This window comes from Halichoerus grypus, chromosome 9 (assembly GCF_964656455.1).
Source record: "Halichoerus grypus chromosome 9, mHalGry1.hap1.1, whole genome shotgun sequence".
Classification (NCBI taxonomy): domain Eukaryota; kingdom Metazoa; phylum Chordata; class Mammalia; order Carnivora; family Phocidae; genus Halichoerus; species Halichoerus grypus.
This window is the reverse complement of record NC_135720.1, coordinates 67,243,517-67,304,464: the sequence shown is the minus strand read 5'-3', so window position 1 is coordinate 67,304,464 and position 60,948 is coordinate 67,243,517. Positions and strand designations below refer to the sequence as shown.

The following is a 60,948-nucleotide window of genomic DNA, read 5'->3' as shown; positions in this document are numbered from 1 at the left end:
TGTTTTTTGGGGCAATACAGTCTGGCATTGTACTATTAACATCTAGTCCAAGTTATTTATTTTTATTTATTTCTTAGTCCAAATTATTTCTGATGAACTAGAGATGCTATGTGCAAAACAACCAGCTTAAAAATTGATTTATTTTAGGAATTTTCAAATATTTATCTCTTCTTATTTGATTATGCAGATTGCAAAGAAAGTGATATTTTATTTATATTGAGATTATGATATAAATAAGAAAAGGCTAAGCAAATGATTGAATTATAATATCCAAAAGAAAAATCTGAACTTTTTAACTCCTAAGAAGCCCAATGTCTTTCTACTTCTCCTGTCTTCTTTTCTACGTTAGGTCTAGAACCACCAACTGTACGCCACTCTCTCACATGAACTTCTAGGTCATGGAAATAGTGAATAAGTCTCATAGCCCCTTTACAATGCCTGGTTCTTTTGTCCCTGAGTGGTTTTAATTAATACCCACTGTATTGGTGTTCTATTGCTGCTGTAACAAATTACCACAAACCTTTAAAGGCTTAAAACAACACAAATTTATTACCTTACAGATCTGGAGGTTTAAAGTCCAGCATGGGTCTCCCTGGGCTGGAATCCAAGTGTCAACAGGGCTGCATTCATTTTTGGAGGCTCTAGGGAAGAATCTGTTCTGTTGCTTTTTTTTTTAACTTCTAACTGTTCACATTCCCATTCCTTGCTTCATGAACCCCTTTCATTTTCAAAGCCAGCAATGGTCAGTCAAGTCTTTTTCTGGTTCTGACATTTCTGCCTCAGCCTTCCCGGCTAAGGCTACTTGTGATTACATTGTGCACACTCAGATAATTCAGTAAATCACTATCTGGCCCACTGATTAGCAAACATAATTCCATCTGCAATCTTAATTTTTCCTTGCCATCTAGCATAACATATTTACAGATTCCAGGGGTTAAGATGTATGTATATTTGGGAAGGCCATTGTTCAGCCTACCACACCCCCCCTCTTAGAGGCCTGAAGAGAGATGAGATTAACTCTTGAGATTACTCTGGAAATTTCCAATTACATGAACCTGAGAACTATTTGAAGTTAACTGTTTTTAAGATTTATTTATTTATTTTAGAGAGAGAATGAGCAGGGGAGGGGCAGAAGGAGGGGGAGAGAGAAAAGCAGACTCCCCGCTGAGCGTGGAAACTGAGGTGGGGCTCCATTTCAGGATCCTGAGATCATGGCCTGAGCCGAAATCAAAAGTCAGCCACTTAACCGACTGAGCCACCCGGGCACCCCGTAAGGTTAACTGTTATTCAAAATTTATCTTCAGTACAATATAAATTTATAAGTAACTTCTGCTTTAGTTTCCTGTTTTTAATGATGTCATAATTTTGGATTGGAGACACACTGTGATATAAGAGAAAGAATATGACCTTTGGAATCAAAAAGGCCAGTATTCAAATCCCAACTTCATAACTCAGCGAGTCTCTGTTTCCTCATTTCTACAATGGGGACAAAGATGTCTATCTTGAGTGCTGTGAAGAGGACACAATTGATGCAAGCAAAAATATGCAAACAAAGTAATATTTGTACAAATGGTGATAGACTATGTAACTCCTGTGAGAAGTACCTGACCCATGGTAGCTGTTTGGCAAAGGTTATCACTCTCCTTAGTGCTCAGTGTAAAGAGTGACACTGAAGCTTCACCACATTCTGGAGGCCAAATCTGATCTGGGACTCTTAGACTCATGAAACACAAATTTTGGGTCTGGGTTCCTGCAAAATCCTAGGGACAATTCCAGTCTTTGATCTCAGTTGGTCATGGTGAGATTGTCATGGAGCTCAGATTTGGCTGGTGTAGTAAAGATGTGATTTGTCCCAAACTGCATGACAGCTGGTTCCATCCCCGGCAGTGATTTTAGTCAGGGAGCATTCGGCCCTTTGAAATCCATAATTTGCTGCTCCTACTTATTTCTTTTTCTCTTATCCTTGTTTATATTCCACTGTTAACTATAGCATGGGGAGAAATTATTTTGGCTGTGATACCTAGAAGAAATGCACATATAATGTTGTATTATTCAAATTAATATAGATAATATCATAAAGCATGGAATACATAATCCTATATGTTATGTGTTATTGAACCCATATTTTAGATACATAAACAGTATAATAGACCAAGGATAATAATAATAAGCTATCATATTCTGCTAGAAATAATTGCATACCATGGTCAGCAGAATAATGATCCCCAAAACATGTCCACATCCTAGTCTTTGGAACCTGTGAATGTCACTTTATATGGCAAAAGAGAACTAGGTTGCCGATTCAGTTGAAGTGCTAGTCGGCTGACCTTGATATGGGGAGACTATCTTGGGTTAGCTGGGTGGGCCCAATCTGATCCCATGACCCCTTAAAAGTGGAAAGAGAGGAAAAATAAAATAAAATAAAAGTGGAAAAGAGAGAACCAGAGAAATGGTTGTGTGAGAGGGACTAGGCCTGCTTTGCTGACTTTCAAAATGACCTTTCATGAGCCCAAGAATACAGAGGGATTCTAGAAGCTGGAAAAGGCAATAAAATAGATTCTTTCCTAGAGCCTCCAGAAAGGAACACAATTCTGCCAGCACCTTGATCCTAGCCCAGTGAGATCTGTCTTAGACTTCTAATGTACAGAACTGTAAAATAAAATATTTGCATTGTTTTAAGCCACTAAATTTGTGACCATTTGTTATAGGAACTATGGAAAACCAATATATATACTATGTATCTAAATTGCTATAGTAATTTACCGCTAAGTAACCTAAACAACTTATTACATGGTAATAACTTTAAAAATATGTTCCATGTTAATGTCTTATTAAGTGCTATGCCCGTTATTTTATTTAATAAATTTCTTCCAAAATTATATGCTTCATAGATCAGGTTTTCATGAAATTAACATAACATATTGAGATATGATAGAAAATTTAAAAGATTTCAAAGCAAATGTATGAAAGTGCAGGGCACTGCCATTACATAATTGTTTGTGAAGAATGTTGTTTCAGATGCTATGACAACTGAAAAATGACAACCTCATTTGACCAGGACAAATGATGTTCATGTTTTTTGGATGTGGAGGAAAAAAAAATCAATTTACTTTTAAAAGCCATCTACTGTTTGAGTCTACCACACCTATAGTCTAAGTTATTAAAATTTTAAAGTTTTAAAACTACAAGCTTTCATGGAAGCCCAGAATACTGACTCATATGTCCTCCTGTCATTCTGAGGTAGGAAGATAGTGTTTTTTGATGATTACATCATTTCACTAATCATTCTGACAACTCTGCCAAGTACTTTGGAAAAGTCATGTATCCTTCTCCCACCAAAAGGGCAAGCGAGGCAGGATCAGGATTGTATATATTGTTGCAGGTCATTGGGGAGGGCTGGATAGGATGGAAGGGGAACGGGTGTCTGCAAGCTCTAAGACTCACATCTTCTGCTTTGCCTAACTGCAGTGTTTCCTCTGTGAAATGCGTTCTTTCTCCAAGCTCTCATGTAACAATCAGACTGTTGTCCCTTCCCTTTTACTTTCCACTTCAAAAAAGACAAATAAGGACATGGAGGAAACGTAAGTGAGAAATACTTCAAAGTCAGTTTTCTGCTTGTCATGGCCTAAACTCATCTCTCCACTCCTGAGACAGACTTGCTGGAAGACTGAGGTTTGACTTAACACTTAAGAATGTTCCAGAAGTGTGCTTTGTAGCAATGCCCCTGAAGAAAATGAATGCTTACTCCGTGAGCTGCTGTGAAGCAAGGCAATGCACACAGAGAGGCATCGTTCATCTTCTTTTGGCTCCAGGGGCCTCTCCCACCAGCCTGTTTGACATATAAAATTTCCACCTCACTTGGTGGTAAAGTTGCCCGCTGCTGTCTCTGTATAGGGAAAAGTGCTAGAGCTCTGTAAAGGTGAAGAAGTTGTTTCTTCTGTAAAAGAAAAGTACAGAGAATGGAGTAGGAAGGGAAGTAGAAAGAAGAGAGAAAAAGTAAACTTGGAATGAGCGCAAGATGGGAAAAGAACTGAAATCTTAACCACAAGAGGAGTCATCGTGTAATCTTGTAGATTTTGGGGACGACACTTTACAATGTTTAATAATTGAGTTACCCCATAACAACCCAGTTTCTGCAAAAAGGCTGTGCTACAATTTCTATTTGTACACAGACAGAAAATACAGCTTCCTGTCTGCCTGAGGTGCTCTTCCTCATGTATATACATGTGTAGACATTTTTATTTGGTACAATTATTTTTATCATTATGATCATTAGACACAGGTTCATGTGGAAGGCACTTACTGCCCCTGAAATACTGAATGCATAATTTAAAATTCCTCTTCCACAGGATCTTGAAATCTTCAAAGCCCTGTCACCTCTCTGACCACCGTCTGTGACCTGCGGCTGCTCGTATGGCTGTGAAATAATACTAGTTTACATCATTAAGACTTGTGTTCATTTCCTGGATCTGTCACCTAAAGGATATCCCTTTCTCTTCTCTAAATCTTGATTTTTCTCATCTGTAAAAATGGTGGTTATAATTGGCAGGGTTCTTGTGAGAATTAAATGAGGTGACACATAGAAAAACGCCTAGCATAATCCCAGGATTTAGATGCTCTCTGTATGTGAGTTTTATACCTTTCTGCTTTGCTGATATTCTCTTTCCTCATTATAATTATCTTATTCTTCCCTTTGTCATCTCTTCTTTGTTCTCATTGCCCAACCCCTCCCCACTCCAACCAACAGCATTTTAACTTGTAGCTTGATTTCTGAAGGTCCTGACAAGCTTAAACTGTCAGGTTTATGTGTGACACCGTAAAGAGCTGTTCCATCTATCGATCATTCACTTGGGAATAGTTCACATGATGGACACTGTCGTGGTTCTAAATGTGGGTTACCACAGAATCACTCTAGTCTTTGCTTGCCTCTCTTTATTTGTGCATAATTGCCTGAAATAGAGAAGCATCAATAAAAAACCAGAAATTTCTACCACTGTGTTTCTGAAAGGACTTGATGATAGTACCAATGATAGCACATGATGTAAGTCTCAGGAGGGTCATATGGAGACCCATTCAGTTATCAAATTAAATCATGAGTATTTATTGACTGCCTAATGTGTGCTGAAACTCAGAGATAAGGTGATGAGTAAAATGGACACAATCTTAAAGTTTAGAGAAGCCTAAAGAGTTTATACCAAAAAATAATGTTGATATATATCTTTTTGTGCTTCTAAAAATTTTAATTGAAAGATTATTTTTAATTGTAAAATATACATAACATTTATCATTGTAACCATTTTTAAGTGTACAGTTCAGTGACAATAAATACATTTATATTGTTGTACAACCATCACCACCATCCATCCCCAGAATTCTTTTCCGTCTTGCAAAATTCAAACTCTGTACCCATTAAACAATAAATCCCCACCCACCTCATCCCCCAGCCACTGACAACCACTGTTCTACTTCTTGTCTGTATGAATTTGACTACTCTAGGTACCTCACGTAAGTGCAATCATCTAATATTTGTCCTTTGGTGACTTGCTTATTTTGCTTTGCATGATGTCTTCAAGGTTCATCCATGTTGTAGCATGTGTCACAATTTCTTTACTTCTTAAAGTTGAATAATATTCCACTGTATTATATATACCACATTTTGTTTATTCATTCGTCCAGTGATGAACGGCTGGGTTGCTGCCACCTTTTAGCTGTTGTCCATTATTCTTCTAGTAACATTAATGTGCAAATACCTCCTACACACCCTGCTTTCAATACTTTGGGGTATATACCTAGAAGTAGGAATGATGAATCATATGCTTATTCTACTTTTAATTTTTAAAAAACTGACAAACTCTTTTACATAGCTGCAGCACTATTTGACATTCCTTCCAACCTTGCACAAGGATTCCAATTTCTCCATATCCTTGCCAACATTTTTTATTTTATTTTGTTTTGTTTTCTTATTTTTTTAATAGTAGCCACACTAATAAGTGTGAGAGGATTGTGGTTTGGGTTTGTACTTGCTTCATAATTAGTGATATTGAACATCTTTTCATGTGCTTATTGACCATTTGTACATCTTCTTTAGGAAAATATGTATTCAAGTCCTCTGCCTATTTTTTTTAAATAGGGCTGGGATTTTGTTGTTGTTGTTGAATTGTGCTGTTGATATATTTTTAAGGCTAAAAGGACAGTATATGATTATTAGTTCATTATGAAAGTGCCTTTTATATGCTGTTGTCTCAAAAGTTCTAATAATTACAAAAATATTATATTCCAGATAAATACCACCTAATTTTAAAATATATTTTATTTTTTATATGATTTCAATAGCTAAGTCAAAATTAGGCCATCAGTGAGATTTGCCTCATATTACATTATCTGGTCCCAGAAGTTAGGACTTTTCAGAAAGAGGCCTTCTGAACCATTCCATTTTCACTCTCTCAGCTTTTTGTAAAGAAATAAATCCTCTGGAGATAAAATTTCACATGCTTACTCATTGTATTAATGAAAAATAAAGTTCTGAAATGTTTTGAGGGTGGATTTAAAGGTTTGTTTTGTTTTGTTTTGCTATTTATTTAGAAGACTTTAAAATGATGTCAAGGAATAAATTGCAGACACAAGATCCTTCAGGTCACTGGGTCACTTTTTTAAAAATTTTTTTATTTTTTTAAAATTTTATTTTATTTATTTTTTAAAAGATTTTATTTATTTATTTGACAGAAAGAGACACAGCGAGAGAGGGAACACAAGCAGGGGGAGTGGGAGAGGGAGAAGCAGGCTTCCCACCGAGCAGGGAGCCCAAAACGGGGCTTGATCCCAGGACCCTGAGATCATGACCTGAGCCGGAGGCAGACGCTTAACGACTGAGCCACCCAGGCGCCCCTTAATTTTATTTTATTATGTTATGTTAATCACCATACATTACATCATTAGTTTTTGATGTAGTGTTCCATGATTCATTGTTTGCATATAACACCCAGTGCTCCATTCAGCACGTGCCCTCCTTAATACCCATCATCAGGCTAACCCATCCCCCCACCCCCTCCCCTCTAGAACCCTCAGTTTGTTTCTCAGAGTCCATAGTCTCTCATGGTTCACCTCCCCCTCCAATTTCCCCCTCTTCATTTTTCCCTTCCTACTATCTTTTTTTTTTTTTTTTTTAGCATATAATGTATTATTTGTTTCTGAGGTACAGGTCTGTGATTCATCAGTCTTACACAGTTCACAGCGCTCACCATAGCATATGTCAATGCTACCTAGAGCAATCTACACATTTAATGCAATCCCTATCAAAACACTGGGTCACTTTTAATGAACAGCCTTGTTTAGATGAATTAGTAAACATTATTTTAATCTTCTATTTTATGATATGTCAACAGAAACTAAACCAACTTTTCAATACATCCCTAAGCATACGTCAGGCATGTGGCTGACTTATATATTCTAAGACACCATTCTACCTTATATAAATATACTTGATGCTATTTCCTTGCTCACAGTAGAATAAAATGTTAATAATTTGGTGAGTCCCTGCAATTTTACTATCCATTTCTTCCTGGTTCTATATAACATTTAGTGAGCACTAAACCCTGAAAGACTCAGGCAATTCAGTTTGAATAGCCACTTAAAAGTACATATGCTTACTCAAAATAACTGAGCTACTTGATTCTGCAAAGTGAAGTTGCAAAATCCCTGAAGAACAGACTCTTATGAAATAGGAGGTTGCAAACTGACTTTCATTTATATCCCTGGATATTTTTCCAAGAAAATTACATTCACCTGCATATTTCTTTACATAAATATTTTCTGCTTTTAAGAAATGGCTAGAAACTCACTCAGGGTAATTTGAGTGCCAATCCACCTAGATTCTAAGAGATTAACTATTAGATTCTATTCCATCATTTGGTTGAATTCCATCATTTGTCTAGAATTCCTCTCTCCACTCATATATACATTGTTAAATTAGTCTAATTATCTTATAGTAAGTAATATAAAATAAAATAATTTATTTGTATGTACTTGGTATACAATAAAACTTTATAATAATATATAACGATCAGGTATTCTACTTTCTAAATGCACTTAAAAATAGTTATTGAATGAGTGGTATGCTGAGCATTGTCTTAAGTGCAGCATAGGCTCTAGTCAACAAGACATAAATGGTCCTCATGAAGACTGCAGTGGAAAGGAAAGACCATAAATGAATGAAAAGGCAAATAAGTAAAGTACCACACAAGTACATTTTGGTAAGTGTCACAAAGAATACACAGAGATGGAGAATAATGTTGGTGGAGAGAAAATTAGAAAGGGCATCTCTGGTTTTCAGCTGAGATGTGAAGAACAAGATAAGAAGGAATCAGACATATGAAACCCATGTGGGTGTGTGTATGTGTATGTGTGTGTGTGTATTGAGGGTAAATGTTTAGGTAGTTGGTTGTAGTTTTTCAGAGAAAAAGCAAAGCATCAATGGAGAGTCTAAGATAGGAAAGGAACTCAAACACAGAAGGAAATGGTAGAAGAAAAGTAACAAGAGGGGAGTTTGAGATGTGGGTCATGAAAAGATGAAGCAAGTTTATAGAGACCATCATAAGGATTTCACATTTTATCTAATGTTCAATAGGAAACCACCAAGAGATTTATTTTTATTTACTTATTTAAAGATTTTATTTATTTATTTGAGAGAGAGAGAGAGCACACACAAGAAGGGGGGAGGGGCAGTGAGAGAGGGGTAAGCAGACTCCCCGCTGAACAGGGAGCCCAACGTGGGGCTCGATCCCAGAACTCTGGGATCATGACCTGAGCTGAAGGCAGATGCTTAACTGACTGAGCCACCCAGGTGCCCCCACTGAGGAATTTATTTATTTATTTATTTATTTATTTATTTATTTTTTTAAAGATTTTATTTATTTATTCATTAGAGACAGAGAGAGAGAAGCAGAGGGAGAAGCAGGCTCCCAAGGAGCAGGGAGCCCGATGTGGGACTCGATCCCAGGACCCTGAGATCATGACCTGAGCCGAAGGCAGACGCTTAACCATCTGAGCCACCCAGGCGCCCCCCACTGAGGAATTTAAAGCAGTGAAAGGGCATGATCTGATGTACGTTTTAGAAAAGATTATTCTGACTCCTGTTTGCAGACTAGATTAAGGAGTAAGAGTGGAAATTGCAGACCAATATGGAGGCCATTTTCATGGCTTAACTTGAGGATTGCAGTGGAACTACAGAGAAGTAGAAGAAAGTCTATTGTTCTACCTTCACCTCACCTGGATGAGTTACATTTTGTTAGTATTCCTCTAAAACCTGAGGACAAGTTTGACTTCTATTTAGGATGTAGAAGGCCGCAGAGAATCCCACTTTTTCTCCAACAATGAGAAAAAGCTATATAATGTGCAAAATTATCATTTTGAACTCATCATAGAGTTGAGGTTGCAAGACCACCGGGTAACTGGAATTTCATTAAAGCCCCTGGAGGAGGAAATCAATCAGCATGATACATCACATCAGTTGTGTGTATGATCATTTCAATAGATGCCAAAAAAGCATTTGACAAAGTACAACATCCATTCATGATAAAACCCTCAATAAAGTAGGTTTAGAGAGAACATAACTCAACATAATAAGGGCATATATGAAAAACCCACATCATCCTTAATGGGGAAAAACAGAACTTCTCCCCTCAGGTCAGGAACAAGACAAGAATGTCCCACTCTCAATACTTTTATTCAACATAGTATTGGAAGTCCTTGCCATAGCAATCAGACAACAAAAAGAAACAAAAGGCATCCAAATCAGGAAGGAGGAAGTACAGCTTTCACTACTTGCAGATGACATGATACTGTATAAAGAAAATGCAAAACACTCCACCAAAAAACTGCTATAACTTATAAACGGATTCACTAAAGTCACAGGATATAAAATCTATGTACAGAAATGTGTTGCATTTCTTTACACCAATAATGAAGACAGCAGAAAGAGAAAATAAGAAAACAATCCCATTTACAATTGCACCAAAAATAGTAAGATACCTAGGAATAAACTGACGGAAGGGGTGAAAGACCTGTACTCCTAGAACCATAAAACACTGATGAAAGAAATTAAAGATGATACAAAAAAGTGGAAAAAACATTCCAAGCTCATGAATTGGAAGAACAACCATTGTTAAAATGTCTATACTACCCAAAGCAATCTACACATTTAATGTAATCCCTTTCAAAATACGAATAGCATTTTTCACAGAAATAGAACAAACAATTCTAAAATTTGTATAGAACCACAAAAACCCTTGGAGGAAAGTAGGACGCTCAAACTTTAGCCTTTGGCAGACCACAGGATGAAGAGGTGGCAGCCATCCAAGTGTGAAGGTCAGAGGAAACAACTGAAATTTAAATGAATTTTTAAAGTTTGGGTGTGTGGTAGCATAAGAGTTTGAATCTGTGGGAGCCCCAGACATAGGAGAATCTGTACCTCTTTACCATTCTTTTCCATGGGCCTTCACTGGATACGCATGAGAAAAGCTGGGAGCAGAGCAGAGGACATCAGAGAGGACCCTTTGGTGGTGCATGTGGTCATACTACCTACTGGTGGTCTGGCACTGGTGCACAGGTGTGAAATCCACCTGTATCCTGGACCTTTCTCCCTTTATGAGGCAAAAGCTGTCTGCTGCTGGGTGCAGGGTAGGAAACTCTTCTATGTCCATAGTAACACAGAAAAGACTGGGTGCTGCCACAGGAAAGATAAAAGTAAAAGCATCTTCCACTGAAGGTGGGGAAGGAGACCCACTCATGCCCAGGGTCTTACACAGACAGAAATTATAGTTCCACTGCCTGTGGGAGAGGAGAAGGAAAGTTACTAGTGCCAAAGATCCTCATCTACTAAAAGCATTTTGACATAAAGGAGGAGGGCCGGGAATTCTGAGAAAGGTCTATCCCAGAAGCTCAGGTGTACCTGACATGCTTATGACTGAAGCTGAAGCAGTAGAATTGAAAAACATCCTCTGCTCACAGAAAAACATCCTCTGCCCACATCATGGCATTTGAACTGAAAAAAGAGGAAAAACAGTCTATGGCTAGAAGAGAGGAGAGAACATGAAGAGACACCTTCTTTGTTGTGCAGGGGTGCAGAGACTGCAGAAAGTAGAGAAACACTAAGAGATTCTCTGTCTTAGTCTAACTCCAAGGCCACAACAGTCCATGTATGGAGGAATTTACATCTGAGTTGCAATAATGTAACTATGGCAACAACAAAATCCAAGCTTAATGCCACTATTTACTGGTTTGATTCAACAGCTTACCCCTTCCCACTCCCTACCTCCCCACTCCCAAATTTACAACCTGACAGAAGAAAGGCATGCACATTTCTGGATGTAAACATTACTTAATTTGGTCTATAGTGTTCTTTTACACAGCATTTAATCAAACATTTTGTGGCATATAAAAAAGCAAAAAAGAAAAAAAAAGAATCATCGAGCCATTGTCAAGAAATAAAGCAATCAATAGAACCAGACTCAAAGATAGCTCAGCTATTATAATATTCAGACAGGGACTTTAAAATAGTTATAATTAATATTTTAAAGTATTAGTGGAAAATATATGCATGAAGAGATGGGAAAATTTTGCAGATAGATGCAAACTATAATTAAGTGTCAAGTAGAAATGCTAGAAATGAAAAATGCAATCTCAGAGGTGAAGAATTTTTTCCAAGGGTTTAGCTGACTGAACATAAGAAAGGGAATAATCAGTAAATTTTAAGATAAAAAAAGAGTAAGAAAAGAGCATCCAAAAGCTGTGGGAAAACACAAAATCATATAGTAAAAAGGAAATTGGAGTCACAGAAGGCGAAAAGAGAGAAATCAAGACCGAAGAAATATTAGAAAGAGACAATAGCCAAAAATTCACCCAAATTAATGAAAGCAAAGAATCACAGATCCTGGGCGCCTGGGTGGCTCAGTCGTTAAGCATCTGCCTCCGACTCAGGTCATGGTCCCAGGGTCCTGGAAAGGAGCCCCGCATTGGGTTCCCTGCTCAGCAGGGGGCCTGCTTCTCCCTCTCCCACTCCCCCTGCTTGTGTTTCTTCTCTCACTGTGTCTCTTTCTGTCAAATAAATAAATAAAAAATCACAGATCCAAAAAGCTTAAAGAAAAGACATTCCTAGGCAAATCCTAGTCAAAATACTTGTCATGAGCTAAATATGTGACCCCACAAAAAATTTATATGTTGAAGTCCTAACCTTCAGTACCATCGAATGTGACCCTATTTGGAGATAGGGTCTTTACAGAGGTAGTTAGGTTAAAATGAGATATTAGAGTAGACCCTAATCCAATATGACTCATGTCTTTTTAAGAAGAGGAAATTTGGAGACAGGAATGTACAGAGGGAAATCAATGTGAAGACACAGGAGGAAGATAGCCATCTACAAGCCAAGAAGAAAGGCCTGAAAAAGATCCTTCTCTCAAGGCCCTCAGAAGGAACCAACCCTGCTGACACTTTGATCTTGTACTTCAAGTCTCCAGGACTGTGAGACAATAAATTTCTGCTATTTAAGCCACCCATTCTGTGATTCTTTGCTGTGGTAACCCTAACAAACTAATACAATGCTGGCAACTAAAGATAGAGACAATCTTGAAGGCAGCTGGTGGAAACAAGATACATCACATAAAAGAAATGAAGAAAAGAATGAAGTGGATTTCTCACCAGATCTTTGCATGACAGAAAATGATGGTGCAACATCTGTAAAGTACTAAACAAATAAACAAAACCCTATCTTTCCAGAATTCTGCTTTCAGCAAAAATGTTTCAAACATGAAAGCAAACATTTAAAAAATAATAGTAAGTTGAGAGAATTCATTATCAGCAGACATGTACTACAAGGTATGTTAAAGGAACTTCTTCAGGTAGAAAAAAAATGATAGAGAAAAAATGTAGATCTATAAAAAAAATAAGCATCTGGAATGGTAAAAGTACACGGAAAAATGAAAGTTTTTAAATTCTTTTAAATCTATTTAAAAGACTAAAAAGGCTGACTAAAATAAAAATAGTGGAATTTAAATTAAATGAAATGTATGAGCACAAAGGATGAAAGGATCAAAATGGAAAGAAATTGTTGTAGAGTTCTTATTTACAGTGATATAATATTATTTGAAGGGAGACTAGGATAAATTAAAGAAGACACAAATGACTAACATTAAGAATGATTAAAGGGGTGCCTTGGTGGCTCAGTTGGTTAATCATCTGACTCTTGATTTTGATGATCTCCAGGTCCTGAGATCAAGCCCCTTGTCAGGCTCCATGCTCAGTTTGGAGTTGGCTTGTCCCTCTCCCTCCTCCCACTTGCACTCTCTCTCTCTCTCAAATAAATAAATAACCCCCCCCCAAAAATGATGAAAGGTCATCACTATAGATCCTGCAAATATTAAAAACTGATAATAAATTAATATTATGACAAAACTTATGCCCAGACACTTGACACCCTATATATAATGGACAAAATTATTGAAAGACACAGCTGTTAAAGCTCACTCTATAGCGCAAGGCACAAATACACAATTTATTTGTGTATAAATTTTATGTCCTTAGGTGGGTTGTGATAACATGAAGGATATAGGATATTATTTTATGTTTTTATATTTACACACAATGTCATACTTCACCATTAAAAATTTTGTCCCATAAAGTTCAAGCTCTTTTCTAGTATTCTAATATTTGCTGTCTATTTTATCTCTATCTTTTTATCTTGTTAACAGCATAGCATCTAAAACATAACAGGTGATCAATAAATATTTGTAAAATTAATAAATGAATAATAAAAGTTGAGTCTAATTTTTTGGCATAGTTTATTTCCACTTTCTTATGTAAAAGGCACTATGAACTAGCCATATTCTTTAAAAAAGCTATATAAACTAAATGGCATTCTTATCTAACAAGAATTTATTGAGCAACTATGTTTGAATAGTTGGAGCAAAAAGCATTGCAATACTTCTTATTGTTGTCTTACATTGATGAAACAATCCAATCACTGATTTTACATTAAAAATTTTGTTTCCTTAGTGTTTAAACATTATGCCACTTGGCGTAATAGATATATGCCCATGATTATTATATTACTTATCATGTGAGTTCCCTCTGGGGCTAAGCAGAACAAACATCCATGAAGTCAACAAACAAATAAGTGTATGTATAGGTATCCATATATGCATGTACATATAATTTAGAAGAGAAAAAAAAAGAATTAAAAAGTTTATTTCTGCCTAAACATTTCACAAACTAAAGTTACTGTAGACCTGTGATTAAAATGTAAATAAAGGGGCACCTGGGTGGCTCAGTCGTTAAGCGTCTGCCTTCGGCTCAGGTCATGATCCCAGGGTCCTGGGGTCGAGCCCCGCATCGGGCTCCCTGATCATCGGGAAGCCTGCTTCTCCCTCTCCCACCCCCCCGCTTGTGTTCCTGCTCTTGCTATGTCTCTCTCTGTCAAATAAATAAATAATTAAAAATAATAATAATAAATTAAATAAAATGTAAATAAAATTTGCTAAAGCTATATCAATGATACCAATATAATACTGCTTTTAAAATGTAATTTCATTGTTAAAGAGAATTTGGAAAAGACCTATGTTAACATATTTTTCAAATTATTCTTAAAACCTTTTTACTTCCAAATTATCAGACATGGTTTACATTTGTAAAAGTGACTTGAGGAATTTAAAGTAAAACAAAGGAAGCATTTGTAAGTATTTACCTATCTTCCATTTCCTGTTGATTTTATCCAAATAATGCATTTTAAGATAACCACAATTATATTAACATGTTTTACAGGAAAAAAAGACAGAGATTGAAATTAAATGTGTTTGAAAACCAATTTAAAAATAGAGGACTATGACTCCAGATCATACACATGAAAAAAAAAGATACTGTTTTATAAATTGGGAAAATATTATTTGTCAATTTATCACAAAATGGATCTATAATTAAAAATTTACTTACTAGAAATTTTGGAATTTTTATTCAATTCAACAAATATTGAGGGACATCTATCTTGTACCTGGAATTGTTCCAGGGATTTGAGATACATCAGTGAAGGAAACAAAGATTCCTGTCCGTTGGAAGCTTATATCCTAGCAAGAAAGAGAGAAAATTAACAATAATTAAAGTGTGTGTGTGTGTATGTGTGTGTGTGTGTAGCTAAGTGTATATATATAAGTGTATATGTATACACAAACATATATGTATTAGAAGATAATAAATGCTGTGAAAGAAATTGGAGCAAGGTAAGGGATACATGTGTATAGAGGAGTGCTGGGAGGGCAGGTCATGGGACATTGTATTGAAAAGGTGCAGGAAGTGGCCATGCCTGTGTCTGGTGGAAGAGTGAGCGGTCCAGGCAGAGTGAAATGGTCCAGGTAGGGAAAAGAGCTGTGCATATGTCTGAGGCAGTATATGCCTGAGTTTCTGCAGTGTTTGTGGATGAGGCCAGTCTGGCTGGAGCAGTATGAGCAAAGGGGAAAGTAGTAAAAAAATGAAGTGGGGGTAGGGGGGAAGGGAGGAGGAGTGGGGAGAGAAAGGAGGAGGGGAGGAGTTGATCATGTAGGACTTTTCAGGCTGTTGATGATCTGTAGCTTTTTCTTTGATGAAATGGGAGGCAATAATTCTTCCCTCTTGTATTCAAGGAGAGGAATAAGTAAGGATAACCTGGGGAATGGCCTCTCCCTGATTGAACACCCAGCAAGGTCATCTGCCCCAACTTCCTTAGGAAGCCTCTCTGACCACCCTGATCCTCTGGACTCAGTATTTCCTCAGGGTATCAGGTACCACTGGGTTTGCCAGGCATTCACAGCATTCCCACTACATCCTTCCTTTATATATTTATCCAGTATTTTCTTCAATCTCTACGTACATTATATATTTCTTGAAAGTAGTGCATTTGTTATCCTTCTCAGTGTAGCTGCCTTGCAGGAAGAACTCAATGAATGTTTTGTAAGTGACTAGGGACTCTTGACTTTATGGAAATGTCAATTTCCACGCTCTAAGAGGTATCTTACCTAGAACAACAAACGTTCTATCATCTTGAAATATGTGCCCACCAAAAAGTGTTTCTGCACTTTTAATTTTTTTTTTAAGCAAATGTTTTTCATGTTGTTTCTAATTATTGAAATTGGGGGGGGGATGAAAATATTTTGCCAACCAGGCTCCTTTTAATCACATTGCTTAATGGGTTGCTAAGTCTCACATTCCATATTGACCTTAGTTCTTCCTTCAAATAAAATACTTGTCTTTTAAATAGTTATGCTTTAGATATTTCTGATCCTATGTCTACTATATCTTTTATATGCAGCTTTATATGTTTGACTACTCCATTTTTGTTAATCATATATCTTTTCACAGAGTTTAATATTTTTGTTCTAATGAAAAACTGGTGAAAATCAAGTTACCAACATGATTTGTTGTTCTACTATTGGTACATTGTGTTAGGGAATTCAATTATATGTCAATTCTATGTCTTCATCATAGTTTTTCTTACACAACATCCTATATTTGGAGAGTCATTCATGGCCCATTGGGAAAGGTTAGAACTATAATTAGACCTTTTCTCTAGACACTTGAGCAATGGATTGCATGAAGGTTAGTAACAGCTTCCCATTAATTGCTCCCTCGTGGTTTTACAGTAAAGCCGTTAACTTATATACTGGGGCTGCTACCCACAGCATCCTTGCACTGACATTTGAAGCAGTGATTAGAATGTCATTGCTTTCCAATACTTCATTGCTATTCAGGGAACACATTCGATGTCTTTTCCCTCATACTGCAGGGATCACAAATTCAGACACGAAAAAATATCACCTGTTTCTTTATCATTGGAATAGGGCTTTTGAAAGTGGGTTTGTTCTGAATACAGTGTTCATACTGGACTCTGTTCTGTACCGTGTCACTGTCTTGTCTTTCAAACTAATGGGAACAAAGCAGAATCATTCTTTATGTGCAAAGCAGTGCACCCCAAGGGCAAAACATCTATCAGTATGAAAAATAGTCAAGTAACAACCAAGAAATTGTGTTTTGTGGAAGCTCATGGGTTTGATTGTATGTTTGAGCCAGCACACTGCCATGTTAGTTTTCTCAAATCTTTGAACTTAATAGTTTCTTATTCAAATGTCTTTCTTATCATTTATACTGCCTGAATTCAACTATTCGGTTTGGACTGTCAGTACTTGCCTGTAACGCAACTAAGACTGAGATTTACTGAGCTAGAGAGCACAATTATCCTTCTGTCTCAGAAATAAATTACAACTCCAAAGCCCTGCTCTTTCTTCATCCCACTTGTTCATTAAAAAAAAAAAAAAAAATAGTCACCATAGATAGCATGAGGATATTATGTTTTAGTGAAGAATGCAATCTAGCTCCCCTTCTTTTCTCTTTCCTTATTTCCTCTTAATGTATGTGCATGAATGTGTATGTGTTTGTGTGTGTATGTAGTACATATGTAATATGAATATGATTCAATTCATTTTATTTAATGCTCTTCATATTTAAGATTCTATAAAGTGAGATGCCCTGATATCATTTCTGTTCTTATCATCAAGGCCATCCTAGACATTTTCTTTATAAAAAAAAGAAAAAGACAAAAAAAAAGACTTTTTATATGTGCTACACCTTAATGTAGATATCTGATATATTGCATTCTTGTAAAAAAAAATTACTTTTCTGCCAGCAGAAGTGGCTGAAGAGTAGCTGCAAAATTGAAATGATCATGATGAAACTCTGTAGAGCAGGGTCAAGGGAAGTTAGAAGGATTATTAAACAGCTGAAAAACCAGACTGAAGGGGAAAGTCCCAGAAGTGAGATTATTGAGGGCATAGAAGAGAAGTTGGAATGGAGACAATACTTGAGTGTCTGAAAAGTTAGAATTCAGAGTTTTTTAAATTTCACAGTCTTCACTGGCTATAGACAAGGAAAATGGGCATGGAGTTGTTAGACTGATATAAAATTTTTGCTCTAGGTCAAGATTTAAAGCGTTGAAATTTTAAATGTAATTAATGACATTTTGAAGAAAATTTCCTTGTTTAAATTATTTTAGAAACTTGCCTCATGGTTGTAAGATGAACAAAATTAATTCCTTTAGTCATGAAAGTATCTTTTTTTTTTTTTTTTGCCGTCAGTGGTAGGGATCATGAAAGATGATTGATTTTAGAGTTCCTGAGGACAAAGAGGGGTTGTAGATGAGATAAAGAGATATATGTTGCAAACTACTCCCTTATAAAATAAAGTATGAAGGGGCCTCTCAGAGGAGTGTAAAAGCTTGGGTGAAGGGGGCAAACCTGTCATCTAGGTGTAGATCAAAAGGGATTGATTACTGGGGAAGGCTGGACCAACAGGAGACCAAGGTAGAAGTGAGGGTCATAAGAGTTTTAAAAGATGTGAAATGAAAATAGGCAGAAGGTCTAAGAGTCTTAGGAATCTTGGGGCATTACATTAATTTCTGATCAGTGCTCAGAGTCTCTGCAAATGATACATTAGAAGGATGGGGCCTTATGCACAAAAGCACTTTTTTTTAAAGATTTATTTATTTATAAGAGGGGGAGGGACAGAGAGAAAGGGGGAGAGAAACTCAAGCAGATTCTGTGCTGAGAGTGGAGACCATCACGGGGCTCAATCCCACAAACCTGAGATCATGACCTGAGCCGAAACCAAGAATCCGATGCTTAACCTACAGCACCACTGAGGCTTTCTTAAGGAAAGCACTTTCTTAAGGAAGAATGCAAGGTGGATTAGATTGAAAGTACAGACTCTTAGAACGAATGCTCCAAAATAAGGGCTCAGCGCGTGTGTGAAAGAAACAGTCTAGAGATTAGGATAGTCACTGAACCCTTCAGGCCCCTTTGATCTTCAGAACTTGAGAGAACAGCTCTTGCTTCTTACATGAAAGGATTTATTCTGAAGATAAATGATATATAAGAAGTATTTGAGGTTGGATGTGAAATGGTAACATTCTTTCATTCATTGTATATTTATTGAGCACCTTCTCTGAGTGCTGTTCTAGGTGCTTGGGATTTATCAATGAATAAAGAAGACAAAGATCTCTGCCCACCTGGAGCTCATGTTTGAGTGTGGGGAGCTTAAAGTAATGGATAGGTAAGTTGCATAGTATTTAGAAGGTAATGGCTGGTATTGAAAACAGAAAAGTAGAGCATGGTGAGAGGGATCATCCGTGGGAGGTGGTAGGCCCATTTGCTCTGTTCAAAGGGGGTGAGAGTACGCTTCATGAACAGGGTGCTATCTGAGCAAAGACTTGCAGGAGGTGCGGGAGGTTAGTTACATCGATGTTTTTGGGAAGAGCATTCCAGGCAAAAGGAACAGCTAGCACAGAGGCTTTAAGGCGGAGTCTCTTTAAAGAATCTCAAGATAAGTGTGGCTGTTGCCAAATGAGCTAAAGAGAAAGAATGGGGAGATAGTCGTAGTGATACAGGACTAGTGATACAAAACTTTCTCCAAAGTTTTGACTCACATCAATCTTATAGCTATTGAATTCTCAAGGAGAGAGGAACATTCTGAGAATTAACAGTTTTAAAATTAAAAATTTCACTGTTAAACTAGAGCACCATTTTTTAAGAATCAGAATTACCAAGCTAATGTTACGATAAAGCTTATTCTGGAATGGTATGAGAATATATAACCTTTTTAAGATTCCAACAAAAAGTTGAGTTAAGAGATGAAACCCCAAACTTATTACATTGCCTTTTGTTGGTTTATACACATAGATACTTTTGACTTCTTCATATTAAATTCCGGATTTGACATTCAATATCCTACCATATCAAAACAAAAATGTAATATTGATTATTCTCTCTAGATAGTCTTTTAACCTAACTATTTGCCACACCTCATTTTACTGTACTACCATTTATAAAGTAGGGTGGTTGTATTTTCATTCTTAGATGTGTAGAAATGCAACTTTTTTCTATAACTCAATATAACTCTATATTTATTATTATTATTCTTGATAGCCGCCAAAAGATAAAATTTTTAAAAATATAGTAATCTTGAGCCTTCAATCTTTTTGTACAAATATTTGAATCCAGCCTTCTTTCCTCTCTTCTTTTTCCCCAAGGGCAGATGAGGCTAACCTGCTGTCTCTGCCCTCCCCATATCCAGCGCTGTTGTCACCACTACTGGTTTAACTTGTGGCCACTTACCTCCTCTAAGGAGCTCTGTTTATCTCCCCAGGCTGACCAGGCCTCCATGTTGGCTCTTGTTGAGGAGCAGTTGGAAAAAAGCCACCTCTTTCCTGGGATTTACGTTTCATTCTCCATCCCACCACCATCCTGGGGGTTCAAATCCCAGAAGGAGGAATAGGTTGAGGCCATACATTCACATCACGAATCACAGCCCTCTTGCTTCTTTCTTTCTCCCATCACCTTCTTTTTCTCCACCGGCTCCCCCACACCTTCTTTTGCTAGTTTTGCTCCCAATCCATCCCAGAAAGGATATTTTACCTTCTTAAGGGACAGATGAAGCTGTAAGTACTTTACTTCTTTAATTTATAATATTAGAAAATCATTGTTCTATTGGGGTGCCAGCCTGTGGTTCTTGATATTTAAAGGGAGGTTTCTGGAATTTATCTCTCTTAAATTTGGCTCATGTACATAAAAGCTTTGGCTTTCACAACCATTGAAACTGAAATAATTTTTAATGCTCATTTTGCAATTCAACTTTGAAATTGTAGTCACTCAGCCACTAAATGCTTCAACCTCAATGGGTGGAGGCCTATGAAGCATCAGGGCAAAACTTAACCAATTTTCCATAAAACACATTTTTAGCTGAATGCTTTGTTTACTGTCAGTACTTAACAATTAATATTTGTTGCATTTAAATATATTTCTAAACGCTGCAAGGCAAATTACTTTACATTTAATCTAAGAAAACTGAATATTCCTACAAAAATAAGAAGTTAGATTGTCATTTTGCTTCTCCACATCATTCTGAGATGGAAAATTTGCAAGGATATAACTCTCTACTAGAATATAATTGTTTAATGAGTACAGATAATATGGTCTGAAACTTCTTTTGGTTAAACTACCCAATGGTCTATACGTAAGAGCATGAGAGTTGCAAAACAAGTTATTTCTTTCAACCCAATGAGGTGAGAAAAGAAGTATAAGCTGGGGGGGAGGGGCAGAAGAACTGGTTTAAATCCTGTTTGTCAGTAAAATCTGTAGATTTCTAGAAAATTATTACACTAAGTCTCAACTTCATCATTTTTAAAATGAGGATATAGTATCAATTCTATGTACTATTTGTGGGATTACCAAGATAATATATTTCAACGTTCTTTGTGAACATTTTATAATGCACTATGCAACCATAGGTTGCTATTATTAATAATAAAAATAATGACCAGGAAGGGTAAAATATGTTAAAAAAAATCAGACTAGGAATTATGTCATTTCAATGTGAGCTGTATAATCTTAGGAATTGTTATTTCGAAAGGACTTCAATCCATATTAATTGAGGATCTATTTACTATGTCCTTAGACTCTGAAGTACTTGCCAACTCAGCCACAAAAAAAAAAAAAAAATGTTATTTTTCCTCTACAGACAAATAATATTCTTAGACCATAGTGACTGAAAGAGGAAGAATGAACAATGGACAATATCCTCATCTAGAAAAAAATGTTAATTTATTTGTACTTGAGTTATAGAAATTGTGTATCAATGAATAGGCAATAGCAATATTAATTTCTTTAAAATCCTTTATGAAAATCTGATGGCTTTGATAAAATGTGTTTCTGTCTCATTTACTGAATATACAAAGTATTTAAAAAGCTTATCTAGAAAAAGTTGGAACGAGTTGAATAACAGAATCACATTGACTTGGTGAGTTAACAAAGAGAAGGGTGTGATGGTCAAACTCTGACCTTTGCTTTCAAAAGAAAAGATTGATATAATATTGTGCCTGACTTCACATCCTTTTCCCTACTTTATATTACAGAAGTTCCTTGTGACCTTTAATTGTAAAGTTAGATAGCAGCTTTGACAAATACTATTTTTTTTTTTTTTTTAAAGATTTTATTTATTTATTTGACAGAGAGATAGAGAGCACAAGTAGGCAGAGGGAGAAGGGAGAAGCAGGCTCTCCGCGGAGCAGGGAGCCCGATGCGGGGCTCGATCCCAGGACCCCAGGATCATGACCTGAGCCGAAGGCAGCCGCTTAACCGACTGAGCCACCCAGGCGCCCCTGACAAATACTATTTTAATAAAAAAATTTTAAATGCAGCACATGATCCTAGTTTAAAAATAATTACATCTTACCAAATGTGCAAAATTAAAAGCAAAAATTTACCTCCATTCCATCCCTTCCCAGGATCATTTTCCAGGGGTGGCCATGTTTTTATTATGTATTTGGCTCTTCCAAAGTGTTTATGCCTCTATTTCTTTTTTTAATTGACATATAATTAACATATATCATTATATTAGTTTTGTACAGTACAATGTAGTGATTTGATATATGCATATATTGGGAAATAGTTTCCACAATAAGTTTAGTTCACATCTATCACCTCACAGAGTTACACTTTTTTTTTCTTGTGATGACAACTTTTAAGATTTAGTCACTTAACAACTTTCAATATACAACATATTATTGTTAGTTATAGTCACCATGCTGTATGTTATATCCCCAGAACATATTTATCTTATAACTGGAAGTTTGTTCCTTTTGCCCACATTCACACGTTTCACCCATCCCCCATCCCTGCCTCTGGAAACCACCAATTTACTCTCTGTATCTATGAGATCATTGTTTTTGTTTGTTTAGTTTCCACATATAAGTGAAATCATACAGTATTTGTCTTTCTCTGTGTGACTTATTTCACTTAGCATAATGCCCTAAGTTCCTTTCATGTTGTTAAAAATGGCAAGATTTCCTTCTTTCTCATGGCTGAATAATACCACATTGTGGTGTCCGGGGGCGGGGGGGGGGGGGGGGAGGTGGCGCGTGTGCATCACATTTTCTTTGTTCAGCCATTAATGGACACTTAGCTTGTTTCCATGTCTTGGCTACTGTAGATAATGCTGTAATGAGCGTGGGGTACAGGTATCTCACCTCTATTTCTTGATTAACCAATTTTAGGTTCTTTGTCTGTCTTCTACCTCCTTTACTATCGCTCAGAGACTTCCTTAATTAGCCCATTGCTGTTTTTTAAATGCTTCTGGTAGTTATCTTCATAACTGTAAATAATATACTTCAACTTCTATTTTTTAATATTAAATAGACATCACTGGCTCTTGCCCTGTTGAGTACGCTGCTAAACTTATCCTCTGTCCATCATTTTTCTCTGCCCTGCTCCCACACCTCTGTCAGCTACCCCATTCTTTTCTTTTACCTCATCAAGGTTTGTAACCTTTACATTTTATTCTGTATAATTAAGTGTCCCATGCTATTATTGCAATGGTTCTTAACGCTGGCTGCATGTTAATCATCTGTGGGTGTTAAAAAAATTGTTGATGCCAAGCCTCACCCCAGACCAATTAAATAGGGATCTCTGGTGTTGAGCCTATGAATTTACTATTTTTCATAAGATAGTTAAGCAATTTCAATGTGCCGCCAACATTAAGTACTGTATATATATTGATTAGTCTAGAGACTGAAAACCAATAAACAGCATTTATCATATCATATTATGATTATACAAATATTACTAAATAGCATACCAAATGTGTGTGTGGTTATACCCTAGAACAGGAAACATATTCTTATTTTATTAATCTCACATGGCACAAGTCCTATGTGGCACACTTGATAACAGTGTCAAGTTCAAGTTCAAATTTTTGTTTTCAGAAAGGATAAATGTGATGTGAACTTCTAACTTCTTTTTTTCCTTTCACAATTACTTAGAAATTTCCATAGTTTTCTTTATTCAAATGATCTTTCTTTAGAACTTTCTAGAAATTTAATCTTATTAAAATATTCCCACTTACTCTGTTTCACCCCCAACTGGTCTAACACCAACTACATATACTGCAATTCAATTCTAGCACTAACTACCTGGAGTTAGCACAGACTCCATAGGTTAAGGACAAAGTCCTCCACCCTTTTTTTTTTGCTTCAGACACCAGCCACAACCCTCAAGGTATCCCTATGTCACCCAGACGTCTGAATGACTGGCTGCAAATTTGGGGATTCTCATGACCTCTTCAGGTTATATAATGTGCCAGAGTGGCTCACAGAACTCAGGAAATTGCTATATTTATGACTGCAGTTTATTTATAAAGGGTGAACATAATGTGAGGCTTGGAAAGGATCACAGAGTTTCTGTGCCCTCTTCTTGTGGAATCAGGGCATGTCTCAGCTCTCCCCACCCTTACTGCACATTGATGTGTTCACCAACCAGGAAACTCCACTGAGTCTTCTCATCCAGAGTTTTGGGGATTTTATTATGTAAGCATGCTTGAATCAATCTCCAGCTCCTTTCATCTTCCCAGAGATCAGGCAGCTTAATGTCTGGACCCTCTAAGCAGGTTGTTGGTCTTTCTGGTGACCAGCCCCCAGCCTAAAGCTACCCGGGCTTACAGCGAGACACCTCATTAGTATAACATGGACACTCATCATTTAAGGAATTTCAAGGGCTTTTGATGCTCCCTACCAGGATTCATGACAAAGACCAGACAAATTGTTTATTATACCAGCTCATTTGCTGTGAGGGGTGGGTGTGGTAAACAGGAGGTAGCGTGTGCCTGGAAACGGGAGTGCTGCCTGATTTTGTACTGTAAGGAGTTCTGGTGGCATTGTACCCATAGAGTTGTGTATTCCACTGTAGTATAATTTATCAGCAGTAAGGAATACAGAGTAAGAGGCTTATTGCCTAATATTTTTACCTTCTTATTCTTTTAAAATTTTTCTAGTGGCTTCTGTAGGCCTAGAGCCCAGGCCTACTTCAAAGAGAGGCTCCCTCTTCCTCACTAAGACTAGGTTTTGAAAATTAACTGCACAGTTCTGACTTTAGTAGGGAAAGTTTTCTGGTATTTTAATATACGTAATTTGTAACAAAAGGGATATAGTTTATATATACTTCAACTGGCTAATAATATTCTTATAATATATTTTATGATATGTTGGCTGCTTTTTTCTTTGGTATTTGGGCAGAGTGAGGATAATAATAATGCACTCTGAAGACATTTAGGAGAATATATAATCAGATTTTTTTCAGAATATTTCAATGGATGGCACCATTCTATCACTATCATCTTGAAACAACCTCAGCATATAATTATTTATTTGGTGTCTTATTTTATTTATTTATTTATTTATTTATTTATTTATTTTAAAGATTTATTTATTTATTTGAGAGAGAGGGAGAGCATGCACAAGCAGATGATGGGGGCAGAGGAAGAGGGAGAGAAATCCCCAAGCAGACTCCCCACTGAGCATGGAGCTCCACTCAGGGCTCAATCCCAGGACCCTGAGATCACGACCTGAGCCAAAACCAAGAGTCAGATGCTCAACTGACTGAGCCACCCAGGCATCCCAGTCTCTTATTTTAAAGAAAGAATAAATATGTCCATCATTTTTATGCCTGTGCTGTAGACTTTCTTTGATGACACCTTCAGTGGTGACTTTGGGGACATTTAGCAGTTGCGTTTATTATCTAGGATCCTACATCTTTTAAAAGTCAGTTGTGAGGATGCAGCAAGTGTGCGGCTAGTCAGAACGATTATTCGGTGCTGCAGGCAATTTGTATATATCTAACTGGAGAGCTGTTACCATAAAATACCTTACTGAATTTGAAAAGGTTAGGGAGTTTTGGGGGCTTATCACACACAGCTTCCTCATCTTGCCCGAGGTTATGTAATTTGTGTCCATATAGAACAAGGGATGGAATGTGGGGAAAATGGTTCCATGCGCTTGCTGGTTCACAATGGTGGGCATTTGATTTATTCAATCTTTGTACTTTTATTCAGTGGGGGGACATCTTATCAGAGTGCTGCCAACCATCTGTGTTTTAGAGGTGTTACACTATCAGCCTGGGTCGCATTTTCTATATCTCTTTTATAATCTGCCCAGCTTCTGAGAAATTATTGCCATTTCCTTCTTCCTACAATCAAAATGTCAGTGCCTCCCACCAAAGAGGTTTTGCTCCTTGACTATGAACACGTAGACCTATAAAAAAGCTCATGTGAATCAAGTTTATGGTGACAGAGCATGGCCTTATTTTACATAGAAATGTAAGAGCCAATTTTTAATAGATAAAAACAGGCTTCTTCACAAAGAAGAGCAGAGTGCTTTACTCCATCAACGGATCACGTACTACAACTTCGAGGTAGATACAGAACAATTGCTTTGTAAAAAGTAGGAAAATCTCATAAGGCATATAAAGCTCTAAACAATTGTGTGCAGTTCCTTCAGAGCACTTGTGAATTTCATCATCCAACATACTCTTTTATTAATTCTTTTTAGATACATCTCTGCTGCCATTGTTTTCAATACTGTTTCCCTTTCTTCTGAATGAGGTTTCAGCTAGTTCAGAAAAACTGGCCGCAGCCTCTTCACGGTTCTCCTGCCTGCGCATCTGGTCAGCCAGGATAGAGACCTCACATAGTGATGAGGCTTGGAAATACCTCTGCCATCTTGAAAGAAGAGGATTATGAAAAACTGGCAGTCACTATTCAAATATATTTAGGGCACTTGGAACCCAGTTAGAGTAATTGAAGCTAGGCAATTTAATGAAAAGATTAGATTCAGTCTGCTTGCTTTTTTCAGTCATTAAATTTTAGTGAGCCTGCTCCTAAGACTTTTTTTTTGAGGGGATGAATGACTGCTTGCTTCTTTTTCTGTCGCTGCCCACAAGGTGTTTAAAATGCCAGACATAAAATCATTCTTGCACTTGATAAGAGGGCATGAATGTGCCTGGCCAGTAGGAAGACCTGATATTCTTATCAAGGTTCTTGATATCACTGTGTCCTTGTAAAACAGGTAAAATGCTTTTATATTTTCAAGTTGAAAACTCACATGCACAAAAAGTTTAAAAAGCAGTCATAATCAAGGCATATTTCTTTCATTTACTGTAAATTTTTCACTTGAAAACAATTAGTATTTTAAAGTTCTGAGCAGAATGTTATTCTCACTTCTTAATCTTATCTACTAATCTCCAGGTGACTTATGGTGTAAATGTTAATTTTTATGCATAATGTGAATTTAATACCCTGGTGTGTGAATTTTTAATGATTTAAGGTAAAGAGTGACATATTCAGGAGCTGACAAATGCACACAACTCGGACAGAACAATCATGGTAATCCTGAGAGTGGGAATCTGATTATGATAATTAACAAAGAACTGAGAAATAAAAAAAGCAAATTCCTAGGAGCTCACCTCCCATGTAATAAATATTTGTCATTGGGTGGTGGTTAATCTAGTCATCCTTCTCTTGATCCTGAGTTAGGCAGCTACTTTACCCCTGATTCCTAGAGCTGGTTGAGTGTAAAGGGCATCTCCAATCTCAAACCTGAATTTACACAGGTCCCCAACACTCCCTTATCCCCACTTACTATATAAACACAATTTAACATAAGACAATGTAGACTGGTCAAAACTAACTAAACAATTTTCACTAATGAGTTAGTCCATGTTGAAACTTCTAACTAACAAGGTAATTCAAAGAAGTAGGGATGGGTGAAATAAGGGTATGCCCCTGAGCTGGTCACCGCTGTGGCCAACTGAGGCTCGATCCCATTGGGAAACTCTGAGGAGTCATGTAGAGAACACACTTGAGAGTTCGCAGAGGAGAGAATTTAATACATTGGCTTTTGTTCCCATCAGTTAAGGGCTGTCCTAAGGAGTGTCCATGCCCTCACACTTCCAGTTCGGTCATGCATCAGAATGGCTGAATGGGCCCATAATTTCCAATGGTAGAGTAAAAAAAGTAGGCCCTAGAACCCTGCTACTCAATGGGTGGTCCACAGTCCTGCAGCATTTGTGTCACTCAGGAACTTGTTAGAATGCAGAATCTTAGCCCTAGCCCAGAAATAGTGAACCAGAATTTACTTTTTAACAAGATCTCCAGGGGATTTAATATGCATATAAAAATGTGAGAAGCACTGATCCCAAGGATGTGAGCTGGGATTCTAGATGTGTCTGATATTTGCAGCCTACAAAGCCACCTATGATCTGTCTCCTCCCTTTTCCAGGCTCCTTTCTTGTGGCTTCTCATGGTAGTAACTGTGCCCCAGCCTAACTGGTCTTTCTCTGGCCCTACAACCTGTCAAGTTCTTTCAAGTTCTTCCCTTGCTCAAGGAATATATATATATATATATATATATATGGGCAATTTAATGAAAAGCTTAGATTCAGTCTGCTTGCTTTTTTCAGTCATTAAATATATATGACTGAAATATACATAAATATATAAAAACATATATATAAACATATATATAAACATATATAAACATATATATATGAGTAATTATATATACAGTGTTTCCCCTGCCTGCCATATCCTCTCTCTGCCCTTCACATGCCCAGCTCTTTTTTATCTTCTGAAGTCTCAGTTTAAATAACACCTTTTAGAGGCCTTCCCTGTATAGTCCATGTAAATTAGGATCTGCACTGTTATTTCCTACCTTAGCATTTGGTTTTAAGTTTTCCCTTCACAGCACAATTTTTAATTTACATTTTTTACCTGTTTATTATATAGACCTCACACTAAATTATAAACTTTCCGTAAGGGTAGGAACTGTGAATTCAGGTTCTCCATTGCATCCTCAGAGTCTACCCATGTTTTACACATGGCAGAACAACATATACATCTGTTGAATGAATGACCAAAAATTGAAAAAGAAGAAGGCTTTGAACTGGACAGACATTATTGAAATTTTTGTTTTATTACTAACTCAATGAATTGAGTAATCTGTACTAATCCCTTATTATCTCAGGTTTTTCCATCTATAAAATGGAGATAATATGATACAGACTAAATGGAATGATTGTGAAGATGAGTACCCTTTAGAACTCTGTCCCCTGGAGTTGTCTTTGGTGTAGATAATCTTAGAATGTTTTAGAGTCTGTAGAACGTTTGCCAGCAACATAGGGTTAAGGAATAGGATGTCTTAGGCAAAGTCCAAATGAGTAATTGTGACAAAGAATTTTATAGGTTAAAACACTTCTTCTCCAATGACCCATTTTCCAAAATCCATTTCCATATCAATCTTCTACTGCCATGGCAACCTACACTCCATTATAAAAACTAGAATGTTATGGTTGGAAATAGAAGTGAGCCTATAAGTAGAAAAAATTACATCGTTTGAAGGCCTAATCTGGTGATCTTGCCTTTGTATGGACTCTTGATGTATTTTGGTATATCACAGAGAACTTACCCATTCCCACTGGGAGAGTCTTCAATCACATTTCCTGGTATCTTGGCATCAAGGACATTTGCGGGAGCCATGTATCCTCCCTAATGTTTAACATCAATCAACTAGACTCCTATGTAGGAAAGGTGAGATATGCTTGCTAAAATAATTTAACATAACTCAAATCACAAAAGAAGGGGTTTCGGTTTCTAGAAGGCCCTGCACTGTTCAAGTAGACCAAAAAAAGTGTGTGTATAAATATACCTATATTTATGTTTATACACAGATAGAGAGATAGAGAAGAGATAGAGAAAGAAATGTATAGCCTAAGGTGGATTTTGTTTTCACTCTGATTTCAGGACTCTGCCATATAAAGTTTCCCTTATAGCCCACTTACACTCTGATTGGGTGTTTCTTTTTCATATCTCACCAATTGTACATAGCATAGAGACTGGCTCATGAGAAGTGCTGAAATAATTTATAATTACTTACATACACAAAGAGAAATAGTAATGGGGATAAGTAGAAAGTACAGTGTGTGCACAGAGAAGTCAGTAGGGATCAGGTCTGCCACAAGTGTGTAAGAGTTTTGAGTAAGTTTCATGGAAGAGGGGGTATAGAAGTAGGTCTTAAGAGACATCGAAGAGTTTGCCAGTTGGGAAAGAAACTGAAGCTATTTCAGGCTGAGGGAAGAGCAAGGAGCATGTGAACACATGACACATTTAGGGACACTTCAATTCAACCTTCAGTCAGCATTAGAATAAGATAAAGAATAACTAAAAAAACCCTTGCTTTTGCCTTGGCAGGGCTCACAGCCCAAGTGGTGGCTGCAAAGGGCATTTGTTCTGTGTACAAGTTTGGATGTTTTCCTGTAGTCAATGTGTGTGTATAGGAGGTGGTGGATACTGGGGGGATGGATACTCACATGGAGATAGTAAGTAAACACATCGCTTGAGAGGCTGTTATGGTCCAGCTAAGAGAATTTGGGCTTGGAGTAGAGGATCTCTTTTTAAGACATTATCTGTCACTCTCCATTATTGATCATTTTTTTTCCAAAATAAAAAATAAATTGACCTATATCTTCCTACTTGTTTTTTTCTTTCATGGAAAAAGAGTGGGGGTAAAATATGCATACTCTTACACACACACAGTCACAGATACAATCTGTGCCAAGATTTTCACATTTTGCACATGAAATTAATGGTTTTAATCAATTGTCATAGTGACAACATTTGAATACAAATTAAAATGTTTGCAAATTAACTTGAGACTAGTACTGACCAGAGTTCCTGCTGATGAAAAGTGATTCAAAACATAAAAGCTACTGGACCACACTTTTCATGCTTCATTTCCCCCTGCTTACTAGAGAGTTATAGCTATCTAAACTGGATTCTTTGCCAGATTAGCATTTAATATAAATGTGAAGCACTTTCTGAAACAAGAGTTAACATAGATCTACATTTTGATTTGTATTTACTATATTTATAATAAACTTTTTAAATTAAACATTTATCACAGATTCAATAGAGAAGGGGGAAAGGACCAAGAGGGATGTTTTCCAAGTTGCCCACATATTATTAACACATTACTCCTTAGGACAGAAAATTCAAACCCCTGGCTGCATTCACTGACAATGGCTAATACCTTAACTATGTTGACTTATCTTCAAATTCAATGACTCTCTCTGATGTAGCCAAGGGCTTTTTGTGTACCTGGACGAGTTCCTTCACAGCAACTCTATGAACTAGCTATTATCACTCCTATTTTGCAGACAAAAAGACTAATTCTGACAGATTTAAAACTTGCTTGTAATAATACAAATGATGTCAGAGTATGAATATGAAATGTGGGCTCCAAGTCCAGACCTCCTCCTCTGTATTGCTCTGACCTTTCAAATCAAAGTCTTTAACCACTACCGTTTTCTCTATAAACTCAGCATGCCCAGAAATATTATTAGGTTGGAGGAAAAAATTGGATAAGTAATCAATGGAAACTTAAAATATTTTGAAATAGTTCTCTGCAAGAACTTAGACCTTATGTTAAAAGTGAATAATAAATCCATAAATAAAACTACTAGTTTTTAGTAATTTGACTGTAGCTGTGAGTTTATACAGGACAATTACATTACTGTAGATTTAACCTGTTAATGTTATTTAGTTATTTAGTTCATCTGTTTAACCTTAGATCATCTGCTGGGATAAGGTTGACAGTATTATTTTGAATCTCATCATGAGGAAACATATATTAGCGAAGTATACATTGCATGAAGAAGTGGGATTTTAACCCGAGTCACAGCCATGAGAATGTGCTACCTCATGAACTGCACCTTGTTTCTGTGTAAATTACTTCAGTCTTCACTTCTGTCCATCTGGAGTCTTTCATGAATAATATATCTAATTAGATGACATGAAATACAAATAAAATTCTTCTCACTTGTCATGAAAGTTATTTTTGTTATTTGTAATTTTTCATTTAAGTAATTTATCAGTGACTATAAAACTAATTCTAACTATATTTCTTTTTCTTTTCTTGCTTTTTGTTTGTTTGTTTGTTTGTTTTGGAAAAGGTAGACTTTTAATAACTGCTTTTATCACCAGGTTAAGCATGCAGTTACAAAGTAGTTAGAAATTTCTGAAAGGATATTGTTGTTTAAAAAAAAAAAAAAGCTCATCATAAATAATATCTAGTACTTAATTGGGACACTACTGTTCAAAAGGCCCTGGCAAAATAACTCCCAAACAAAATACTCAATCCAAGGTTGTTTCCAGCCCAGTGGTAATGAAGCTGTGTACAAAATTCAGACCTCTCAAAGATGACACCAAGTCAGGCCGAGTCGGGGCCATTGGCAGGGCTTGGAGCCACCAGCTAGACTCCAAAGTGGGAGCCCATGTGGTTTTTTTCTGGGACACTCTATTTGAATTATGCTTCTTTTTCTATGGTAGTCCCATTGATAGTTTTACTCATTCAAAAACTAGTACAGCATGGAATTACATTTATCCATTAAAACTGATGTTGTCTCTCTGTGTGAAATAAAGGAATACACACACACACACACACACACACACAGATTTTTGCATATATATGTGTATATATTTTTCCTGATGCATGTTCTATCACTTAAAACACTTTTCTAAAAAGATTTTATTTATTTGAGAGAGAGAGAGAGCACGCATGCACGTGCGTGCACAAGGCGGGAGGAAGGGCAGAGGGAGAGGAAGAGGAAGAGAATCTCAAGCAGATTCCCCACTGAGCAGGGAGACTGATGCAGGGCTGGATCCCAGGATCCCAAGATCATCACCTGAGCCAAAGGCAGATGCTTAACTGACTGAGCCACCCAAGTGCCCCTCACTTAATCACTTTTAATAAAAGATGTTTGGTTCCCTCTACATGCTATCCACTATGGCTGCCTGAATATGTTTCTTGTAGTAAGTAAAAGTAGACTTAGAGCTTTCTTGTTTCAATATTTCTCTGTCTTCACAATTGTTTGTATTTTATATCCAGAAGAAAGTATAACTGTTTCCTCTTTTATTTACTTCCTTTCACTGCCTCATTATTAGTGTAAACATAGTTTCCACATTCTCATTTACTAGCATTATAATACCTAAGAGCAAAGGCTCAGTAAAGCTCTATAGATGGGTAGCTTTTTTGTCTTCATATTTATTGAATGTTGCTAGCCCAGTCAGCAGGCTAGACAGTAGGATTTGTAAAAATGTTAAGCTGTATTTTTTTTTCTGGTTTTTTGTTTTTGTTCTTCTTTTATTTTTTTTATTATGTTATGTTAATCACCATACATTACTTTTTTTTATTTCAATAAATATCTAGTGAATTTTTACCCTTATGATTAATATACACTATTTTTCGAAGTTTCAGGAAAGTTAAAGTCAGCCTCTCAGAGCGTGTTATTTATTGTTTTAGAAATCACTCAGATGCTCAACTGTGCAATAGAGCAGAATTAATTCAGCTAGAAACAGAAAGAAACTGAGCAGTGTTGCAGATAATCTTATGATTTCCATAGGCATAGACTGTTAAACATGACCCTGAAGAGATTTACACTGGGTCTCATTATGGTTCAGGAAGATGTTTGCATTCATACAGATGAGACCTTTAGGGATGCAGTAATAACACCCTGCAGATAGATTCACTATCCATAATTTCTCAGTTTATGTCTTGGTTAGTTTTCTGTTCATAACCAGAAACTCCTGTGTAGATGTATAGCTATTTGGACTCACTATTTTCCTCTTAGATTAGGAGACTAAAGTTATCAAATAGTTTGTAAACAAATTAAGTTAGGCACCTAGTAAAAAAGATGTCATTAGAAAATAAATTTGATTATTTTGATATCAGAGGTGATGCTAAATTTGAAATAAATTTGAAAAAATGATTATTTTTTGTGATAATAATTACTTAAAAAGTGAAATTATTTTAAATGGAAAGGTGTTTTAAACTTTTCTGAAAAATATCTGAACTATCAGTGCCATAAAATAACTTTTAAATGATTTGTTGGTTCATGAATGGATAGCCCTTCCATTTTTAAAAACGAATTCACAGGGCACTAGATCAAGAGTTAAGCTCCAATGGCATATTTCATACTACCTGTAAGGTAGTCTTCTTGAGCTTTAAATGCAGGTAGACTGGATTAGTGTGGTAATATAATTTTATTTACATTAATAATACTGAATAAAAATACAAGCACAGAATCTCTCTATTTGGGGAGAGCATTTGGAGTGGTGAATGTAAAGAGACATTAGACAGTGAGTTTATTGCAAAATTAAGAGTTCCTGGAAATCCTTTTTTCAAAGCCAAGTCACATAAGAATATGCTTAATAAATATTCTTTGAATAAGTGAACAAGATAACCAGGAAAAAAAAATCACTGGATATTAATTCAAATGTATTGACCATATTGGGTAAAGAGTTCCCCTTGTTTACATTTTCCATAGTTGTCCCAAAGCCAAGATATCAACATGGAAATATTATACCTATAATTTCACCAAAACTGTATATTTTTTATATCATAATTATAAAATGCTTTAAAGGGGCACCTGGGTCGCTCAGTCAGTTAAATGTCTGCCTTTGATTCAGGTCATGATCCCAGGGTCCTGGGATCGAGCCCTGCATGGGACTCCCTGCTCAGCGGGGAGCCTGCTTCTCCCTCTCCCTCTGCTGCTTCCCTTATTTGTGCTTTCTCTTAAATAAATAGATAAAAGAATAAATAAAATATTAAAAAAAATAAAATGCTTTAAAATATCTGTGTTTGGTGACATTACTTTTACTCTGAATTCTATTAAGCAGCTTGAAACTCAGCTGAATTATACTTCATTTAAGACACAATCATTTACTTTATCTTAATACAAAGTGATTTCCCCATGAATTTTCATAAATACATATTTTTATTAAAATCATAATTATATGTGCAACTTAAGACATGATTATAGGTTTTGGTTACTTATTATTATTGGTCTCTAAGGATTCAAATTCATAATTTAATTGTCTTTTCTACGATTGACTTTCTTTACTGTTTGACAAGTTCACCGTAACCAAAATGACCCATTTGACTGGCTTATGCATCTACTTCAGTATGAATGGCAGCCCTTGTCTACATAGTGACTCTTCATCCTTGCTCCATATCATTTTCCCTTTCCTAGCCATGGTAGCAGAATTTTTTTGATGTCAACTATGGCAGCTCCACGGGAATTGTATTCTCTTTTCCCACTCTTCCTTCACCCCTCTCCCATTTCTTATATGGGCAGCTTTGGTTTTCCTAGTTCCCAGCTGTCTATCTGATTACACTGCCATTAGGCATACTCCCTCTCTCTCAGCCCCTCCACTGTTACCAACTTCTCTAATTCTCACCTTAGTGGAATGGCAGAGCCCTGCCTTTCTTTCTCAATAGCTTGCAGAGGCAGATGAGATGTCACGCCATGAAGATGACATGCCACTGCTTACATGGAAATCTGGCAAAGTACACAGGCATAAAGAAAATGAGTGAGCAGTTATTAAACACAAAGGATAGCACCAACTGTGTGGCAATCTCCTAATATTAAGGGGGAACCAGGGTCACAACCTAGCTTGGACTTTTTTCCTGGTGGTATGACTCTAGACAGATTACTTAACCTTTTTGAGACTCAATTCCTTACCTATAAAATAGGACTAATATTTCCTACCTTTAAAAGTTGTAAGGATCAAAAGAGATATCTCAGGGCCTGACACATAGTTAAATGAAGGGAAATAGACTTTCTGAATAAAATTCTACTTTTCATCCAGACAAAACTATTCCCAAGTGAGTACAATTAATTATTTTGTTTGAAATGGAAAAAATAATGAGTCGTAGCATGACCCATTCAAGGGTCCTTGTAAAAACAGCTATAATTGAAGTCATCGGATAGCTGCTTATTTGTCATGTCAAGACTTTTCCAGATAGGAGTAATGTTTTCATCTGAAGAGTGACTGCACATTTAAAACACGCAATCAGAAAACCAGTGCCTGCCTGCAAATTATCTAGCATTAATTTGTCCTTTTTGCACATGAAAAAGATATTCAAACCTCCCTGCCCTCCCCGCTGTGGTGGATGCAGCAGCTTGACTCCCCAGCTTCATTCCCACTCCTTGCAGCATAATTTTGTGCAGGCCAAAGGCTAAAGCAAGACTCCTTTACAGCTTAGCTTCTGAACACAGTCGAGCTTTCACTCAAGAGAGGAGCCGTGGTGACACGTGAAAGGGAGATATCAGTGTCATGAGGCAGAGGCCACACTTTGGCTGCTTCTGCTATTCCTGCTGACAAGTGTCTCTGTGGAGGTTTTTGGTACCAGCCACAGCAGAAGGCTGAAATGCCCATCCTCTAAATCCATGGGTGTCAAGGGATGGGGACAGTGGCCGATCACTTGCCTGGCTCAGAGCACACAGAAGGGTGTTGTCTTGGAAGCAGCAGCTCTGGTGGCCTTTCACGAGCCCCTCCATGTCAGAATCACGGCAGAGGCAACAGTTCTTCGGCAGACCCTTTATGGGTGTTCTGGGAGTTGTTTCTTGAAGCTCAGTATAGAATCTGCTCCCCTAACACTTCCAATTGGTTTGTAATTGAAGCCTAATAGTCCACTGAAAGTCAAAAATCATACTACAGTACTTTATCCCTAAAGGCTTTGTAAATGCTTGAACATATTAGAAATTGTATAGTCAAGCTTTTTTATTTTCATACAGATGCAGGTGGTTTTATTTTGATTGGTAAATATTATGTTCAGAATAATGCTTTCCATTTTGCATGTTTCTCTTTCAATAGTAAATTTTAAGAGATATTCCATGGATAGTAAAAAATTTGAAGAAAGAATTTTCCCTATAAAAAATCTTATTTACTTTTCACAGTGATTGTTTCTATATTCTTTCAAGTGTAATCAGTATGTATAGATGAAGATATACATTGGAAATAAATACTGTATATATGTATGCACATACATTTCTTTCATTTATATCATTGATGTCAAAATTTTAAAGGAAAGTTAAAAGAGGCTAAAAGAGGGCGCCTGGGTGGCTCAACTGGTTAAGCGTCTGCCTTCGACTCAGGTCATGATCCCAGGGTCCTGGGATCAAGCCCCTCATCGGGCTCCCAGTGCTCAGCGGGAAGCCTGCTTCTCCTTCTGCCTGCTTGTGCACGCGCTCTCTTTCTCTGTCAAATAAATAAATAAAAATCTAAAAAAAAGAGACTAAAAGAGAGAAAAGTAAATATTATAAAATGTCAATATTAAAAGGGGTAACCAAGAGGCAGTTTATCATAAGAGCCTGAAAAATTTAGTTTCAATTTCAGCTCCTCTTTGTACTTTCTGTTTTAATTAATTAAATTAAGTCAAATAACCTCTCTGAGCCTAATACCTATGTCAAAGAATTGTTGTAAGAATAAATGAGATGAGAAATAGAAAGTGCAGAGCATAGAATGGGTACTTATTAAATGATTGAGTAATAGTTAGAGGGATACACTCTGTCTCAGTTTCGACTGAGACTCAAAATGCTGAGAAAGACAACAGTATGGGTACGAGTATCTCTACATGCCAACTGGAGGGACACAGCCCCTCTTCCCGACATGCTGTAAGGCACGATGAAATGATCTCTCCTTACTTTTTTTTAAGAAAAACTCCTTAATCGCTGTTTTTCCCCCAGGGTATATAAGGAAGAGGCAAAAGATTCATGGGGAGCTCAGTGTTCCTGGAGATTGTGGTAAATATCATCAACTGTAAAGCAAAGTCTGTTCTTTCCTTCCATAGAGAGAGAGCTGTAGCTGGGCATGTGGGTGGAACATGTTTCTCAGGCTCCGGTACAAGTTGGTACGGCCAGTGATGAGATGGGAGAAGAAGAGACGTGCGCCACTTCTAGGCCAGGGCTTTCAAGAGAGCGGATGTGTCTCTCCAAGGGCTCCTCCTTTCTCAGTCTGGATGCAGAGGATGACGAAACTGTAGGAACTCCTGTAGCTGAAAATGGAAAGAGTCCCTGAATGATCATCTGAAGAGAGCCAGCCACTTAACCCCCCCCCACCCAGGACTATTATGGGAGAGCTAGATAAATTTTTTAAGCTACTGAAAGTTGGTGTTCCATTTGTTATCATTTTCTAGACTACCCTAACTCATACAGAGAGTCTAAATTATCTTGGAAGAGTTGCTACAGTACTATGGCATTTCCCCCTTCCAGCTACTCACGAAGGAGCTAAGGGGAATGTACACCATCTCAAGCCAAAATAGGGGCTGTGTGAAACAAATCATTTGGAATGCTTGCTTTATGTTCCCTGGAATCTGGGCACATAGAGACCCTGGAAAGTCTCTAAAACCTAGGGCAGACTAGATGGTGACAGAGGGAAGAGGCTGGGAGAGAGCAGAGAGAAATGTACCAAGTTTCCCAGAAACAAATGTGCACTCCACCAAAAGGAAGCAGCCTGCAGCCATCTTGACTGGGAATCATACCAAAATGGGATGAAGAGGTGGACAGAGCCAGCACCGGACAGCCGGTCGGAAGCACACAGGCTTCAGAGACAGTGATCAGCTAGATGCCTTGTCTCCTGCCTCACCAGAGCTGTGGTTAGAGTTCTGTACCGGGAGGATCTCAGAGGCATTCAATAAAGGCCCAGAGAGAAAAAGCAGTTGCTTATCTGCTGCCCACAGAGTCCTGAGGCCATGTGCTAACTGTACAAGTCAGGTGGTATTTGAGACTTTTTCTCCCTGGCACTTCCCCTCTTCTCCACTGCTTTGGAAGGGACGACAGCAGCTGTGGGGAGGGGTGAGGTTGCAGAATTCAGACATCAAGTGTGCTTCCCTTGCTCTTTGCAGGATACACAGCTGAGGCAGGCCCCAGCTGGGGAAAGATAATTTAAATTGTATAATAGATTAAACTGTGATGTGAGATTTGATGAGATTTTTAAATTTTTGAAATGAGATTGTTATTCTTTCTGAAAGAGACCAGCAAACCTTTGGGAACTGCTTGAAATTTCATCAGGGTGGGAAAGATCAATTCCAAAGAACACTATTGGAAGGACAGAGTGTGGAGGAGGATGGCTGCTCTCAACAATCATACAATTGTGTCCAACAAGTTCAATGAACTGATTAAGTAGCTTTTGTCATTGGTTACAGAAAAAATAATTGTCATTTCAAACCACAACTGCCTGTGCTCACTTTGGGCTCTAAAGGAGTGGCAAAAAATTTTCCTGACGTAGACTACCTACCTACGCCAGAAATTTTTAGCAGAAGTTGTTAACAAAATTTTTTTCTTATGATACAAATGCAAGGTCCGTAGCCTTCATCTAGAGAAGCCACAAGTGAGATACGTTTGTCATTTAAAATTTGTAGTAGCCACATTAATTGGGTCAAATTATCTTAAGGATATATTTTATTTTACAGAATAATATCAAAAATACTATTATTTCAACATGTAGCCAATGTAAGAAATTGTTTATGAGCCATTTCACATTTTTTAATACTAAGTCTTCAAAATTTGGTATGTATTTTGTATTTACAGCAATCTCAATTTGAACTAGCCGCATTTCAAGTGCTCAGTAGCTATTATATTAAAACAGCACAGAACTGGAGTTAATTATTATTATTATTTTTTTTTTTTTAGAGAGAGAGAGCGCCCATGTGCAAATGGATGGCAGTGGAAGAGGGGGAGAGAATCTTAAGCAGGCTCCTTGTCCAGCACAGAGTCCAGTGTGGGACCCATCTCACAACTCTGAGATCATGACCTGAGCCGAAATCAAGAGTCAGATGCTTAACTGACTGAGCCACGCGGTTGACCCTGGAGTTAATTATCTTTAAATCTGCCTAAGAAATGAGCAGAAAGGGGCACCTGGGTAGCTCAGTCGTTAAGCATCTGCCTTCGGCTCAGGTCATGATCACAGGGTCCTGGGATTGAGTCCCACATCGGGCTCCCTCCTCAGTGGGAAGCCTGCTTCTCCCTCTCCCACTCCCCCTGCTTGTATTCCCTCTCATGCTGTCTCTCTGTCAAATAAATAAATAAAATCTTTAAAAAAAAAAAAGAAATGAGCAGAAATACTGTATGACAAAGAAAGTAGAAAAGAGAGAGGGCAAGGAGAAAGAGTAAGAATGATAGCAGGAAAATGTTGGCCAAGGAGGAATTCTGAGAAGGTGGAGAGAACAAATAATGTGTAAAAGCAGAAGGGCTGAGATCAGTGGCTGGCCCATAAAAAGTGCCCCATAAATGCCTGCCCATGTTACCTGAAACCTCCTTTCACCCTGACATTGATCAATCAATTGATCAATTGAAAGATAGATAGATAGATTTACCATGTTACCATTTTACATCCAGCCTGTCTTTTTCTACCTTTCCTCAAAGGTCTTCATCTAAGCATACCAGACCCATCATATGTCTGAGAACTTACTGTCTACTAATGCTGGCAAAAAAAATAAATACATTTGTAACTTTTGATTAGGGAACCCATGCTGTTTTTCAGTGATCATTATTTTTTGTCTGAAGGCTTACATCTTTATAGTGACCAAATACACTAAGGTCATTCAAAATACTTTATACTAGTATCGTAAGATAGAATAGCCTTAAAATCTTAAGCCTCATAGCTACTGTAATTTGATTCCTATATTTGATAAAGTGCCTTAAATGTGTAAGTATGAACTTGACGTATAGATGAAACATTGACCATCCACTATTACAGCACTCTGGAATGTCCTTTGCCACAGCTATAGTCATATTTCTATTCTTGAAAATGTAATAGGGATTCATAGGTATTGTATTAAATGAATATATGTGTTATTTTCCCACGACTACTGTAATGAATTGCCATAAACTTATTGTCTCACAGTCCTAGAGTCTGGAAGTCTAAAATGAGTATCACTGGGTCAAAATCAAGGTGTTGGCAGAGCTGTGCTTCTTCCAGAGGCTCGAGGAAGAATCCCTTTCTTGCCTTTTCCAGCTTTGGGTTGCTGCCAGCATTCCTTGACTTGTGACCACATCACTCTAGTCTCTACCTCTGTGGTCACATTCCCTCCTCTTCTGGCTATGCTTTGTCTTGTTCTATGTTTATGTGAAATCTCCCTGGCCTCTCTCTTACAAAGACACATATGATTGCATTAAGTGTCCACAAGGATAATCCAGGAAAATCTCTCTGTATTAGTTTCCTAGGTCTGCAGTAACAAGATACCACAATCTGGGTTATTTAAACAACAGAAATTTATTGTATCTCAGTTCAAGAAGTTAAAAGTCTGAGATCAAGTTTCAGCAGGGTTTGTTCATTCTGAGGGCTGTGTGGGAGAATCTGTCCCATGCCTGTATCCCCAGCTTCTGGAGGTATGCTGGCAATCTTCTCACAGTGTTCCCCTTTTATGTGTATCTGTCTCGAACTTTCCCCTTTTATAAGGACACCAGTCATATTATATTAGGGGCTTACCCTACTCCAGTACGACCTCATTTTAACTAATAATTACATCTGCAACAATCCTATTTCCAAATGAGGTCACATTCTGAGATACTGGGATTAACACTTCAACATACGAATTTTGATGGGACACAATCCTGTGTAACACTACTCAGCTTAAGATACTCAATCACATCTGCAAATATCCTTTTTTCAAATAAGGTAACATTCACAGGTTTCAGGATTAACATCTGATATCTTTATGTGCCCATCATTCTGCCGACTCCAAATAAGCATGGAAATTTCTTGAGCAAATTTTAAAAAGAAGGAGGAGAAAGAGAGTCTGAGTTTTGACAAATTCTTTATGAAGCACTGATTCTCTCCTAAGCGCCTAATTCACCAAACTATCTCAAGTAGTTGCCTCCACTACTTGCCTTAATGAAGCACAATATTAGATGCCTCACACTATCTGTGGAGCCATGACCACGGTAATGGGGTCAGTTTTCAAGCAAGGGAATCCCACTCAAACCTGATGCTGATCCTGACTCGATTCTGATTATTTCTGAGAGCTTAGCTCTGGGCCAGGTTCTAAGAAGTTTGAGAAGGGTTTCATTCCTTTACATCTACCATTTTTTCATCAGAGGGAATCAGGGGGAAGGAAGTGCCCCTTCATGTTCTTTCTGATTCCAGATGTCCTGGGATGGCCCCTGCTTTGTGGCTAGCACCCTTCTTTCACAAACCAGCTTCTGGGAGAAACCTCTAAGTCCTTGGAATATCCTGCCGAGAAGAGTGTATTTGTATATCCAGGGCCTTAAGCCTTGTCAGATAGTTTGTACTCACAATGTGACTTGCAGTGAATGCCTCTTTCTGTTTACCTGGGAACTTGGGCCATGCTGTATCATTTTGATCTCTGGAGGGGCTACAGCCTGAGTAGCCAAGGTCAGCCATGTGGGTGCTTTGTGCCTGCATAACTAACCTGCAATAAAAACTCTGGACACAAGGTTTAGGTGAGCTTTCCTCATTGAAAATAATTGGCACACATCACACATTGTTGTTGGGAGGATTAAGAGCTGTCCATGTGACCCCACTGGGAAGGAGCTACTGGAAGCTCATTCCTGGTTTCTCCTGGACTCCAACGTATGCACCTTTTTTCTCTGTTGCTTTTTTAACTGTATTCTTTCTCTGTAATAAACCATAACCATGAGTCTAACAGTTTTTCTGAGCTCTGTGGGTATTTCTAGCAACTCACCAAACCTGGAGGTGGCCTTGGAGACCCTTGACATGTTATTACAAACTGTTTACCATAGTCATACCTTGTACCTTCATACCGCAGGGAATACCTTATTTATTTATTTTTTGCATCAGCCCTCTAAGAATGGAGAAGCTCATCAAAGTTAGTTAACTTGTGTAGACTCACACAGCAAATGGCAGAGCTGCAAAGCAAACTGAGGCTAGACTGACTCCAAAGCCATGCTCTCTATCGCTGTGTTTTATACTCACATGGACCAAATGATGTGCTGACCTAACTTTAATAAAATATACATTTACTTAGATGATCTAAGAATGTTTTCCAACAAAATAACAATTTCAAGGTAAGTTCAGGAGTTTAAGAAGTAGCATGTCAGCCATTCAAGTTTATATAATAGGAGATAAATAAGTGCCCTTTTGATAAGATCCAAATGAGAACTGCATCCTTCTTTGTCTTTTTCCTCTGGCTATAAGACTCTAAGATCCTCAAGGAAAGCTCTGGGAGGATTTTTATTTCTACAGTCATAATTAGGCCTGCTGTTCTGTATGTATCTTCCTGCCTTATGTTGTCTCTTGTTTTCATGGGCTTGCATGAATTTACTGGAAACTAATTTGGGTGGATGTGTATGGTTTATAGGAAGCTGAAGCTATTCATGGATTTAACATTGGTGCAAAGATTCACAAAGTTTGGCTTCTAATTTCTTAAAACCATTTCATTGTCTCCATTTTATTGCAGTTTCCATGGGTAGGGTTTTAGTAACTCCATTTTTCCCACTACATAATTCAGTAACTTTAATAAACTCTTCTACTGGCTGAGTACCATGTTCAAAATCCATGCACAATTTCTTCAGAGCAGCACTTTATTACCAGTTTTACTGTAATGCAATATTAATATAAAATGATGACACTTGGACTGTGGAGGCAGTATTGTGCATTTACAATAATATTTATACAAATAATTAAACTTTCATTTTATTGGATAGGGCATGTCTATACAAGGGGATCTTTTGCACAAATTAACTGGAAAAAAAAAAAAATTAAAAGACCGTATTGGCCATCATGGTCTTTGTCTGGATTTTCTCTGGACTGCAGGAAAATCTAGTTTCAAATATTGCCTCTGTCATCTGTACTTCATATCAAGGAATTAATCAAACTGATGGTGGAGAGAGTTTTTTGAATGTTCATTATTTCAGCTATTAATTTTTAAAAGCAGCAAATGTTGCAAGTCAATAGCATCCATAAAAATTGATTTATTGTGCAATTTCCTTCATCCTCCTGGAAGCCAAAGCAGATTCTGTGTATCTAATGCTTTTTATTTCTAAGCCACTCTCTTCACATCCATTTTTTTAAGATAAATTATTTAGATGAAAGAAATGTAATCCTGTTTGAATTCCACTGATTTGAATTCGTAGGAACTGACCACATCAAGGAAATGTGAAATTTAGCATGAAAAAGAACTACACACAGAAGCAATTACATTGTGACAAATCACAGAAATGTAATTTATATTAAAAAGTGCAAAAGATTCTTGATCAATCACATTACTTCTGTGATATAGGTAACCTCACACTATGCTGTGACAAGAGTTCTGGGACAGCCAGGACCACTGACATCATTTATACCACTGATGTCTCAGTTAAGACAGATCGTTTCCTTTAGACACATACCTCACATGTCCTCTTGTTTACCATTAAATATATTTGCACTTCAATTTCAGAAGTGAATCTAGAGTTGGCCAATCTGTGTTTAAATCCTGATCCAGGTTCTGCTCAATAATTATAGCTACGTTTTCTTGGACAACACTTAATCCTCTGAGTTGCAGTTATCTTCTCTGTGATACAGAGATTACAAAGTTTATTCAATAGGTTTTTTTTAAAGAATTAAACAAGAATGAATAAGATAATATTTGTAAAAGCATTTATCACAGTACTGTTCATGAAATGTGATTATTCTTCTATCCAGCAATGTCCAGGTCTCAAATAATATAATTGGATTATGAAAAATATTCTGTAAAATGCCATTTCTACTAATTGGTATTATTTCCTCTTTAGCCAACAATGATTATTATGCTAGTAGCTCTGAAATCCAAAGGAAAATTCATGGCTCTAAATAGTCCTTTGTGGTACAAACTGGTGATATAAAATCTTGATACCAATCAAATCTAGGGTCCCTTCTGCTCCTCCCATATGTTGCCTGCCCCTTACTGCAAAGAATGCTTTTCTCCATACCTAAAATCCCCTCTCCCCAGTGCCTGCAAATTAAAATGATAGCAATTCCACCCAATACCACTTATGATTTTCAAAACTAAAGGGACAAGAGTGGGCTGTGTATGGGAATTGAACGGCAGGGACAGACCTGGTTAAGTCCTGTCATATTGTGTCTGGAGAGAGCTTCCATGTCCAGCTGGTTCTACTCTGCTAAGAGAGACAAAAGAACAAACTGGTTTTAAACAAGAGCGAAACTCCAAACCTCTCCGGACACCTCCTCCTGCTTACAACTCCATCTTTATCATTTAGGAAATGTCAGTTACTATCCAGGCAAGGAAAAATCCAATATATCTTAAGTATTTTTTTTCGTGTATTGTAGATACCAAAAATAATCATTATATCTACTTCTATAAGGATGATCAAGCAGAGAAAAATAATCAGGCATATTAAAAAAAATTGGCTGTTCAAAAGAGGGAAACCATTTGAGCATTCAGAACATGTTCGCCAGTGTATCACAATTATTACAAGAAATTAGAGATAACTTTTTAAAGTTAATAGAGATTCTAAATGAGGCTCAAGAAAATTTTGCAGTCACAAAAGATGCTGATATAGTGTTAACAGTTTTGGAAATTTAAAACAATAATTGCTGAACTAAAAAAAAATTAATTGTTCCTAAGGAGAGCATTTTCAGTATCAGTAAAACAAAATTAGTACATTAGAAGACTAGAACTCAAATAAAGACAAATAATGATGGAATGGAATTAGAGAACTATGAGTAATGAAGGATATATCTATATGATCCAATATATGTATAATTTGAATTTTAGGAGGAGGAAATAGAATTTAGAGAAGAAAAGCAGTAATAAAATAAATAATATAATAAATTTTCTGAGCTGACCAAAGGCCTGTGTATTAGTTTTCTATTGCTGCTAAAACAAAATACCACAAACTTAGTGGCTTAAAACACACGAATTCATTATCTTACAGCTCAGTATGTTAGAAGTCTGACACAGGTCTCACTGGGATAAATCAAAATGTCAGCAGGGTTGCATTTCTTTCTAGAGACTCCAGAGGAGAATCTGTTTCCTTGCCTTCTCCCACTTCTAGAGGCCACCCACATTCCTTGGCTCATGGTCCCTTCCTTCACCTTTAAAGCTAGCAACTATACATCTCTTTGGCCCAGCTTCACTTGTGATATTTTTTCTGACCACAGCTGGGAAAATTTCTCCACTGTTAAGGCCCCTTGTGATTAGATTGGCCCCCTCGGAAAATCCAGGATGATCTCCCCATCTCAAGGTTCTTAATTTGATCTGAGATCAAAGTCCCTTTTGCCATAAGAGATATCATATTCATAGGCTTCAGGGGTTAGGATATGAACATTTTTGGAGGGTCATTATTCTGCCAAACACAACCTATGAATCATAAGAAAAGAGTTCCCTGAGTGCAGGGCAGAACTAATGAATAGACACTCATACTTACAGGTAATGTAAATTACAAGGACAAAGAGAACATTTAACAGGCATCGGATTTTAAAAGCTGGTTATCAGAAAAGGAAAGAATAACATTAGCATAAAACCTGTGAAACACTATGATCCAGAAAACTGTCTTAGATTGGTTATGGTGAATAATACAAGATACTGTTCCAATGCTCCATATTTTAGTGGCTTAACACAGTGAAATTACTTCTTGCTTATGTAAAACCCAGCAGGTATTTCTGAGCAAGTGGCTTTCCGTGTACTCATTCAGAGACTTGGGTTCCTCTTTGGGGTTCCATGTTCTTCCAGGTCTTCAGAGACCTCTCCTTTCAGTCAGTAGATAGGAGAGAGAATGGAGAAGCTTGTGAGGTTTTTATGGGACAAACATAAATGTGACGTCTGTTGCTTCCACCTAATGTCCCATTACTCACATAGCCATGGTTAACTTCCCAGAAAGCTTGTAAAACAATGCCCAGGAGGAACCAAAGTGGGTTTTGATAAAACAGCTCTGTCGGTGACAGGTGGTACAACTTGCTTTCTTAGGATAAAGGACTGATTTCCCATAATTCTATTTACCGCCCAATTAACATTCATTTGACTCAAACACACACACACATGTTTTTAGATATACAAAAAATTGTCATACAATTCATGAACATTTCCTGAAAAATTACCTAAGGAATCAAATAGATGAATATCAGAATATACAACCTATAATCAGAAATCACATATATGAATTTTTTTAAACACTCAATAATTTCCCCAGAGTAGGAATTGATAACAAAACATGAACTACTTAGTAATTACAAAGTGACCTGTGGTAGAGTGTGAACATCTTCAGAGGGTCATTATTCTGTGAGGGGTCTGGGTGAAAATCTGATTCTATTTCTTAATAGCTGTGTGAACCTAGGCAAGTCACTTAGCCTTCAAGTACCTTTCTCCTTCAAGTAAAAAAGAAATAATATTAATTCCTATTTTATAAGATTGCTGTAAGGACTAAATTGGGTAAATCATGTAAATAATGATAGCAAATATTAATAAAGCACAGTCTAGGTGTTAGGCACTTTCCATATATTAACGAAGTACTTGGTACATTGTGCGATTTTTATTAATTAACTTATATCAAAGATAAAGTGAATGTAAAAATTACAGAGTATGTAGAAATCAAATATAATGAGAAAATATAGTCATAAAGATATGGCTAAATAATATAATTATAAATTATTTATGTCTTAAAATATATCAATTTATACACTAATTTTTCTCTTCAGAAATGCCTATTCTGGTATTTAACCAATGCGCTGAGATTTAGAGTCAATAACTATCCTTTCCATTTGTACAAATTATGTATGGCTATTTTATAAATCCCCCTTTATTTTCTTAATAGTGTCCTGTTTTTCAAAATAGTTTCAATTCTTCTATTTTTCTAATCTTGTCATAATTATTTTTTAACCTCTTCTGCCTTTTCTGTAATCCGAAGTTTGCCCTGTGCTAATTATACTGTTTGTGGCATCCGCTGATTCCACCTTATAATTTGTTTCTAATATAATTTGTAGCATTTCTCTGTGAGCTCATGATCTTTAGATCTTTACTTTGATGTTTTTTATTTGCTTTTCTTGTGGACCCCGAGGTATGAAAGATGCTTCAGAGCAGTGCGGAGCTTGTGCCTGCTGCCTGAGTGTCTGGTGGCCCTGCACTAGTTTAAAATCTTAATTTCTTTACTTGCAGCCAAATTACAAAAGTGTCCTACCTTTAGGCCTCAAAGATGAGCTTGGTGAGGCTGAGGTTTTGACTTTTTTTCATTTCACCCAAGGCTGTAGATATAGGCAAACTTCCTCATCCCTTTCTTGGCTTCTGAACGGAAGGGAACCTCTTGAACACTCCTGGCTCATACAGTTGGATGGGTTTTGAATTCCTGTCTGTCTTCTCATTGGACTGAGGCCACATATTCTAATTCTGTGGGTCAGTAGGACCCCACCTCCAGCCTCTTGGACATCTATCTCTAATGAAAAGCGCTGGAGTGGCCAGGTAATCTGTTCTCAGGCTTACTACACTGACTTTGCCTTTTCTTCTTCATAGAACCAGAGATGTTCCTTCCTTTGTTCTTGGTTATTTTAATGAAATGGTGTTTTTTAAAATGAAATGGTATTTTTTTAAAGTTACGTTTTATTTACCATTTAAAAAATATTTATAGCAGAGAGAACAGGAGAGGAATCATCTATGTCATTTTAACTTGTCACATTCAGGTTGATAGCCCCTACATTAGAATGAGGTAGTTTGACAATAAGAGCAAATTTTAAAAAGGGCAATCTTATTTAAAGATATATAGGCATCTATTCATTAATAATAATTTATTTAATGTTACAAGGTACAGTAAATTATGGTAGAGATATAGTGGAGAATCTTAGTCCTCATGGAGCTAATATGCTAACAAAATGAAAACAAAATCCCAAATAAAATATAGCAATTGAAGCCAGTATGGTATTAAACAAATAATGCACTATAGACACTTGGATTTATTCCTGAAATTTAAAGATATTAGGATCTATCTTAATGACATTAAAATAATCAACTTACTGGTTGATAATATGATCATATTATAACCCTCTCAAATGATGAGACTTTTAATACACATGTCTGATGAAAATTCATAGTATACTAAAGCTTGATAGTTATTTAACATAAAACAAGTTTCATTAAGAACCAATAGTTTCTGTTTTTTAAAAACTGAAATATAAGCAGTATTACCTATAAATAGCACAACAAGGATATCTGCTATCTGTTATTCAACATTATTCAGGAAATTCCAGTCATGCAGTTAGAGAAGAAAAATAATATATCAGTTTTAGGAATTAATATAAAATACCCTTACTTGTAAATGATTGCCTAATTGAAAAAAGATTTAGTTGAAAAAAGTTTTGAAACAGAAAATCTTAGTAAGCTGGCTATTAAAATATAATTTTAGAATATAAAATGGGCAAAACTATCCCGATTGCATTGACATTTTATAACTTTCTATGGGCTTGAGAGAAGACAATTCTATTAAGGAAGAAAATAGAAGATGACTTGAGTTAGTAAAGTGACATTCATCTACCTTGACAAGAAGTCTCAATATTTAAAGATGTCAATTCTCTCAATTAACTTATAAATTGTGTGGGAAGTCATTCTTTTGATGAATTTTGGAGAGAACTTGACAAAAATAATTATTAAGTTAATTTCTAAGAGTGAATGGATAAGAATGGCCAATATAATAATGAAAAACCAGAGTAATGATAGTCATGGTGAGAAAGTCTGGTTTACAAGATATAAAAATGTATATAAGTTTATAGTCATTAAAATGTTGTGTAACTGGAAGACAGATAAATTGAATAGAACACTAAATCTAGAAAATGACTCAAGTCAAGATATAGCATATGATAATGATAGCCTTTCAAATCAGTGGGGGGAGAAAAAATTAATAAATGATATTTGATAACTGAAAAAGTTAGCATTCTATTGCTTTACCAAAGTGTTTCCTAGAAGAGTTGAAGACAAATATATTTTTTAAATGACTACAAAATTTGGGGTGCCTGGTTGGCACAGTCGGTTAAATGTCTGACTCGGTTTTGTCTCAGGTCGTGATCTCAGGGTCGTGAGATCAAGCTCTGTATTGGGCTTCCCAGTCAGCACAGAGTCTGCCTGGGATGCTCTCTCCCTCTCCTTCTGCCCCTCCTGCTTGTATTCTCTCTCTCTCTAAAATAAATAAATAAATATTTTTAAAAAAATGACTACAAAATTTTAAGGGTAATGTGTAACTTTTATATAAACTTTGACAGTGAGATAAAATTTACCTATTCTATCTTGCTTTCTCTCTCTCTCTCTCTCATGCAGGTACACACACATGGAATGGAAAAAACGGAGAGACTGAGTGACATAAAAATAAAACATTGTTCTAGGCTACAATATCTATAAATATTTTGACAACAAAATAGAACCAATATTTGTCATGAAAAACTATTTTATATACATATATATATGTTTATACAAATACATATGTATGTCAGTTAACAAAAACATATAATAAATTGAGCAAAGATAAAACATGTTTATTAATCAGGATAGGTAGGTTAGGTCACACTGAGATAACAAACATCACACAAGCTGGTTGGCTTACAACCATAAGGGTTTACTTCTCACTTATGCTTCATGTCCATCGTGAGGTAGCTACAGCCCTTCTCCACCTTGTCTTCCTGATGGGATCCAGGCTAATAGAGCAACCTTCTTCTAGAATCTTGCTGCTGTTGTAGGAAAGAGATTCTGAACCATGATCTCACTGTTAAAGCTTCCATTTGGAAATGACACATATTATTTCCACTCATATTTCATTGGTCAAAACAAGTCACATGGCCATCCCTACATTTCAGAGGGTGAGAGTTTATAATCTGCCTATGGCAAGTGGTACCAGATGGAGGGCTACCAAATATGAGTGAACAGTAATTTAATCTGCCACTCCCACTGAGGGAGAAAACCTAATACTCATCCAAGTACAATAATGAGCTTAAACTTCAGATCTCTGAGAGCTGCCACACTGTCCCTATATCAAGTTTGAATAATGTTGCTCTTAAACTGGAAACTTGTAAACTAAATACAAATTATATGTCCCATGTCCTACCATCCACACATGCACACACTGTTGGAGCAGGAATGGATCACCCCACAGCACAATTCTCATTGAGAAATGAGACAAAATGGAGGGACACAGCAGTCTCTGATCTGCAGCAAAGCTGAAACTCTACAGGATAGATGTAATTTTCCCAAGTTTGTGGATGAGGAATATTCCTTGTATAAACTTTCATCATCTTCCCTTGTCTCTTTCCTCTGGGAATTTTTTCCTTTTCCCTTTTCCTCCTCGATTATTTCTGAATGACAACAGAGATTACAGAGAACACCTTTTTTTTTTTTTTTTGTATTGTGATTCTTATTTATTGTGGTAAGAACTCTTAACATGAGATCCTTCACCTTAGCAAAATTTAAGTGTACAGTACATTATTGTTAATTATGGGTACAATGCTGTATACCAGATCTCTAGGGCTTGTTCATCTTACTTAATTGAAACTTTTTACCTGTTTTAGTTGATTAAAAATTCCTGATTTCCCTCTCCCCTGCCCCAGGCCATGATAACCACTATTCCAGTTTTTGATTTTATTTATTTGACTGTTTTAGATATCTCATATAAGTAAACTGATTCAGTACTTGTCTTTCTGTCTCTGGCTTATTGTACTTAGTTAACATAATGTTCCTAAAGTCAATCCAGTCAATCCATGTTGTCACATATTGTAGAATGAAACCCCCCCCCGCCTTTTAGGGCTGAATAGTATTCCCTTGTATGTATATATCACATTTTCCTTATCCATTCATCTGTTGATGGACATTTGTTTCCACTTCTTAGCCATTGTAAACAGTGCTGCAAAGAACATGGGAGTACAGATATCTCTTTGAGATCCTGATTTGAATTCCTCTATACCCAGAAGTGGGATTCCTGGATCAAATGGTAGCTCTATTTTTAATTTGTTAAGGAACCTCCACTGTTTTCCATAGTGGTTACACTATCTTGCATTCCTACCAACAGTGTGAAGGGGTTCTAATTTCTCCACATTTCACCAATACTTGTCTTTAGGTTTGTTTGTTTGTTTTTGTGTAGTTTTTTTGATAGTAGCTATCCTGATAAGTGTGAGGCAGTATCTTACTGTGGTTCTGATTTGAAGTTTCCTGATGCTTAGTGACAATGAGCATTTTTTCATATGCCTGTCGGCCATTCAAATGTCAACTTTGGAGAAAGTTAACATACAAGGAAAACAATAATCACAATACAATTCAAATCCCAATAAACCTAACTGGGTTATTAGTTCTTTTGTTATTGAATTGTAGGAGTTCCTTATATATTTCAGATATTAACCCCTTATCAAATATATGGTTTACAAATATTTTCTCCCATTCTGTGGGTTCTTTTCATTCTGTTGATTGATTCCTTTGCTGTGCGGTACATATTTTCCTTAAGCTTTCTCAATTATTAGGTGCACTAGGGTTATTTTAATTCTCAAACAGTGATAGTCTCATTGAGGGCAGGTTGTTGGCAACTTTGACTGTTCAGTTCAAAAACATATTCAGCTTATCATTTATTTGCTTTCAATTAGCATCATGTGCCAGGACTCACATTCACAATGTTTTCAGGACTTGACTCTACACTTAATCATGGGGAACTTGAATTTATCAGGCTGGGATTTGGGAAAGTCATCCCTCTAGTCTCTTCTGCCTGAATATACTGGGTGGTAACAACCAATTTAGTTTTAACAATCTTTATTTGGACCTTGCTATGAGGCTGAATTCTAATTATCCTTTGTCACTCAAAGGCTTTTTCAGTTTTGTTTCTCCTTAGTTGGTGATGAAAACTAGTTCATCTTCCAACACTGTGATTTCAATATTTCTAGACCGCATTTTCTCTGTGGCAAGCAGGTAAATTCTTTTAAAAATTCATTTCCTTTTTAAAGTTTCTTGCTAAATGAACCAAGTAGTAACCAAGACATGCTAGTACCATTCTGTTTCCATGTTCTTCACCAAGTAACAACACACTCCTTTGGTTCAAAATCTGACTTCCAAGTTAGGAATGTTTCACCATTGCATGAGACGGATCACCATCCATTGGACTCTGATAATTATTTGCTGACCACTTGACTGTCCTGAATTGAATGCCACTTATTTTGTTGTTGTTGTTATTGCTCATTTGTGGTTCAAGTTTTTAAATTATTCATAAAAGTCTAGGTTATGTTAAGAAAACAGGTCACCCCAAACTATCACTGACTCACAGCAATAAAAATTTAGTTCTCACTCACATTATATGATCATTATGTGACAATGGTTGTTGCTCTCAGGAACAACTTCTCCCCCAGAACACTTCTCCCCAGGCACAGATTTTCTTCAAGATATCAGTCTCACGGCAGAAGAAAAGAGAAAATGTAAATGAAGAGCTAATTCTTAAAATTTCAGTTAAGAAGCATGTCTCTTTCACTACAATTTCTTTGGCAGAGCAATTTGTGTAGCCACACCTGAGTTTACTGGTGGTGGGATGCTTCCTCCTCCAGGGGAGAAGCACCTTAGGAAGAAGCACTGAATATGGAGAAACTGTAATCCAACCTCCCAATGTGGGCAAATCATATACAAATGCAAATGACCTAAAGCATGCAAATGAAAATGACCCAAAATGACCCCAAAAATGACCCAAATATAACTTTGAAAATAACAAAGCCTTATTGCCACTTTTTACCCAAAAGTTGGGAAAGAGTTTTGAAAAATGGTAATACCCAGTGTTTAAAAGGTTGTGGGGAAAATAGGCACTATAACATCCTTCTGGGGGATTTATAATGAATAAATTTATACAATTCTAAGGAAGGCATTTGAACAATACCGAAGAATAGCCTTTAAAGTGGGCATACCCATTGTGCCAAAGTTTCCCCTTTTCAGGGATTATCTAAAACAACTATGAGAAGATGCAGAAATACATGATTGTATATAGAAAGTATTTCATGATAGGATAGTCACAGAAGCATTATCAATATTAATGAAAAACTGGAAACATTTACAATGTTTAACAATAAGATAATTGTTAATTAAAGTATGATTTATTATTAGAATGGACTATAATACAGCCATTAAAATAATATTATATTAATCCCTGGTAGGAATAGATGTGTTTGTTATATTGTTAAGTAAAATATTATTCAACAGTATGCATTATGGAAATAGAAAATTATAAAGGCCCAAATACTTTGATTCAGTCTTGATTAAAATTATAGTTGAAACCATATGCCATAATTTTCAAATGGTGCTTAGTGGAAAATTTTGGCTTTAATAATCTGTTTACATTGTGAGTCTCTGAGAATGCAAAGCAGGGACTTGGCTATTACCCTTTGTTTAGAAAGATAAGGAAGAAGGTTAAAGAATATTTGCATTCCATTACCATAAATATTAAGTTAAATCTATACTTTTCTTGTATCTTGTCATCATAAAGTTGAGTTTCTTTCTGTTTACTAAAAAGGACAAAGGGCTTTGTGTAAAATTCATAGTTCTGCTTTAATAGTTTTTTTTTTTTCCTCAAGAATTGTTGGCTTATAACCTTGAGACAACATATGTTTGTTATATGAAACCACAGTTGTAAGAATGTTTATTGTAGAAGACACCCGTTCACTTGAAGTTATAAACCAGGTTTGTCCTAAGTGATTGAATTTGCTCACCAACTTTGTGGTAATTAAGCAGATATTATCTTATTGATTTTTATTTGACTAACCAGGGCATAAAAACTGTTAAGTGTTTTATTAAGTTAGAAATGCATTTTAAAGCTCTCCTCCTAAAAAAAGGGTGGAGGGGGAAGAAACGTAGTTAATTTTAAAATACAATGCAAATCTGAGGTGCCTGGTGGTGCAGCTGGGTAAGTGCTGGACTCTGTGTTTCAGCTCTGGTCGTGATCTCATGGTTATGAGCTCGAGCCCCACGTCGGGCTCCGCGCTCAGCCCAGAGTTTGCTTGAGATTCTGTCTCTGTCTGCCCCTCCCACTCGTGCTCGCTCTCCCTCTCTTAAATAAATAAATCTTTAAAATAAAATACAACACAAATCTTATTCTACCACAACATGAATGATTTAATTTATGTATTTATATGCATGTATGTATAAATAACCAAGCTTCACTTAACAATAGATCATGAACACATTTCCATGTCAATCATATCCATTCTATCAGTTCTAATGGTAGAGTATTTTAAATCACATGTGTTAATTAAGTTTTAACGTGTAACTGAGTTATTCTGAGCATATACACCTACATGTCAACACTGCCTATATTTGAGTGTTAGAGTTTTTGTTTTCTTTTTGCCTATTTAAATTCTCTAAAGTTCCTGCCATGAATGTGTATTTTGTTGTTGATGTTGATATGAGAAACTAAAACCACACACACACAAACAAAACCTTCTTACACTCGTGCTTTCACATCCAGATCAAATACCATTTCTTCCATTCATTAGGCTTTTCTCAGTCTCTCCAGTCACAGGAGACAACTCTTCAAACTCTTGTTTCTTTTGTTTTGTATCCTGGTTATACCTAACTTTTTCATTTTTCAAGAAATTCTAGTTCATTAGTTCCTTGGGGACAGGCACTACATTTTGTTTTTCTTTATGATATGCACGACCTTTAGAACAGTCCAGCCCCATCATGGCCCTTTTGAATGCATGTCTCATAGGACCGAATGTGTACAGTCAGATCCTTGCCCAGGTCACCTCCAATTTGTATCAAGTGCTTCGCCCAGGACTCCCTGTGACTCCCTGTGGATAAGCAGGGCAGTGGCTTAGCTATTTTATAAAGCAAGCCATATCTCAAACAGCATAAATATTTTACTTGGAAATTAAAAAGCTTTGTCTTGTAAAAAGGTGATTTTTGAAACCTCCTTCCTGTAGTCATCTGAAAATGGAATTTAAATGGGGATAGCATTTATTTTTCAACTCTCAGTTGATCACTTTGCGATTGCTATCTTAAACCCTCCTTGGCATCAGTGAGGAAGAACTGGGGGCCTTGCAGCATCTGTGATAGACTCTCTCACCTCTTTGTTTTGATCTTAAAACCTATCTGCCTCTCCAATATATATTTTTCTTTAACAAAAGCAGATCTGGCAAGTCTGCATGATATTATAAGAAACGGATTTTACGTGACTTTGCAGCTTAGAGACACCAAGTGCCACAAAGAATATAAATGCCCTGCTCTCATATACATGTGTGTTCTCACCATCGTTTTGCTTAGGGTGATGTTTGAGCCCTTTGGCCCTTTGTGTCTGGCATGCAGTCCTCGTTATGACTTGAATAGTGCTCAGCTTGACTTGCAGAATTTATGATGTCTGGAGACAGTTCTTCTTTTAAAAACTCTTTCATTGTCCTTATCTAAACATTTCGTTAAATGGCTATTTGAATTATTTTCCTTGGTTCTCGGTCGAAATAAGAAAAATATTTTAGCAAGAGTTTTCAAAATACTTAGAAGGGGCACTTAGTGGTGTGCACATTTTTTTTTTTTTTTTTTCCAAATACTTGGGTTACTTTGGGCTTCTTGTTAGTAAGATAACAATATCTCTAAAGCAAAAGCTTATGTTGTATAAAAGGACCTTTTAAAAACTATTTATGTATTTTAGATTTAGGCTTCTTGTACAGCCCTTGGGTGGGCATTTGAAGACACCAAAATATACCCGCAGGGGGTTTGTAGATTAAGTAATAAGTGGTAAGCCTCCAACTGAGGCTTTGTGTTTATCATTATCATCTTGGTACAGAAAATATTCAGACTGGTAATGATTCTGGACTACCTGCTGTGGGGAATTTCAGCCTCAATGTAACATTTAATAAAACATTATCACTAGACTTCAGTGAGACTATGTTGATAAGAACTGCCTTTAGAAGATCTCAGAAGAGTAGGCTATTGAGGTAGAGGATGCAAACCCTAGAAATAATAAAATATAAACAGGAGTCATAAAAGTAGAGATAAAATTTTACCAGAACTAATAAAAAACACAGTAAATGAAAAAAAAAAAAAAAAGAAAAACAAAAAGCATATAACAACCTATCCAAAACCCAGGACTTAAATAGATAAAGGGAGTACATAAATTAAAGTCACACACTGCAAGCAAAGCAAGAAATGAATGGGGAAAACATATTAATAGCACAGAGCAAACCAAAATTCAATAGCTAGGGGACTGAAATATTGGCTCAGCTACATAATGGACTAGGTCCTTGGTTGTGGGAAGTTTAGCAAGGTGTAACTTTTCATTGTGTCAAGTTTCCCACACTGGGGCTTCACTGACCCTGTATTCTACGGTTTTTGCTAGTATCAGTCACCTTTACATGATGTACCTTTCTAGGCTTTTTATTTGGATTCTGTACATGTTGAAAGTTCGGAGTAATTATTACACTGAGATCTTTGCCCTTAGATTATCCTGAAGTCGGCTCCAGTTGTTGGTTAGTGTAATTCAGAGTGCCGGCCCTAGCTCATAAATTCTATTGTGAAGAATCCTAACTGCCTGAGAAATGCTCCTCCAGGCTGGGTATTTCAGCGGGAAGTTGTTTTGTGGTCTCAATGATGTGTTGGCATTGTTTCGTAATCGTATGCTAACAATTCAGTGCTTAATACTGTTTTTAAAGGAAAGCTTCCTTCTCCTAGTTCAAATACATCCTCACTTAATTAACCTTTAGTGCTTTAAGTAAGACACATATCTTTACAATTTTCATGCTCTGCTAGCTATACATTATTAGGGTTGTTTCTTACACTAACAGTGATCTAAAGTGCTTGCTTAGGAAATGCATTAATTCTTATAGGTCATCAACATATCCTTTAGAACATCATTTTTTTTCTAGTGGACTAAAAGCTGTGCTCTTGACCTTTAAGTCTAAATATCTGCTCGAGACCTAACTGGCTAATGATGTCCCAAACAACAAACAATTATTGAATTAATGTATTATTTCTTTTAATTCCAAAGTTGACCATTAACTAAAAAGCCCATAGGTCAGCTAATATCTGTCTGCATTTTGTAAGTAGTTTGAATTTCTAAGTCATATTTTGTAGAATAAAAGCAAATACCTCCCCTTATACTTTTAAGTGCTAATTACAATTTATAGTCTTACTAAAACCAAAAATAAACCTGGGTAGTACCAGTGTAAACAGAAATAAGAATAATCAATTGTTCTTTGCGTGTGATAGCTCCTCGGTAACCCTAGGCTGCTGTTGACCTTTAGGTATACTTCTATCTGATGTGTTTCTCAAAGGGAGAATGTATTTCTTTCTCACTTGTAGCCTTTATAAAAATTTTAGGCATTATTATTTTAAGAATATCTTTTAAAAGAATTTTTCTTTTTTTAGATAAGCATGAGCTTGTCCTTAGAACATATCACAATCCATGCTGAGTTCCTCGTATGATTTTTGAGGAGAGAATTTAACTCTCTGAATGTAGCCGGCACACTTACTACATTTTTTCTTGTTTATATAATGAATAAATATTTGTTGAGACACTAGTATGTGTATGAGCCTTTCCTAGACGATTTGATGATGTCAAATGAGGAAGACAAAGATTTGGGGGTTAAAGTACAAGGCAAAATACCAATACTCTAAATTGAGTACAAATGAAAATTTAAGTAAAAGTGGAAAGACATCATATTAAATAGAAGACATGAGCAAAGGCAAGATTTGTCTTGATGGATAGATATCATTTCAACAGATTCTAAAGCAGGCCTGGGAGGGGTACACTCCAGACAGAACAGTTCAAGCAATGAATAGGATGGGTAGATGATGAATATAGTAGAGTTAACAGTATTTTGATTAATTTCAGTCATTTTATATTTTATAATTTTTATAATCACCAGGTCATTTAAAAAGATTTCTAAAATATTTGCATACAACTTGTTCAAAGTCATAAAGCTGTGATTTGAACCCAGTCCTGAAAGACTCAAAATAAAATAAAACATTATCTTTTTCCATTATGCTGTCTCTTTTGGACCTCAATTTCTCGTTGACACTATTTATTTTATCATATCAAGTCTTATTTTCCTAAATTAAAAATATGGAAACATAATAGGAGCAAGCAATGTTGTTCTCTCTTTGTTGTCTTTTTAAATTATAGTATTTACTCCTTTTCTTTCTTTCTTTCTTTCTTTCTTTCTTTCTTTCTTTCTTTCTTTCTTTCTTTCTTTTCTTTTCTTTTTCTTTCCCTCTTTCTTTCTCTCCTCCCTCTCTCCCATCCTTCCTCCCTCCTTCCCTCTTTCCTTCCTTCCTTTCTTCCTCCCTCCCTCCCTCCTTTCCTCCCTCCTTCCCTCCCTCCTTCCTGCCCTTTGCTTTTTCCTCTCTTTTACTAAGCACCAAGTAGGTTTCAGGAACTGTATACATGTAGAAGGAGAAGGAGCTGGTAAAAGAAACATTGAATGATCTGTAGCTTGTTTCCAAGCTTAAAAGCTTAGGAGGGAAAATTAAAATCACAAAAAAACCTTTGGTTTCCCTTATCATTCTTTTGCATATTTTAGCTAATCTGAGGCTTAACCCTTTCTGGTTTAGTTTTATGTCTCTTTATTGCGTGATCCTCTTCTTGTCATGCAATATATGTTTTATAAAAATAATTTCATCGCAGTTCTTTGTGAGCCTACTTTGTTTCTGTCTTCATTTGACATATTTAATTCTTAATTGGGATTGTTACTATTTTGGGCTTTCAGAAAAAAATATATCTATCTTTTTTAGGTATCAAAAAGTACTATTTAAAATATCTGGTGGAAGATTATATTTTTCCTTGTTTTCATACCTTCTACTTCAGCAAGCAGTTATCTTTTTTAAAATTTATTCAGAAAATAAGCTAAGTTTAGCAGTTTCCTCATATTGTTTTATTCATCTCCTGAGAAATAAAATTTTCAACCAAGTAGATAAAAAATATATACATGCTCTACTTTTTTTCAGAATTAACCTTTGTCTTAGACTGGTTTTCCTGGAAATACACTCTGAGAGGGAGAATTGCATACCAAAGGCTTATTGGGGAGAACTCTCTGGAGATACTTTTTTAAGCAAGTGAAGAAGGTAGAACTGCCTCTCTACAATTTGATTGCAGTTGAGACTCTGACAATATTCAAGAGGAAACTTGGGAAGTTGGATGACTTTAAAAATTGTCCCGACTTTAGACAGAGGTCTAGGCCTTTGTATCCCAGCATCTAATAGTCATAGGCCCCTGGCCACCCAGGGGAGGGCTCATAACCCTGGATGAGGAAGTTCCTGCCTGCAGAGGGCAAGTGTCAGAGAGGGTCCAGCTGTGCACCAGCAGCCCTGGATCTTCCCAGCAGCTGGGAGATGGGGACAAAGGACTTGAAGGACCTCAGCAGAGGACTACTGTATGCAATGCAACCTTCAAGTAGGTCTCCTAAGAGTTTAACTCATACACACATAATATCTGCATTAGGACAAAGAGTAAATTTTAGTTTTCCAATTGATTTCACATTCATTAGCTTATTAGCCAAGTCCTTCCTAAATGCGAAAAAGCAAAAAAAAAAATCTATGGACTCTAACTTACTATGATTTATTTCTCTAAATCTGAAAGTTTCAGAAATACTTTTTAAAACCTTTCTCTTACACATAGTGTCTTTTAGCCATTGTGGACTAAATGGCTACTGGGTAGACAACCTAGAGTATCTGCCAAATGGGCTAAGAACAGGTGTCCAGAAACAGAATAGTCAACTAGCACCAAAGAAGGGAGGAAATTCTCCTAAAAAAGTAGTGATCGCTAGCTTGGGAAGGGCAGGGTTAGAAATGTGAGGGCAGCCTCCAGTGGAGGCCTAGAGCTGAGCAAGGGTGAGCAGGGCAAGGATGAAAAGATATCCAATATAGCCAGTGCACAGACTGGGGGTATGGGCTCAGCCAACCCCTCCAGGAGTCTTGTAAAGCCTATGAAAGAAGGTTGACATAAGTCTAAGAGAAATGGAAGGCCATCGAAGGAACACACACAGCTCGCGTGTGTATGCTCTGTGATCAGATTATTTTCTCTCGCTAAGAAGCAGTATTTGTTGTTGTTATGGTCAGTTTGTTGTTTTTTACAATGAAGTAAAGGTTGGAAGGAGGAAGAAGAGTACAAGATGACAAGTGGATATACCATAAATCGGGGTTGACAAACTACATCCCACAAACCAAATCCAACCCTATGCCTGTTTCTGGATGGCCCCAAACTAATGATAATTTTTACATTTTTAAATTTCAAAAAGAATCCAAAGAAGAATATTTTGTGACATGAAAATAATGTGAAATTCAAATTTCACTGT

The 60,948-nt window shown here is 36.6% G+C and overlaps 1 long non-coding RNA gene across 2 annotated transcripts; it reads right to left on the bottom strand.

Moving 5' to 3' along the window:
- Positions 1 to 581: 581 nt before the first annotated feature.
- LOC144378972 (uncharacterized) lies at positions 582 to 20,540 on the bottom strand. Of its 2 annotated transcripts, XR_013440926.1 has the most exons (4): positions 20,478 to 20,540; positions 20,178 to 20,306; positions 3,746 to 3,937; positions 582 to 2,020 (listed from the first exon to the last, which is right to left on the bottom strand). It is a non-coding gene; the product is annotated as an uncharacterized LOC144378972 (long non-coding RNA). The 2 variants fall into 2 exon arrangements; XR_013440925.1 differs by having other exon boundaries at positions 20,178 to 20,536.
- Positions 20,541 to 60,948: the final 40,408 nt, after the last annotated feature.